Below are 58105 nucleotides of genomic sequence, written 5' to 3'. Positions count from 1 at the left end.
CCAGATATTGCATACACTGTCCATGTTCTGAGCAAATTCATGCACAAATCAACTACAGTGCATATGCAAGCTGCTAAGAGAGTCCTAAGGTACCTTGCAAGCAGCATAGACCAAGGCATCTTACTGGCAAGAAAATCAAGTGCACAACTCACTGCATACTGTGATAGTGACTAGGCAGGATGTCCATCAACAAGAAGATCAACATCTGGTTTTTGCATCCTTCTAGGGAACTCTCCCATCTCATGGAAATCAAAAAGACAAAATGTTGTAGCTGTTAGGTTATGATACATATGACAATTCATAAATCATGCGGAAAAACCATTTAGCCAGGAATACATATTATTTACACATAATCATATAGCATAGTTTAGATGCATACTCTTTGTTGCGTGCCTTCCCTAGCTGCGCCCGAACCGAACAAGAACAAGTCTTTAGGACTCCAAGTGTCGTCCCTCCGTAGATAGTCCACAGCACGTCCGGATCCGCCTTAAGATTGACCAACTAGAATCGCCCTTAAGGTACTAATAATTTTCGGCACTTTTAGGCAAGATATGTGACTGAATTTTTCTCTCAAAAACTCACTTTGAATACTTGAAAACTCTCGTTATAAATTGTGAACCCAGGCCACATATTTATAGGGGTATGGAAAGAGAATTGGAATCCTACTAGGATACGAATTAATTAAATTAGAATCCTAGTGAAACTCTTATTTAATTAATTTATCTTTTAGGATTAGGAATTTAATCATTAAACGAATCCTGTACGTTTTAGGTTTCGTACGTGAACACAAACACACACGCAAGCACAGCAGCCCACGAGGGGCGCCATGCGCGCGCGCGCACTGCCCGAGCAACGCAGCCCACGACTGCCGCAGCCTTGGGCGCGCGCTGGGCCTGCCTTGCGGTGGGCCTGGCGCAGCCTTGGGCTGGCGTGTTGTGGCGCGCGTTTCCCTTGCTGGACGTGGGCCTGGCTTCGTGCTGGGCCTTCGTCTAGCAAGCTCGTCCGATGCTAATTCGTACGACGCGCTTCCGATTAATTTTCCGATTCCGGAATTCATTTCCGATACGAACAATATTTAACATTTCCGATTCCGGAATTAATTTCCGTTTCGAACAAATATTTAATATTTCCGTTTCCGGAATTATTTTCCTATTCCGATAATATTTCCGATTCAGACAATGTTTCCGTTTCCGGCAATATTTCCGATTCCGGCATATTTCTATTTCCGATAATATTTTCCGATACGTACCATGTTTCCGTTTCCGGCAACATCTACGACTTGGATAATATTTATATTTCCGATACGATCCATATTTCCGTTTCCGGCAATATCATCATTTCCGGAGTATTCTTTTCTTGCCTTTGACGATCTCAGCTCCCACTGAAACCAAGATCCGTCGATTCCGAATATCCATAGATGGAGTATTTAATGCCATTAAATACTTGATCCGTTTACGTACTATTTGTGTGACCCTACGGGTTCAGTCAAGAGTAAGCTGTGGATTAATATCATTAATTCCACTTGAACTGAAGCGGCCTCTAGCTAGGCATTCAGCTCACTTGATCTCACTGAATTATTAACTAGTTAATTAATACTGAACCGCATTTATTAGACTTAACATTGAATGCATACTTGGACCAAGGGCATTATTTCCTTTAGTCTCCCACTTGTCCTTAGGGACAAGTGTGCATTTCCTAATTCCTTTGTCGCTCGATGCTTGCTCTTGAACATAAGGTAAGAGTTGTCATCCTTATTATGTCCAGAGGTGTTCCTCGGTTTCAGAGTTCAAGTGATCAAATAAACAGATAATCATAGCCTATGATTCATCCGAGCACGGCCATGCATTTCACAGTTTCTAGTTCTCCGAGTGGCCTTGTACAACTTTTAAGCATCTCATCCCGATTTATGGGAGGACAATCCCAATCTTGCGATCTTGAGATTAGACTTCGTTTGATAGGTGATTACCTGAGCGTTGCCTTTATAGCCTCCTTTTACGGTGCGACGGTTGGTCAACGTCAAAGTAACCAGTTCTCAAACAAGTAATCTCAAATCACTCAGGTATTGAGGATTTAGTGTCTAATAATTTTAATGAAATTTACTTATGACAGATTTTCATCTCTTACAGTAAAGTTTCATAGGTCTTGTCCGATACTAGTCTTCACAAAGTAAGTATCTATGCAAATGATTATGACATTGCCATGTCCACATAGTTCAAGAAACAGAACTACTAGTCATCTTGCATTCTAATCGTCTAACGTTTTCTATGCGTCCAATTTTATAGAAAACTCCGACTAGGGACCATTTTCAACCTTTGACATTCAAGTTCACTTGATAGACATTTCTTAGTCACAGGACTGGTCCTGACAGTCTATCTTGAATATATCGTCAAATTTAAGGGACTCATCATTTAATAAACCACAAATTAAATGGAAAAATGAATTCTCTTCATTTATTGTGAATGATTAACCAATAATGTTTTACAAAGATTTAAACTCTAAAACTTTAAAACATTAAACAGAGACATCAAAGCCATTCTCCAATATGCTTGATTCCCATAGCTGCAGTGTGCGAGTTGTGCTTCGCCTGCGGCAGAGGTTTAGTCAATGGATCTGATATGTTGTCATCAGTTCCAATTTTGCTTATCTCGACTTCTTTTCTTTCAACGAACTCTCGTAGAAGGTGAAATCTACGAAGTACATGCTTGACTCTCTGGTGGTGTCTAGGCTCCTTTGCCTGTGCAATAGCTCCGTTATTATCACAATACAGGGCTATTGGTCCTTTAATGGAGGGGACTACACCAAGTTCACCTATGAACTTCCTTAGCCATATAGCTTCCTTTGCTGCTTCATGTGCAGCAATGTACTCCGCTTCAGTTGTAGAATCCGCAATGGTGCTTTGCTTAGCACTTTTCCAGCTTACTGCTCCTCCGTTGAGGCAGAAGACAAACCCAGACTGTGATCTGAAATCATCTTTGTCGGTTTGGAAACTTGCGTCCGTATAGCCTTTAACAATTAATTCATCATCTCCACCATAGACCAGGAAGTCATCTTTGTGCCTTTTCAGGTACTTCAGAATATTCTTGGCAGCAGTCCAATGCGCCTCTCCTGGGTCTGACTGGTATCTGCTCGTAGCACTGAGTGCGTACGCAACATCCGGGCGTGTACATATCATAGCATACATTATTGAACCAATCAATGATGCATATGGAATCCCATTCATTCGTCTACGCTCATCAAGTGTTTTTGGGCACTGATTCTTGCTTAGAGTCATTCCATGAGACATGGGTAGGTAGCCTCGCTTGGAGTCCGCCATCTTGAACCTATCAAGCACCTTATTGATATAAGTGCTTTGACTAAGTCCAATCATCTTTTTAGATCTATCTCTGTAAATCTTGATGCCCAATATGTACTGTGCTTCTCCTAGATCTTTCATCGAAAAACATTTTCCAAGCCAAATCTTGACAGAGTTCAACATAGGAATGTCATTTCCGATAAGTAATATGTCGTCGACATATAATACTAGGAAAGCAATTTTGCTCCCACTGACCTTCTTGTATACACAAGATTCATCTGCGTTCTTGATGAAGCCAAAGTCACTGACTGCTTCATCAAAATGTATATTCCAGCTCCTGGATGCCTGCTTCAATCCGTAGATTGACTTCTTTAGCTTGCATACCTTTTTAGCATTCTTTGGATCCTCAAAACCTTCAGGCTGTGTCATAAACACAGTTTCTGTTAAAACGCCGTTTAAGAAAGCAGTTTTGACATCCATCTGCCATATTTCGTAATCGTAATATGCAGCGATTGCTAACATTATCCGAATAGACTTTAGCATTGCAACTGGTGAAAAGGTTTCATCGTAATCCACACCGTGGACTTGCCTGTAACCTTTTGCAACCAATCTAGCTTTGAAAACTTCAAGTTTCCCATCCTTGTCCTTTTTCAGTTTGAAAACCCATTTGCTTCCAATGGCTTGGTAGCCATCTGGCAAATCGACCAAATCCCATACTTGGTTTTCAGACATGGAGTCTAATTCAGATTGCATGGCTTCTTGCCATTGCTTGGAGCTAGGGCTCGTCATAGCTTGTTTGTAAGTCGCAGGTTCATCACTTTCAAGTAATAGAACGTCATAGCTCTCGTTCGTCAAAATACCTAAGTACCTTTCCGGTTGAGATCTATATCTTTGCGATCTACGCGGGGTAACATTTCTAGTTTGACCATGATTCTCACCAGATTCTTCTAAAGATCTCTGAGTTTCATCCTGAATGTCATCTTGAGCATTCTCTAGAGTTTGTTGTTCGACTCGAATTTCTTCGAGGTCTACTTTTCTCCCACTTGTCATTTTGGAAATGTGATCTTTCTCCAAAAAGACACCATCTCGAGCAACAAACACCTTGTTCTCAGATGTATTGTAGAAGTAATACCCCTTTGTTTCCTTTGGATAGCCCACAAGGATACATTTGTCAGATTTTGGATGAAGTTTGTCTGAAATTAATCGTTTGACGTATACTTCACATCCCCAAATCTTAAGAAAAGACACATTTGGAGGCTTTCCAAACCATAATTCATATGGAGTCTTTTCGACAGCTTTAGACGGAGCTCTATTTATAGTGAGTGCAGCTGTATTTAGTGCATGTCCCCAAAATTCTAATGGAAGTTTGGCCTGACCCATCATTGACCTGACCATGTCTAGCAAGGTTTTGTTCCTCCGTTCCGACACACCGTTCCATTGTGGTGTTCCTGGAGGAGTCAATTCTGATAGAATTCCACATTCTTTCAGATGGTCATCAAATTCATAGCTCAGATATTCACCGCCTCTATCAGACCGCAGTGCCTTAATCTTCTTGCCTAATTGATTCTCTACTTCACTCTGAAATTCCTTGAATTTGTCAAAGGATTCAGACTTATGCTTCATTAGGTAGACATAACCATATCTACTGAAGTCATTAGTGAAAGTGATAAAGTAGCTGAAACCACCTCTAGCATTTGTACTCATTGGTCCACATACATCTGTATGGATTAAACCCAATAGTTCATTTGCTCTTTCTCCAACTTTAGAGAAAGGTTTCTTTGTCATTTTGCCAAGTAAACATGATTCGCCTTTACCATAATCCTCTAAGTCAAATGGTTCTAGAATTCCTTCCTTTTGAAGTCTTTCTAAGCGTTTCAAGTTTATATGGCCTAATCGACAATGCCACAGATAGGTGAGATCTGAATCATTCTTTTTGGCCTTTTTGGTATTTATGTTATATACTTGTTTGTCGTGATCTAATAAATAAAGTCCATTGACTAATCTAGCAGATCCATAAAACATCTCTTTAAAATAAAACGAACAACTATTGTCTTTTATTAAAAAGGAAAATCCCTTAGCATCTAAGCAAGAAACTGAAATGATGTTTTTAGTAAGACTTGGAACATGGAAACACTCTTCCAGTTCCAAAACTAGCCCGGAGGGCAACGACAAATAGTAAGTTCCTACAGCTAATGCAGCAATCCGTGCTCCATTTCCCACTCGTAGGTCGACTTCACCCTTGCTTAACTTTCTACTTCTTCTTAGTCCCTGTGGATTGGAACATAAGTGTGAGCCACAACCTGTATCTAATACCCAAGAAGTTGAATTAGCAAGTATACAGTCTATAACGAAAATACCTGAAGATGGAACGACTGTTCCGTTCTTCTGATCTTCCTTTAGCTTCAAGCAATCTCTCTTCCAATGCCCCTTCTTCTTGCAGTAGAAGCATTCGGATTCAGAAGTGGGTTGACTGACCTTCCTCTTTACAGATTTGGCGCCAGTTTGCTTAGTTGGGCTGGCCTTGTTGCCACCTTTCTTAGCATTCCTCTTCTTTCCAGATTTCTTGAACTTGCCCCCACGCACCATAAGCACATCCTGCTTATCACTTTTGAGCGTCTTTTCAGCGGTCTTCAGCATACCGTGAAGCTCAGTTAGCGTTTTGTCCAGGCTATTCATACTGTAGTTCAGTTTGAACTGATCATACCAGCTATGAAGAGAATGGAGGATGGTGTCTATAGCCATTTCCTGAGAAAATTGCTGATCCAGCCGACTCATATTCTCAATGAGTCCAATCATTTTGAGAACATGTGGACTTACGGGCTCGCCTTTCTTAAGCTTGGTCTCAAGAATTTGCCTATGAGTCTCGAATCTTTCGACTCGAGCCAGATCTTGGAACATGTTCTTCAACTCACTGATGATTGTGAAAGCATCTGAGTTGATGAACGTTTTCTGCAGATCCGCACTCATGGTGGCGAGCATTAGACATTTCACATCCTTGTTGGCATCAATCCAACGATTGAGGGCTGCCTGAGTGACCCCGTCGCCTGCGGCTTCGGGCATCGCCTCTTCTAGGACATACTCCTTTTCTTCCTGCATAAGAACTATTTGCAAGTTCCTTTGCCAGTCAAGGAAGTTTTTCCCGTTCAACTTCTCCTTTTCGAGAATTTGATCGAATGTTGAATGAATTGTTGTTTGCCATATTAAAACTACAATTGAAAAGAATAAACAAATAAATAACCATTCACAGTTTCTCTTAATAAACTTAAATTCTAGCATACATGCATAATTCAATGTTTATTAAGCATTTTATTCAAGTTAAGTGTTCCGGCAGGTGTGAATAAAATGATTCCAAGATCCTAAAATCATTGAAGAACTAAGCACAGTTTGTCGACTTAATCCTAAAACATCTTAGGTAAGCAAAAGCCTTTTGCTAATAGTCTAGAAACTATTCTTGGTTGATAGGTACGTCTAAGAACTTATTAGGTAAACCTATCAATTTTGCCACGACATAAAAGGACTCCTTACTTATATCGTTGAGTTTCACCAAAACTAACATGTACTCACAATTATTTGTGTACCTTGCCCCTTTAGGACCAATAAGTAACACCTCACTGAGCGAAAACTATTACTAGATTGATGTAAAGGATATCCAAGCAAGTGTATATTTTGGCATGGCACCTTTTAACTCAATTTTTAAGTTTGGAACTTAAGGCTCTTACTATGTTGGTTAGATTTTAAGTGAACTAAAATCCTTAATCATGCAACATAATCAAGCTTTTGATCTCATGCATTTTAAGACATATTTAAAAGCAATAAATAACTTAAAACATGCATAAGATAAATGTGATCTAGTATGGCCCGACTTCATCTTGAAGCTTTAACTTCAAAGTCCGTCTTGAAAATCTCCGTGGGAGGCACCATTTTCTTCAAATAGGATAAGCTATAATTAAAACTAATTACAACTATTTGATGGTACGTAGACCATATTTGAATTGAAAAACAACTTTGGTACTTTAGACCAATTACATTCAAATTAATGGTACGCAGACCATATTTTCTATCCTATTTGGGCCATACTAGTCACTTCATAACCTGCAAAACAGTACATATACAATATATACCATTCACCCATTCATTATCATGAATGGCCCACATAGCTGGTTAGTAAAACACATTATGCATCATGTAAACATTTGCAGCAATTAATCAAGGGCACCAATAATCTACCAACTATTCAGTCCTTATTAATTCTAATCAAGTTGTTTTAACCTTAAGGATTTGTAGACCTAATCAAGAGTTTATGACTAAAAAGGGCTCCCACTCAAACCAATAAATTCATATGCTTTACTAATTTTAAACATAAAAATGTATTTCTAGTCTAACCGGAAACATACAAATTTAATTAAAATTTAAAGCTCATATAAATTTATAATTGAATCCAAAAAGTTTAATTTAATATCAGTCGTATTTAAATTAATTCATGATTTTAATTTTAGTAAAATAATTAGAATAAATAAAATTTATTATAATTACAATATTCAAAATTAAAATCCAAGAAAATAATTTAAATTATTAATTTTAAAATTAATTAAAATTACGTAAACTGAAAATTTCAAATTAAAATCTCAAAACGATCTAATCGTAACGCAACAACCTTACGCATCGCACGCCCATGGGCCACACGCACATAGCCATCGCTGGCCATGTGCGCGCAGCCCATGCGCTGCGTCGCATAGCTGCTGCTGCTTTCCTTTGCAAGACTCCACGCCAGCTTGTGCTCGCTGCGCGCGCGCCAGCGTTCGATGCACGCGAGCCATCGCTCGCTGCGTTCGCTCGCCAGCGCTCGCTGCATGCGAGCCAGCGCTCGCTGTGCGCGCTCGCCAGCGCTCGCTTGATGCGAGCCAGCGCTCGCTGCGCGCGCTCGCCAGCGCTTGCTTTGTGCGAGCCAGCGCTTGCTTTGTGCGAGCCAGCGCTCGCTGCGCGAGGCATCGACGCTGGGCGCAGTACTCGTGGCACGCGAGCTTGCGCTCGCTGCGCGCGAGGCAGTGCGCGTTGTGGCGCAGCTCGCTTGCTGCCCACACGCGACTGCCTTGCCTTGCCTTCGCCCATGCCCATTCGTCCATTGCTCATAGCCCACGACACAAGGCAGGGCTGCTGCCTTGTGCTCGTGCACCATGGCCTTGCTCATTGCATTCGTGCCGCATGGGCGACGAGCTCCCTTGCTCGTCGTCGCATGCCCGCACTATACAACACCCCTTAAGGGTAACACGTAGCGTCCATTGCTTTGTGCGTGCAACTTTTACGAACGAATCGCATAAAATTTAAAATTTTATATTTAAAATTAATGACAAATTAATAAATAATATTAATTTCATAATTTTAGGGCGAAAAAATCGAAAATTTATTATTCAATTGATTTCCGATTAACATGGATTCAAGCCTAGGTCATAAAATTTTAAAATTTATCATAAATTTACAATTTTTTATGGTGGTTTTTAATCATAGGTATCTAATTAAATTATAATTAATTATGAAAATCAAATTAATTCTAAATTATTCTAATTTTCAACAAATTAATCATAATTACAAATTAGATTGCATAATTAACAAGGCTAGGCATTCAAACTTGTTAAACATATACATTAGGTCAATCAAAAATTCAAGATTTATCAACAAGAATCGCAAATATTTAATTTAACATCTTAAATTTACGAAATTTTGCATTCGAAAAACTAAAACCTTCGAAAAGTCATAGTTAGGCTTCGAATTTGAGAATTCTGGGTTCGGCAGAAAAATAATACTTTTGTCAAAATTTTAGAATGCCTTTTACATGCGGAATTGACACAAAAATCACTCGATTTGGATGAGTAACGAAGAAACTGCCGAAAAACTGCGTACGTATAATTAAATAAACGCAATTTGCAATTAATTAACAATTACGAAAATTAATCACCCCTTTTAATTCTTGCAAATTTGTAATATTTAACCATGTTCATGCAATTTAGATTATGAAAATAATAAGAGGCTCGTGATACCACTGTTAGGTTATGATACATATGACAATTCATAAATCATGCGGAAAAACCATTTAGCCAGGAATACATATTATTTACACATAATCATATAGCATAGTTTAGATGCATACTCTTTGTTGCGTGCCTTCCCTAGCTGCGCCCGAACCGAACAAGAACAAGTCTTTAGGACTCAAAGTGTCGTCCCTCCGTAGATAGTCCACAGCACGTCCGGATCCGCCTTAAGATTGACCAACTAGAATCGCCCTTAAGGTACTAATAATTTTCGGCACTTTTTGGCAAGATATGTGACTGAATTTTTCTCTCAAAAACTCACTTTGAATACTTGAAAACTCTCGTTATAAATTGTGAACCCAGGCCACATATTTATAGGGGTATGGAAAGAGAATTGGAATCCTACTAGGATACGAATTAATTAAATTAGAATCCTAGTGAAACTCTTATTTAATTAATTTATCTTTTAGGATTAGGAATTTAATCATTAAACGAATCCTATACGTTTTAGGTTTCGTATGTGAACACAAACACACACGCACGCACAGCAGCCCACGAGGGGCGCCATGCGCGCGCGCGCACAGCCCGAGCAACGCAGCCCACGACTGCCGCAGCCTTGGGCGCGCGCTGGGCCTGCCTTGCGGTGGGCCTGGCGCAGCCTTGGGCTGGCGTGTTGTGGCGCGCGTTTCCCTTGCTGGACGTGGGCCTGGCTTCGTGCTGGGCCTTCGTCTAGCAAGCTCGTCCGATGCTAATTCGTACGACGCGCTTCCGATTAATTTTCCGATTCCGGAATTCATTTCCGATACGAACAATATTTAACATTTCCGATTCCGGAATTAATTTCCGTTTCGAACAAATATTTAATATTTCCGTTTCCGGAATTATTTTCCGATTCCGATAATATTTCCGATTCAGACAATGTTTCCGTTTCCGGCAATATTTCCGATTCCGGCAATATTTCTATTTCCGATAATATTTTCGGATACGTACCATGTTTCCGTTTCCGGCAACATCTACGACTTGGATAATATTTATATTTCCGATACGATCCATATTTCCGTTTCCGGCAATATCATCATTTCCGGAGTATTCTTTTCTTGCCTTTGACGATCTCAGCTCCCACTGAAACCAAGATCCGTCGATTCCGAATATCCATAGATGGAGTATTTAATTCCATTAAATACTTGATCCGTTTACGTACTATTTGTGTGACCCTACGGGTTCAGTCAAGAGTAAGCTGTGGATTAATATCATTAATTCCACTTGAACTGAAGCGGCCTCTAGCTAGGCATTCAGCTCACTTGATCTCACTGAATTATTAACTTGTTAATTAATATTGAACCGCATTTATTAGACTTAACATTGAATGCATACTTGGACCAAGGGCATTATTTCCTTCAGTAGCAAGAAGCAGTGCAGAAGCTGAATACAGGTCTATGGCCTTGACTGTGTGTAAAGTAATGTGGCTTAAACAACTACTGAAAGATCTGGGAATTAAGAACTTTGATACAACCCTGATCAAGTGTGACAATCAGGCAGCCATTGCCATTGCAGCTAATCCTGCCCACCATGAGAAGACTAAACATGTTGACATTGACTGTCACTTTATAAGAGAACAAGCTACTGAAGGGCTGATCAAACCTGTCTATGTTCCTTCTTCTCAACAACTTGCAGATGTGTTCACCAAGCTCTTGACTACTCAACAGCACAACCACCTTCTGTCCAAGCTGGGAGTTCGAAGCTCTCACTCTCAGCTTGAGGGGGAGTATTGAAGAAGTAAGGCCTGTGTGCCAAGTAAATGAAGGCCTATGAGCCATGTGAATGAAGCCCAATCCAGCTCCTAGTTTCTATCAAATTCAGTGCATGTGATCATGTACTATCTAGCCGTTTTTTTGTCATTTCTGTCAGCATCATGTGACTGATCCTAGGGCCACAATTGTGTGCTATTCTAGGTTGATTCTCTTGTATGCTAGCTGTCCTTATTTCATTGGTTAAGTGTAGTACTTAGGGCTATATATAATGCCTTGCTTAGCCTCTCTTTAGGGCAAGCCGCAATGAATGAAAACTGGATTGGAGCACACACTTTCTCTCTTCTTTCTTGCGTATGAAACTACAATGTTTTCATGGTATCAGAGCTACCAGGTTCAGGTAGTACTCAACTCTCTTACATTGTGTGTTTCTGCAAGAATGATTCAGGAAATTTGTTAGAATAGCAAGTTAGTAAAGCTTCAAACTTTATTGTTTATTTCTGCTAGTATAGAGTCTGTTTGTGAACAAAACAACATGACTACCATAGAAACCACTAGTCCCTTATATTTACACCCATCTGATGGGAGTACCTCTGTAGTAGTTGAAAAACTTCAGGGTGCCTCAAATTATAGATCTTGGAAAAGATCCTTTGAAATCACTCTAGTTGCTAAAAGAAAGCTGGGATTTTTGACTGGTCTAGTCAAAAGAGACCCTTCTGATGCAGTGAAACAAGAGCACTGGGACACATGCAATAGCATGGTGATCTCATGGCTCATTGCAAATGTGTCCGAGTCTATCAAGAAGTCTGTCATGTTTGGAACAAATGCTGCACAGATATGGAGTCAACTTGACCAAAGATACTCTGTCACAAATGGCTCTAGGAAATATAAGCTGAACAAACAGGTGTATGAAATGAAACAACAAGGAAAACCAATTACAGATTACTACACAGATCTTAGAGGACTGTGGGAAGAACTAGAATCACTTAACTCATACCCTCCTATTACTACCATGACTTCATAAATCAATGCATTTGTGGGTGCATTGCATCAACAACAAACAGCCAGAAACCCACAAAACACCATAACCTGCAGTGACTGGAGTGAACTGGAAACTACACCAAACACTACAGAAAATGATATTCATGAACCACCCACTGAGACCCAATCTCCTCCACCTCCATCACCTCCCCAACAAACACAAACCCCAACCCCCACCATACCTAGAAAATCTACCAGACAACACAAACCACCCTCCTGGCACAGTGACTATCATGTAGCTCACAATGTCAGTGTTGTCCAACCTACAAAAATTCACCCATCAACCTACACCCAAGCCACATATGAATTTTTTTGCTTTCTAGTCAAAGTTATAAAGAATGTTGTCCCACACCACTACAAAGATGCTGTGAAGCACAAAAGGTGGGTGGATGATATGAATGAGGAGTTAGAAGCTCTTGAGGAAAACAACACTTGGGAAATCACAGACCTACCACCAGGAAAAACAGCAATTGGTTGCAAATGGCTGTACAGAACAAAATTTCATAGAGATGGTAGGGTTGAAAGAGACAAATGCAGACTTGTTGTTCTAGGCAATAGGCAAACATATGGTGTTGACTATGAGGAGACATTTGCCCCAGTAGCCAAAATGGCAACTGTTAGATCTTTGCTTGCTGTAGCTTCCTTACAGGAATGGTTTGTCCATCAAATGGATGTTAAAAATGCATTCTTGCATGGTGATTTGCAGGAAACTGTATACATGAAGCTTCCACCTGGCTACTGTGGCAAGGGGGGAAGAATATCCATTCAAAGAGAGGGGGAGCAATCACAACAGTTGGGATACAAGTCCAACAAAGTGTGTAAGCTTGTGAAATCACTATATGGCCTCAAACAAGCTCCCAGACAGTGGTTTGCCAAACTCAGTCAAGCTCTCAAAAGCTACAATTTCTCTCAATCCAAATCTGACTATTCTTTGTTCACTAAGCAAAGTGGGAAGTCATTTACTGTGATATTAGTATATGTAGATGATCTTGTGCTGGCAGGAAATGATATGCAAGCCATTGAGGACACCAAAACCTTTCTCTCCTCTCAGTTTCACATGAAGGACATGGGTGAGCTAAGATACTTTCTTGGCATTGAAGCAGATAGATCACAACAGGGGATCTTCCTCTCTCAAAAGAAATATGTGCTTGATCTACTTGAAGAGTATAAGATGAAAAACTGCAGAACTCTCAAGCTTCCCATGGACAGTCACACCAAACTCACTGCAGACATAGGTGATGTACTTGACAACCCAGAAAGCTACCAGAAATTGGTAGGAAAACTCATCTATCTTACCTTAACAAGACCAGATATTGCATACACTGTCCATGTTCTGAGCAAATTCATGCACAAATCAACTACAGTGCATATGCAAGCTGCTAAGAGAGTCCTAAGGTACCTTGCAAGCAGCATAGACCAAGGCATCTTACTGGCAAGAAAATCAAGTGCACAACTCACTGCATACTGTGATAGTGACTAGGCAGGATGTCCATCAACAAGAAGATCAACATCTGGTTTTTGCATCCTTCTAGGGAACTCTCCCATCTCATGGAAATCAAAAAGACAAAATGTTGTAGCTGTTAGGTTATGATACATATGACAATTCATAAATCATGCGGAAAAACCATTTAGCCAGGAATACATATTATTTACACATAATCATATAGCATAGTTTAGATGCATACTCTTTGTTGCGTGCCTTCCCTAGCTGCGCCCGAACCGAACAAGAACAAGTCTTTAGGACTCCAAGTGTCGTCCCTCCGTAGATAGTCCACAGCACGTCCGGATCCGCCTTAAGATTGACCAACTAGAATCGCCCTTAAGGTACTAATAATTTTCGGCACTTTTAGGCAAGATATGTGACTGAATTTTTCTCTCAAAAACTCACTTTGAATACTTGAAAACTCTCGTTATAAATTGTGAACCCAGGCCACATATTTATAGGGGTATGGAAAGAGAATTGGAATCCTACTAGGATACGAATTAATTAAATTAGAATCCTAGTGAAACTCTTATTTAATTAATTTATCTTTTAGGATTAGGAATTTAATCATTAAACGAATCCTGTACGTTTTAGGTTTCGTACGTGAACACAAACACACACGCAAGCACAGCAGCCCACGAGGGGCGCCATGCGCGCGCGCGCACAGCCCGAGCAACGCAGCCCACGACTGCCGCAGCCTTGGGCGCGCGCTGGGCCTGCCTTGCGGTGGGCCTGGCACAGCCTTGGGCTGGCGTGTTGTGGCGCGCGTTTCCCTTGCTGGACGTGGGCCTGGATTCGTGCTGGGCCTTCGTCTAGCAAGCTCGTCCGATGCTAATTCGTACGACGCGCTTCCGATTAATTTTCCGATTCCGGAATTCATTTCCGATACGAACAATATTTAACATTTCCGATTCCGGAATTAATTTCCGTTTCGAACAAATATTTAATATTTCCGTTTCCGGAATTATTTTCCTATTCCGATAATATTTCCGATTCAGACAATGTTTCCGTTTCCGGCAATATTTCCGATTCCGGCATATTTCTATTTCCGATAATATTTTCCGATACGTACCATGTTTCCGTTTCCGGCAACATCTACGACTTGGATAATATTTATATTTCCGATACGATCCATATTTCCGTTTCCGGCAATATCATCATTTCCGGAGTATTCTTTTCTTGCCTTTGACGATCTCAGCTCCCACTGAAACCAAGATCCGTCGATTCCGAATATCCATAGATGGAGTATTTAATGCCATTAAATACTTGATCCGTTTACGTACTATTTGTGTGACCCTACGGGTTCAGTCAAGAGTAAGCTGTGGATTAATATCATTAATTCCACTTGAACTGAAGCGGCCTCTAGCTAGGCATTCAGCTCACTTGATCTCACTGAATTATTAACTAGTTAATTAATACTGAACCGCATTTATTAGACTTAACATTGAATGCATACTTGGACCAAGGGCATTATTTCCTTCAGTCTCCCACTTGTCCTTAGGGACAAGTGTGCATTTCCTAATTCCTTTGTCGCTCGATGCTTGCTCTTGAACATAAGGTAAGAGTTGTCATCCTTATTATGTCCAGAGGTGTTCCTCGGTTTCAGAGTTCAAGTGATCAAATAAACAGATAATCATAGCCTATGATTCATCCGAGCACGGCCATGCATTTCACAGTTTCTAGCTCTCCGAGTGGCCTTGTACAACTTTTAAGCATCTCATCCCGATTTATGGGAGGACAATCCCAATCTTGCGATCTTGAGATTAGACTTCGTTTGATAGGTGATTACCTGAGCGTTGCCTTTATAGCCTCCTTTTACGGTGCGACGGTTGGTCAACGTCAAAGTAACCAGTTCTCAAACAAGTAATCTCAAATCACTCAGGTATTGAGGATTTAGTGTCTAATAATTTTAATGAAATTTACTTATGACAGATTTTCATCTCTTACAGTAAAGTTTCATAGGTCTTGTCCGATACTAGTCTTCACAAAGTAAGTATCTATGCAAATGATTATGACATTGCCATGTCCACATAGTTCAAGAAACAGAACTACTAGTCATCTTGCATTCTAATCGTCTAACGTTTTCTATGCGTCCAATTTTATAGAAAACTCCGACTAGGGACCATTTTCAACCTTTGACATTCAAGTTCACTTGATAGACATTTCTTAGTCACAGGACTGGTCCTGACAGTCTATCTTGAATATATCGTCAAATTTAAGGGACTCATCATTTAATAAACCACAAATTAAATGGAAAAATGAATTCTCTTCATTTATTGTGAATGATTAACCAATAATGTTTTACAAAGATTTAAACTCTAAAACTTTAAAACATTAAACAGAGACATCAAAGCCATTCTCCAATATGCTTGATTCCCATAGCTGCAGTGTGCGAGTTGTGCTTCGCCTGCGGCAGAGGTTTAGTCAATGGATCTGATATGTTGTCATCAGTTCCAATTTTGCTTATCTCGACTTCTTTTCTTTCAACGAACTCTCGTAGAAGGTGAAATCTACGAAGTACATGCTTGACTCTCTGGTGGTGTCTAGGCTCCTTTGCCTGTGCAATAGCTCCGTTATTATCACAATACAGGGCTATTGGTCCTTTAATGGAGGGGACTACACCAAGTTCACCTATGAACTTCCTTAGCCATATAGCTTCCTTTGCTGCTTCATGTGCAGCAATGTACTCCGCTTCAGTTGTAGAATCCGCAATGGTGCTTTGCTTAGCACTTTTCCAGCTTACTGCTCCTCCGTTGAGGCAGAAGACAAACCCAGACTGTGATCTGAAATCATCTTTGTCGGTTTGGAAACTTGCGTCCGTATAGCCTTTAACAATTAATTCATCATCTCCACCATAGACCAGGAAGTCATCTTTGTGCCTTTTCAGGTACTTCAGAATATTCTTGGCAGCAGTCCAATGCGCCTCTCCTGGGTCTGACTGGTATCTGCTCGTAGCACTGAGTGCGTACGCAACATCCGGGCGTGTACATATCATAGCATACATTATTGAACCAATCAATGATGCATATGGAATCCCATTCATTCGTCTACGCTCATCAAGTGTTTTTGGGCACTGATTCTTGCTTAGAGTCATTCCATGAGACATGGGTAGGTAGCCTCGCTTGGAGTCCGCCATCTTGAACCTATCAAGCACCTTATTGATATAAGTGCTTTGACTAAGTCCAATCATCTTTTTAGATCTATCTCTGTAAATCTTGATGCCCAATATGTACTGTGCTTCTCCTAGATCTTTCATCGAAAAACATTTTCCAAGCCAAATCTTGACAGAGTTCAACATAGGAATGTCATTTCCGATAAGTAATATGTCGTCGACATATAATACTAGGAAAGCAATTTTGCTCCCACTGACCTTCTTGTATACACAAGATTCATCTGCGTTCTTGATGAAGCCAAAGTCACTGACTGCTTCATCAAAATGTATATTCCAGCTCCTGGATGCCTGCTTCAATCCGTAGATTGACTTCTTTAGCTTGCATACCTTTTTAGCATTCTTTGGATCCTCAAAACCTTCAGGCTGTGTCATAAACACAGTTTCTGTTAAAACGCCGTTTAAGAAAGCAGTTTTGACATCCATCTGCCATATTTCGTAATCGTAATATGCAGCGATTGCTAACATTATCCGAATAGACTTTAGCATTGCAACTGGTGAAAAGGTTTCATCGTAATCCACACCGTGGACTTGCCTGTAACCTTTTGCAACCAATCTAGCTTTGAAAACTTCAAGTTTCCCATCCTTGTCCTTTTTCAGTTTGAAAACCCATTTGCTTCCAATGGCTTGGTAGCCATCTGGCAAATCGACAAAATCCCATACTTGGTTTTCAGACATGGAGTCTAATTCAGATTGCATGGCTTCTTGCCATTGCTTGGAGCTAGGGCTCGTCATAGCTTGTTTGTAAGTCGCAGGTTCATCACTTTCAAGTAATAGAACGTCATAGCTCTCGTTCGTCAAAATACCTAAGTACCTTTCCGGTTGAGATCTATATCTTTGCGATCTACGCGGGGTAACATTTCTAGTTTGACCATGATTCTCACCAGATTCTTCTAAAGATCTCTGAGTTTCATCCTGAATGTCATCTTGAGCATTCTCTAGAGTTTGTTGTTCGACTCGAATTTCTTCGAGGTCTACTTTTCTCCCACTTGTCATTTTGGAAATGTGATCTTTCTCCAAAAAGACACCATCTCGAGCAACAAACACCTTGTTCTCAGATGTATTGTAGAAGTAATACCCCTTTGTTTCCTTTGGATAGCCCACAAGGATACATTTGTCAGATTTTGGATGAAGTTTGTCTGAAATTAATCGTTTGACGTATACTTCACATCCCCAAATCTTAAGAAAAGACACATTTGGAGGCTTTCCAAACCATAATTCATATGGAGTCTTTTCGACAGCTTTAGACGGAGCTCTATTTATAGTGAGTGCAGCTGTATTTAGTGCATGTCCCCAAAATTCTAATGGAAGTTTGGCCTGACCCATCATTGACCTGACCATGTCTAGCAAGGTTTTGTTCCTCCGTTCCGACACACCGTTCCATTGTGGTGTTCCTGGAGGAGTCAATTCTGATAGAATTCCACATTCTTTCAGATGGTCATCAAATTCATAGCTCAGATATTCACCGCCTCTATCAGACCGCAGTGCCTTAATCTTCTTGCCTAATTGATTCTCTACTTCACTCTGAAATTCCTTGAATTTGTCAAAGGATTCAGACTTATGCTTCATTAGGTAGACATAACCATATCTACTGAAGTCATTAGTGAAAGTGATAAAGTAGCTGAAACCACCTCTAGCATTTGTACTCATTGGTCCACATACATCTGTATGGATTAAACCCAATAGTTCATTTGCTCTTTCTCCAACTTTAGAGAAAGGTTGCTTTGTCATTTTGCCAAGTAAACATGATTCGCATTTACCATAATCCTCTAAGTCAAATGGTTCTAGAATTCCTTCCTTTTGAAGTCTTTCTAAGCGTTTCAAGTTTATATGGCCTAATCGACAATGCCACAGATAGGTGAGATCTGAATCATTCTTTTTGGCCTTTTTGGTATTTATGTTATATACTTGTTTGTCGTGATCTAATAAATAAAGTCCATTGACTAATCTAGCAGATCCATAAAACATCTCTTTAAAATAAAACGAACAACTATTGTCTTTTATTAAAAAGGAAAATCCCTTAGCATCTAAGCAAGAAACTGAAATGATGTTTTTAGTAAGACTTGGAACATGGAAACACTCTTCCAGTTCCAAAACTAGCCCGGAGGGCAACGACAAATAGTAAGTTCCTACAGCTAATGCAGCAATCCGTGCTCCATTTCCCACTCGTAGGTCGACTTCACCCTTGCTTAACTTTCTACTTCTTCTTAGTCCCTGTGGATTGGAACATAAGTGTGAGCCACAACCTGTATCTAATACCCAAGAAGTTGAATTAGCAAGTATACAGTCTATAACGAAAATACCTGAAGATGGAACGACTGTTCCGTTCTTCTGATCTTCCTTTAGCTTCAAGCAATCTCTCTTCCAATGCCCCTTCTTCTTGCAGTAGAAGCATTCGGATTCAGAAGTGGGTTGACTGACCTTCCTCTTTACAGATTTGGCGCCAGTTTGCTTAGTTGGGCTGGCCTTGTTGCCACCTTTCTTAGCATTCCTCTTCTTTCCAGATTTCTTGAACTTGCCCCCACGCACCATAAGCACATCCTGCTTATCACTTTTGAGCGTCTTTTCAGCGGTCTTCAGCATACCGTGAAGCTCAGTTAGCGTTTTGTCCAGGCTATTCATACTGTAGTTCAGTTTGAACTGATCATACCAGCTATGAAGAGAATGGAGGATGGTGTCTATAGCCATTTCCTGAGAAAATTGCTGATCCAGCCGACTCATATTCTCAATGAGTCCAATCATTTTGAGAACATGTGGACTTACGGGCTCGCCTTTCTTAAGCTTGGTCTCAAGAATTTGCCTATGAGTCTCGAATCTTTCGACTCGAGCCAGATCTTGGAACATGTTCTTCAACTCACTGATGATTGTGAAAGCATCTGAGTTGATGAACGTTTTCTGCAGATCCGCACTCATGGTGGCGAGCATTAGACATTTCACATCCTTGTTGGCATCAATCCAACGATTGAGGGCTGCCGGAGTGACCCCGTCGCCTGCGGCTTCGGGCATCGCCTCTTCTAGGACATACTCCTTTTCTTCCTGCATAAGAACTATTTGCAAGTTCCTTTGCCAGTCAAGGAAGTTTTTCCCGTTCAACTTCTCCTTTTCGAGAATTTGATCGAATGTTGAATGAATTGTTGTTTGCCATATTAAAACTACAATTGAAAAGAATAAACAAATAAATAACCATTCACAGTTTCTCTTAATAAACTTAAATTCTAGCATACATGCATAATTCAATGTTTATTAAGCATTTTATTCAAGTTAAGTGTTCCGGCAGGTGTGAATAAAATGATTCCAAGATCCTAAAATCATTGAAGAACTAAGCACAGTTTGTCGACTTAATCCTAAAACATCTTAGGTAAGCAAAAGCCTTTTGCTAATAGTCTAGAAACTATTCTTGGTTGATAGGTACGTCTAAGAACTTATTAGGTAAACCTATCGATTTTGCCACGACATAAAAGGACTCCCACTCAAACCAATAAATTCATATGCTTTACTAATTTTAAACATAAAAATGTATTTCTAGTCTAACCGGAAACATACAAATTTAATTAAAATTTAAAGCTCATATAAATTTATAATTGAATCCAAAAAGTTTAATTTAATATCAGTCGTATTTAAATTAATTTATGATTTTAATTTTAGTAAAATAATTAGAATAAATAAAATTTATTATAATTACAATATTCAAAATTAAAATCCAAGAAAATAATTTAAATTATTAATTTTAAAATTAATTAAAATTACGTAAACTGAAAATTTCAAATTAAAATCTCAAAACGATCTAATCGTAACGCAACAACCTTACGCATCGCACGCCCATGGGCCACACGCACATAGTCATCGCTGGCCATGTGCGCGCAGCCCATGCGCTGCGTCGCATAGCTGCTGCTGCTTTCCTTTGCAAGACTCCACGCCAGCTTGTGCTCGCTGCGCGCGCGCCAGCGTTCGATGCACGCGAGCCATCGCTCGCTGCATTCGCTCGCCAGCGCTCGCTGCATGCGAGCCAGCGCTCGCTGCGCGCGCTCGCCAGCGCTCGCTTGATGCGAGCCAGCGCTCACTGCGCGCGCTCGCCAGCGCTTGCTTTGTGCGAGCCAGCGCTTGCTTTGTGCGAGCCAGCGCTCGCTGCGCGAGGCATCGAAGCTGGGCGCAGTACTCGTGGCACGCGAGCTTGCGCTCGCTGCGCGCGAGGCAGTGCGCGTTGTGGCGCAGCTCGCTTGCTGCCCACACGCGACTGCCTTGCCTTGCCTTCGCCCATGCCCATTCGTCCATTGCTCATAGCCCACGACACAAGGCAGGGCTGCTGCCTTGTGCTCGTGCACCATGGCCTTGCTCATTGCATTCGTGCCGCATGGGCGACGAGCTCCCTTGCTCGTCGTCGCATGCCCGCACTATACAACACCCCTTAAGGGTAACACGTAGCGTCCATTGCTTTGTGCGTGCAACTTTTACGAACGAATCGCATAAAATTTAAAATTTTATATTTAAAATTAATGACAAATTAATAAATAATATTAATTTCATAATTTTAGGGCGAAAAAATCGAAAATTTATTATTCAATTGATTTCCGATTAACATGGATTCAAGCCTAGGTCATAAAATTTTAAAATTTATCATAAATTTACAATTTTTTATGGTGGTTTTTAATCATAGGTATCTAATTAAATTATAATTAATTATGAAAATCAAATTAATTCTAAATTATTCTAATTTTCAACAAATTAATCATAATTACAAATTAGATTGCATAATTAACAAGGCTAGGCATTCAAACTTGTTAAACATATACATTAGGTCAATCAAAAATTCAAGATTTATCAACAAGAATCGCAAATATTTAATTTAACATCTTAAATTAACGAAATTTTGCATTCGAAAAACTAAAACCTTCGAAAAGTCATAGTTAGGCTTCGAATTTGAGAATTCTGGGTTCGGCAGAAAAATAATACTTTTGTCAAAATTTTAGAATGCCTTTTACATGCGGAATTGACACAAAAATCACTCGATTTGGATGAGTAACGAAGAAACTGCCGAAAAACTGCGTACGTATAATTAAATAAACGCAATTTGCAATTAATTAACAATTACGAAAATTAATCACCCCTTTTAATTCTTGCAAATTTGTAATATTTAACCATGTTCATGCAATTTAGATTATGAAAATAATAAGAGGCTCGTGATACCACTGTTAGGTTATGATACATATGACAATTCATAAATCATGCGGAAAAACCATTTAGCCAGGAATACATATTATTTACACATAATCATATAGCATAGTTTAGATGCATACTCTTTGTTGCGTGCCTTCCCTAGCTGCGCCCGAACCGAACAAGAACAAGTCTTTAGGACTCCAAGTGTCGTCCCTCCGTAGATAGTCCACAGCACGTCCGGATCCGCCTTAAGATTGACCAACTAGAATCGCCCTTAAGGTACTAATAATTTTCGGCACTTTTTGGCAAGATATGTGACTGAATTTTTCTCTCAAAAACTCACTTTGAATACTTGAAAACTCTCGTTATAAATTGTGAACCCAGGCCACATATTTATAGGGGTATGGAAAGAGAATTGGAATCCTACTAGGATACGAATTAATTAAATTAGAATCCTAGTGAAACTCTTATTTAATTAATTTATCTTTTAGGATTAGGAATTTAATCATTAAACGAATCCTGTACGTTTTAGGTTTCGTATGTGAACACAAACACACACGCACGCACAGCAGCCCACGAGGGGCGCCATGCGCGCGCGCGCACAGCCCGAGCAACGCAGCCCACGACTGCCGCAGCCTTGGGCGCGCGCTGGGCCTGCCTTGCGGTGGGCCTGGCGCAGCCTTGGGCTGGCGTGTTGTGGCGCGCGTTTCCCTTGCTGGACGTGGGCCTGGCTTCGTGCTGGGCCTTCGTCTAGCAAGCTCGTCCGATGCTAATTCGTACGACGCGCTTCCGATTAATTTTCCGATTCCGGAATTCATTTCCGATACGAACAATATTTAACATTTCCGATTCCGGAATTAATTTCCGTTTCGAACAAATATTTAATATTTCCGTTTCCGGAATTATTTTCCGATTCCGATAATATTTCCGATTCAGACAATGTTTCCGTTTCCGGCAATATTTCCGATTCCGGCAATATTTCTATTTCCGATAATATTTTCGGATACGTACCATGTTTCCGTTTCCGGCAACATCTACGACTTGGATAATATTTATATTTCCGATACGATCCATATTTCCGTTTCCGGCAATATCATCATTTCCGGAGTATTCTTTTCTTGCCTTTGACGATCTCAGCTCCCACTGAAACCAAGATCCGTCGATTCCGAATATCCATAGATGGAGTATTTAATTCCATTAAATACTTGATCCGTTTACGTACTATTTGTGTGACCCTACGGGTTCAGTCAAGAGTAAGCTGTGGATTAATATCATTAATTCCACTTGAACTGAAGCGGCCTCTAGCTAGGCATTCAGCTCACTTGATCTCACTGAATTATTAACTTGTTAATTAATACTGAACCGCATTTATTAGACTTAACATTGAATGCATACTTGGACCAAGGGCATTATTTCCTTCAGTAGCAAGAAGCAGTGCAGAAGCTGAATACAGGTCTATGGCCTTGACTGTGTGTAAAGTAATGTGGCTTAAACAACTACTGAAAGATCTGGGAATTAAGAACTTTGATACAACCCTGATCAAGTGTGACAATCAGGCAGCCATTGCCATTGCAGCTAATCCAGTCCACCATGAGAAGACTAAACATGTTGACATTGACTGTCACTTTATAAGAGAACAAGCTACTGAAGGGCTGATCAAACCTGTCTATGTTCCTTCTTCTCAACAACTTGCAGATGTGTTCACCAAGCTCTTGACTACTCAACAGCACAACCACCTTCTGTCCAAGCTGGGAGTTCGAAGCTCTCACTCTCAGCTTGAGGGGGAGTATTGAAGAAGTAAGGCCTGTGTGCCAAGTAAATGAAGGCCTATGAGCCATGTGAATGAAGCCCAATCCAGCTCCTAGTTTCTATCAAATTCAGTGCATGTGATCATGTACTATCTAGCCGTTTTTTTGTCATTTCTGTCAGCATCATGTGACTGATCCTAGGGCCACAATTGTGTGCTATTCTAGGTTGATTCTCTTGTATGCTAGCTGTCCTTATTTCATTGGTTAAGTGTAGTACTTAGGGCTATATATAATGCCTTGCTTAGCCTCTCTTTAGGGCAAGCCGCAATGAATGAAAACTGGATTGGAGCACACACTTTCTCTCTTCTTTCTTGCGTATGAAACTACAATGTTTTCATGGTATCAGAGCTACCAGGTTCAGGTAGTACTCAACTCTCTTACATTGTGTGTTTCTGCAAGAATGATTCAGGAAATTTGTTAGAATAGCAAGTTAGTAAAGCTTCAAACTTTATTGTTTATTTCTGCTAGTATAGAGTCTGTTTGTGAACAAAACAACATGACTACCATAGAAACCACTAGTCCCTTATATTTACACCCATCTGATGGGAGTACCTCTGTAGTAGTTGAAAAACTTCAGGGTGCCTCAAATTATAGATCTTGGAAAAGATCCTTTGAAATCACTCTAGTTGCTAAAAGAAAGCTGGGATTTTTGACTGGTCTAGTCAAAAGAGACCCTTCTGATGCAGTGAAACAAGAGCACTGGGACACATGCAATAGCATGGTGATCTCATGGCTCATTGCAAATGTGTCCGAGTCTATCAAGAAGTCTGTCATGTTTGGAACAAATGCTGCACAGATATGGAGTCAACTTGACCAAAGATACTCTGTCACAAATGGCTCTAGGAAATATAAGCTGAACAAACAGGTGTATGAAATGAAACAACAAGGAAAACCAATTACAGATTACTACACAGATCTTAGAGGACTGTGGGAAGAACTAGAATCACTTAACTCATACCCTCCTATTACTACCATGACTTCATAAATCAATGCATTTGTGGGTGCATTGCATCAACAACAAACAGCCAGAAACCCACAAAACACCATAACCTGCAGTGACTGGAGTGAACTGGAAACTACACCAAACACTACAGAAAATGATATTCATGAACCACCCACTGAGACCCAATCTCCTCCACCTCCATCACCTCCCCAACAAACACAAACCCCAACCCCCACCATACCTAGAAAATCTACCAGACAACACAAACCACCCTCCTGGCACAGTGACTATCATGTAGCTCACAATGTCAATGTTGTCCAACCTACAAAAATTCACCCATCAACCTACACCCAAGCCACATATGAATTTTTTTGCTTTCTAGTCAAAGTTATAAAGAATGTTGTCCCACACCACTACAAAGATGCTGTGAAGCACAAAAGGTGGGTGGATGCTATGAATGAGGAGTTAGAAGCTCTTGAGGAAAACAACACTTGGGAAATCACAGACCTACCACCAGGAAAAACAGAAATTGGTTGCAAATGGCTGTACAGAACAAAATTTCATAGAGATGGTAGGGTTGAAAGAGACAAATGCAGACTTGTTGTTCTAGGCAATAGGCAAACATATGGTGTTGACTATGAGGAGACATTTGCCCCAGTAGCCAAAATGGCAACTGTTAGATCTTTGCTTGCTGTAGCTTCCTTACAGGAATGGTTTGTCCATCAAATGGATGTTAAAAATGCATTCTTGCATGGTGATTTGCAGGAAACTGTATACATGAAGCTTCCACCTGGCTACTGTGGCAAGGGGGGAAGAATATCCATTCAAAGAGAGGGGGAGCAATCACAACAGTTGGGATACAAGTCCAACAAAGTGTGTAAGCTTGTGAAATCACTATATGGCCTCAAACAAGCTCCCAGACAGTGGTTTGCCAAACTCAGTCAAGCTCTCAAAAGCTACAATTTCTCTCAATCCAAATCTGACTATTCTTTGTTCACTAAGCAAAGTGGGAAGTCATTTACTGTGATATTAGTATATGTAGATGATCTTGTGCTGGCAGGAAATGATATGCAAGCCATTGAGGACACCAAAACCTTTCTCTCCTCTCAGTTTCACATGAAGGACATGGGTGAGCTAAGATACTTTCTTGGCATTGAAGCAGATAGATCACAACAGGGGATCTTCCTCTCTCAAAAGAAATATGTGCTTGATCTACTTGAAGAGTATAAGATGAAAAACTGCAGAACTCTCAAGCTTCCCATGGACAGTCACACCAAACTCACTGCAGACATAGGTGATGTACTTGACAACCCAGAAAGCTACCAGAAATTGGTAGGAAAACTCATCTATCTTACCTTAACAAGACCAGATATTGCATACACTGTCCATGTTCTGAGCAAATTCATGCACAAATCAACTACAGTGCATATGCAAGCTGCTAAGAGAGTCCTAAGGTACCTTGCAAGCAGCATAGACCAAGGCATCTTACTGGCAAGAAAATCAAGTGCACAACTCACTGCATACTGTGATAGTGACTAGGCAGGATGTCCATCAACAAGAAGATCAACATCTGGTTTTTGCATCCTTCTAGGGAACTCTCCCATCTCATGGAAATCAAAAAGACAAAATGTTGTAGCTGTTAGGTTATGATACATATGACAATTCATAAATCATGCGGAAAAACCATTTAGCCAGGAATACATATTATTTACACATAATCATATAGCATAGTTTAGATGCATACTCTTTGTTGCGTGCCTTCCCTAGCTGCGCCCGAACCGAACAAGAACAAGTCTTTAGGACTCCAAGTGTCGTCCCTCCGTAGATAGTCCACAGCACGTCCGGATCCGCCTTAAGATTGACCAACTAGAATCGCCCTTAAGGTACTAATAATTTTCGGCACTTTTAGGCAAGATATGTGACTGAATTTTTCTCTCAAAAACTCACTTTGAATACTTGAAAACTCTCGTTATAAATTGTGAACCCAGGCCACATATTTATAGGGGTATGGAAAGAGAATTGGAATCCTACTAGGATACGAATTAATTAAATTAGAATCCTAGTGAAACTCTTATTTAATTAATTTATCTTTTAGGATTAGGAATTTAATCATTAAACGAATCCTGTACGTTTTAGGTTTCGTACGTGAACACAAACACACACGCAAGCACAGCAGCCCACGAGGGGCGCCATGCGCGCGCGCGCACAGCCCGAGCAACGCAGCCCACGACTGCCGCAGCCTTGGGCGCGCGCTGGGCCTGCCTTGCGGTGGGCCTGGCGCAGCCTTGGGCTGGCGTGTTGTGGCGCGCGTTTCCCTTGCTGGACGTGGGCCTGGCTTCGTGCTGGGCCTTCGTCTAGCAAGCTCGTCCGATGCTAATTCGTACGACGCGCTTCCGATTAATTTTCCGATTCCGGAATTCATTTCCGATACGAACAATATTTAACATTTCCGATTCCGGAATTAATTTCCGTTTCGAACAAATATTTAATATTTCCGTTTCCGGAATTATTTTCCTATTCCGATAATATTTCCGATTCAGACAATGTTTCCGTTTCCGGCAATATTTCCGATTCCGGCATATTTCTATTTCCGATAATATTTTCCGATACGTACCATGTTTCCGTTTCCGGCAACATCTACGACTTGGATAATATTTATATTTCCGATACGATCCATATTTCCGTTTCCGGCAATATCATCATTTCCGGAGTATTCTTTTCTTGCCTTTGACGATCTCAGCTCCCACTGAAACCAAGATCCGTCGATTCCGAATATCCATAGATGGAGTATTTAATGCCATTAAATACTTGATCCGTTTACGTACTATTTGTGTGACCCTACGGGTTCAGTCAAGAGTAAGCTGTGGATTAATATCATTAATTCCACTTGAACTGAAGCGGCCTCTAGCTAGGCATTCAGCTCACTTGATCTCACTGAATTATTAACTAGTTAATTAATACTGAACCGCATTTATTAGACTTAACATTGAATGCATACTTGGACCAAGGGCATTATTTCCTTCAGTCTCCCACTTGTCCTTAGGGACAAGTGTGCATTTCCTAATTCCTTTGTCGCTCGATGCTTGCTCTTGAACATAAGGTAAGAGTTGTCATCCTTATTATGTCCAGAGGTGTTCCTCGGTTTCAGAGTTCAACTGATCAAATAAACAGATAATCATAGCCTATGATTCATCCGAGCACGGCCATGCATTTCACAGTTTCTAGCTCTCCGAGTGGCCTTGTACAACTTTTAAGCATCTCATCCCGATTTATGGGAGGACAATCCCAATCTTGCGATCTTGAGATTAGACTTCGTTTGATAGGTGATTACCTGAGCGTTGCCTTTATAGCCTCCTTTTACGGTGCGACGGTTGGTCAACGTCAAAGTAACCAGTTCTCAAACAAGTAATCTCAAATCACTCAGGTATTGAGGATTTAGTGTCTAATAATTTTAATGAAATTTACTTATGACAGATTTTCATCTCTTACAGTAAAGTTTCATAGGTCTTGTCCGATACTAGTCTTCACAAAGTAAGTATCTATGCAAATGATTATGACATTGCCATGTCCACATAGTTCAAGAAACAGAACTACTAGTCATCTTGCATTCTAATCGTCTAACGTTTTCTATGCGTCCAATTTTATAGAAAACTCCGACTAGGGACCATTTTCAACCTTTGACATTCAAGTTCACTTGATAGACATTTCTTAGTCACAGGATTGGTCCTGACAGTCTATCTTGAATATATCGTCAAATTGAAGGGACTCATCATTTAATAAACCACAAATTAAATGGAAAAATGAATTCTCTTCATTTATTGTGAATGATTAACCAATAATGTTTTACAAAGATTTAAACTCTAAAACTTTAAAACATTAAACAGAGACATCAAAGCCATTATCCAATATGCTTGATTCCCATAGCTGCAGTGTGCGAGTTGTGCTTCGCCTGCGGCAGAGGTTTAGTCAATGGATCTGATATGTTGTCATCAGTTCCAATTTTGCTTATCTCGACTTCTTTTCTTTCAACGAACTCTCGTAGAAGGTGAAATCTACGAAGTACATGCTTGACTCTCTGGTGGTGTCTAGGCTCCTTTGCCTGTGCAATAGCTCCGTTATTATCACAATACAGGGCTATTGGTCCTTTAATGGAGGGGACTACACCAAGTTCACCTATGAACTTCCTTAGCCATATAGCTTCCTTTGCTGCTTCATGTGCAGCAATGTACTCCGCTTCAGTTGTAGAATCCGCAATGGTGCTTTGCTTAGCACTTTTCCAGCTTACTGCTCCTCCGTTGAGGCAGAAGACAAACCCAGACTGTGATCTGAAATCATCTTTGTCGGTTTGGAAACTTGCGTCCGTATAGCCTTTAACAATTAATTCATCATCTCCACCATAGACCAGGAAGTCATCTTTGTGCCTTTTCAGGTACTTCAGAATATTCTTGGCAGCAGTCCAATGCGCCTCTCCTGGGTCTGACTGGTATCTGCTCGTAGCACTGAGTGCGTACGCAACATCCGGGCGTGTACATATCATAGCATACATTATTGAACCAATCAATGATGCATATGGAATCCCATTCATTCGTCTACGCTCATCAAGTGTTTTTGGGCACTGATTCTTGCTTAGAGTCATTCCATGAGACATGGGTAGGTAGCCTCGCTTGGAGTCCGCCATCTTGAACCTATCAAGCACCTTATTGATATAAGTGCTTTGACTAAGTCCAATCATCTTTTTAGATCTATCTCTGTAAATCTTGATGCCCAATATGTACTGTGCTTCTCCTAGATCTTTCATCGAAAAACATTTTCCAAGCCAAATCTTGACAGAGTTCAACATAGGAATGTCATTTCCGATAAGTAATATGTCGTCGACATATAATACTAGGAAAGCAATTTTGCTCCCACTGACCTTCTTGTATACACAAGATTCATCTGCGTTCTTGATGAAGCCAAAGTCACTGACTGCTTCATCAAAACGTATATTCCAGCTCCTGGATGCCTGCTTCAATCCGTAGATTGACTTCTTTAGCTTGCATACCTTTTTAGCATTCTTTGGATCCTCAAAACCTTCAGGCTGTGTCATAAACACAGTTTCTGTTAAAACGCCGTTTAAGAAAGCAGTTTTGACATCCATCTGCCATATTTCGTAATCGTAATATGCAGCGATTGCTAACATTATCCGAATAGACTTTAGCATTGCAACTGGTGAAAAGGTTTCATCGTAATCCACACCGTGGACTTGCCTGTAACCTTTTGCAACCAATCTAGCTTTGAAAACTTCAAGTTTCCCATCCTTGTCCTTTTTCAGTTTGAAAACCCATTTGCTTCCAATGGCTTGGTAGCCATCTGGCAAATCGACCAAATCCCATACTAGGTTTTCAGACATGGAGTCTAATTCAGATTGCATGGCTTCTTGCCATTGCTTGGAGCTAGGGCTCGTCATAGCTTGTTTGTAAGTCGCAGGTTCATCACTTTCAAGTAATAGAACGTCATAGCTCTCGTTCGTCAAAATACCTAAGTACCTTTCCGGTTGAGATCTATATCTTTGCGATCTACGCGGGGTAACATTTCTAGTTTGACCATGATTCTCACCAGATTCTTCTAAAGATCTCTGAGTTTCATCCTGAATGTCATCTTGAGCATTCTCTAGAGTTTGTTGTTCGACTCGAATTTCTTCGAGGTCTACTTTTCTCCCACTTGTCATTTTGGAAATGTGATCTTTCTCCAAAAAGACACCATCTCGAGCAACAAACACCTTGTTCTCAGATGTATTGTAGAAGTAATACCCCTTTGTTTCCTTTGGATAGCCCACAAGGATACATTTGTCAGATTTTGGATGAAGTTTGTCTGAAATTAATCGTTTGACGTATACTTCACATCCCCAAATCTTAAGAAAAGACACATTTGGAGGCTTTCCAAACCATAATTCATATGGAGTCTTTTCGACAGCTTTAGACGGAGCTCTATTTATAGTGAGTGCAGCTGTATTTAGTGCATGTCCCCAAAATTCTAATGGAAGTTTGGCCTGACCCATCATTGACCTGACCATGTCTAGCAAGGTTTTGTTCCTCCGTTCCGACACACCGTTCCATTGTGGTGTTCCTGGAGGAGTCAATTCTGATAGAATTCCACATTCTTTCAGATGGTCATCAAATTCATAGCTCAGATATTCACCGCCTCTATCAGACCGCAGTGCCTTAATCTTCTTGCCTAATTGATTCTCTACTTCACTCTGAAATTCCTTGAATTTGTCAAAGGATTCAGACTTATGCTTCATTAGGTAGACATAACCATATCTACTGAAGTCATTAGTGAAAGTGATAAAGTAGCTGAAACCACCTCTAGCATTTGTACTCATTGGTCCACATACATCTGTATGGATTAAACCCAATAGTTCATTTGCTCTTTCTCCAACTTTAGAGAAAGGTTTCTTTGTCATTTTGCCAAGTAAACATGATTCGCATTTACCATAATCCTCTAAGTCAAATGGTTCTAGAATTCCTTCCTTTTGAAGTCTTTCTAAGCGTTTCAAGTTTATATGGCCTAATCGACAATGCCACAGATAGGTGAGATCTGAATCATTCTTTTTGGCCTTTTTGGTATTTATGTTATATACTTGTTTGTCGTGATCTAATAAATAAAGTCCATTGACTAATCTAGCAGATCCATAAAACATCTCTTTAAAATAAAACGAACAACTATTGTCTTTTATTAAAAAGGAAAATCCCTTAGCATCTAAGCAAGAAACTGAAATGATGTTTTTAGTAAGACTTGGAACATGGAAACACTCTTCCAGTTCCAAAACTAGCCCGGAGGGCAACGACAAATAGTAAGTTCCTACAGCTAATGCAGCAATCCGTGCTCCATTTCCCACTCGTAGGTCGACTTCACCCTTGCTTAACTTTCTACTTCTTCTTAGTCCCTGTGGATTGGAACATAAGTGTGAGCCACAACCTGTATCTAATACCCAAGAAGTTGAATTAGCAAGTATACAGTCTATAACGAAAATACCTGAAGATGGAACGACTGTTCCGTTCTTCTGATCTTCCTTTAGCTTCAAGCAATCTCTCTTCCAATGCCCCTTCTTCTTGCAGTAGAAGCATTCGGATTCAGAAGTGGGTTGACTGACCTTCCTCTTTACAGATTTGGCGCCAGTTTGCTTAGTTGGGCTGGCCTTGTTGCCACCTTTCTTAGCATTCCTCTTCTTTCCAGATTTCTTGAACTTGCCCCCACGCACCATAAGCACATCCTGCTTATCACTTTTGAGCGTCTTTTCAGCGGTCTTCAGCATACCGTGAAGCTCAGTTAGCGTTTTGTCCAGGCTATTCATACTGTAGTTCAGTTTGAACTGATCATACCAGCTATGAAGAGAATAGAGGATGGTGTCTATAGCCATTTCCTGAGAAAATTGCTGATCCAGCCGACTCATATTCTCAATGAGTCCAATCATTTTGAGAACATGTGGACTTACGGGCTCGCCTTTCTTAAGCTTGGTCTCAAGAATTTGCCTATGAGTCTCGAATCTTTCGACTCGAGCCAGATCTTGGAACATGTTCTTCAACTCACTGATGATTGTGAAAGCATCTGAGTTGATGAACGTTTTCTGCAGATCCGCACTCATGGTGGCGAGCATTAGACATTTCACATCCTTGTTGGCATCAATCCAACGATTGAGGGCTGCCTGAGTGACCCCGTCGCCTGCGGCTTCGGGCATCGCCTCTTCTAGGACATACTCCTTTTCTTCCTGCATAAGAACTATTTGCAAGTTCCTTTGCCAGTCAAGGAAGTTTTTCCCGTTCAACTTCTCCTTTTCGAGAATTTGATCGAATGTTGAATGAATTGTTGTTTGCCATATTAAAACTACAATTGAAAAGAATAAACAAATAAATAACCATTCACAGTTTCTCTTAATAAACTTAAATTCTAGCATACATGCATAATTCAATGTTTATTAAGCATTTTATTCAAGTTATGTGTTCCGGCAGGTGTGAATAAAATGATTCCAAGATCCTAAAATCATTGAAGAACTAAGCACAGTTTGTCGACTTAATCTTAAAACATCTTAGGTAAGCAAAAGCCTTTTGCTAATAGTCTAGAAACTATTCTTGGTTGATAGGTACGTCTAAGAACTTATTAGGTAAACCTATCGATTTTGCCACGACATAAAAGGACTCCTTACTTATATCGTTGAGTTTCACCAAAACTAACATGTACTCACAATTATTTGTGTACCTTGCCCCTTTAGGACCAATAAGTAACACCTCGCTGAGCGAAAACTATTACTAGATTGATGTAAAGGATATCCAAGCAAGTGTATATTTTGGCATGGCACCTTTTAACTCAATTTTTAAGTTTGGAACTTAAGGCTCTTACTATGTTGGTTAGATTTTAAGTGAACTAAAATCCTTAATCATGCAACATAATCAAGCTTTTGATCTCATGCATTTTAAGACATATTTAAAAGCAATAAATAACTTAAAACATGCATAAGATAAATGTGATCTAGTATGGCCCGACTTCATCTTGAAGCTTTAACTTCAAAGTCCGTCTTGAAAATCTCCGTGGGAGGCACCATTTTCTTCAAATAGGATAAGCTATAATTAAAACTAATTACAACTATTTGATGGTACGCAGACCATATTTGAATTGAAAAACAACTTTGGTACTTTAGACCAATTACATTCAAATTAATGGTACGCAGACCATATTTTCTATCCTATTTGGGCCATACTAGTCACTTCATAACCTGCAAAACAGTACATATACAATATATACCATTCACCCATTCATTATCATGAATGGCTCACATAGCTGGTTAGTAAAACACATTATGCATCATGTAAACATTTGCAGCAATTAATCAAGGGCACCAATAATCTACCAATTATTCAGTCCTTATTAATTCTAATCAAGTTGTTTTAACCTTAAGGATTTGTAGACCTAATCAAGAGTTTATGACTAAAAAGGGCTCCCACTCAAACCAATAAATTCATATGCTTTACTAATTTTAAACATAAAAATGTATTTCTAGTCTAACCTGAAACATACAAATTTAATTAAAATTTAAAGCTCATATAAATTTATAATTGAATCCAAAAAGTTTAATTTAATTTCAGTCGTATTTAAATTAATTCATGATTTTAATTTTAGTAAAATAATTAGAATAAATAAAATTTATTATAATTACAATATTCAAAATTAAAATCCAAGAAAATAATTTAAATTATTAATTTTAAAATTAATTAAAATTACGTAAACTGAAAATTTCAAATTAAAATTTCAAAACGATCTAATCGTAACGCAACAACCTTACGCATCGCACGCCCATCGAGCGTCGCATAGCTGCTGCTGCTTTCCTTTGCAAGACTCCACGCGAGCTTGTGCTCGCTGCGCGCGCGCTAGCGCTCGATGCACGCGAGCCATCGCTCGCTGCGTTCGCTCGCCAGCGCTCGCTGCATGCGAGCCAGCGCTCGCTGCGCGCGCTCGCCAGCGCTCGTTGTACGCGCTCGCCAGCGCTCGCTTGATGCGAGCCAGCGCTCGCTGCGCGCGCTCGCCAGCGCTTGCTTTGTGCGAGCCAGCGCTTGCTTTGTGCGAGCCAGCGCTCGCTGCGCGAGGCATCGACGCTGGGCGCAGTACTCGTGGCACGCGAGCTTGCGCTCGCTGCGCGCGAGGCAGTGCGCGTTGTGGCGCAGCTCGCTTGCTGCCCACACGCGACTGCCTTGCCTTGCCTTCGCCCATGCCCATTCGTCCATTGCTCATAGCCCACGACACAAGGCAGGGCTGCTGCCTTGTGCTCGTGCACCATGGCCTTGCTCATTGCATTCGTGCCGCATGGGCGACGAGCTCCCTTGCTCGTCGTCGCATGCCCGCACTATACAACACCCCTTAAGGGTAACACGTAGCGTCCATTGCTTTGTGCGTGCAACTTTTACGAACGAATCGCATAAAATTTAAAATTTTATATTTAAAACTAATGACAAATTAATAAATAATATTAATTTCATAATTTTAGGGCGAAAAAATCGAAAATTTATTATTCAATTGATTTCCGATTAACATGGATTCAAGCCTAGGTCATAAAATTTTAAAATTTATCATAAATTTACAATTTTTTATGGTGGTTTTTAATCATAGGTATCTAATTAAATTATAATTAATTATGAAAATCAAATTAATTCTAAATTATTCTAATTTTCAACAAATTAATCATAATTACAAATTAGATTGCATAATTAACAAGGCTAGGCATTCAAACTTGTTAAACATATACATTAGGTCAATCAAAAATTCAAGATTTATCAACAAGAATCGCAAATATTTAATTTAACATCTTAAATTTACGAAATTTTGCATTCGAAAAACTAAAACCTTCGAAAAGTCATAGTTAGGCTTCGAATTTGAGAATTCTGGGTTCGGCAGAAAAATAATATTTTTGTCAAAATTTTAGAATGCCTTTTACATGCGGAATTGACACAAAAATCACTCGATTTGGATGAGTAACGAAGAAACTGCCGAAAAACTGCGTACGTATAATTAAATAAACGCAATTTGCAATTAATTAACAATTACGAAAATTAATCACCCCTTTTAATTCTTGCAAATTTGTAATATTTAACCATGTTCATGCAATTTAGATTATGAAAATAATAAGAGGCTCGTGATACCACTGTTAGGTTATGATACATATGACAATTCATAAATCATGCGGAAAAACCATTTAGCCAGGAATACATATTATTTACACATAATCATATAGCATAGTTTAGATGCATACTCTTTGTTGCGTGCCTTCCCTAGCTGCGCCCGAACCGAACAAGAACAAGTCTTTAGGACTCCAAGTGTCGTCCCTCCGTAGATAGTCCACAGCACGTCTGGATCCGCCTTAAGATTGACCAACTAGAATCGCCCTTAAGGTACTAATAATTTTCGGCACTTTTAGGCAAGATATGTGACTGAATTTTTCTCTCAAAAACTCACTTTGAATACTTGAAAACTCTCGTTATAAATTGTGAACCCAGGCCACATATTTATAGGGGTATGGAAAGAGAATTGGAATCCTACTAGGATACGAATTAATTAAATTAGAATCCTAGTGAAACTCTTATTTAATTAATTTATCTTTTAGGATTAGGAATTTAATCATTAAACGAATCCTGTACGTTTTAGGTTTCGTATGTGAACACAAACACACACGCACGCACAGCAGCCCACGAGGGGCGCCATGCGCGCGCGCGCACAGCCCGAGCAACGCAGCCCACGACTGCCGCAGCCTTGGGCGCGCGCTGGGCCTGCCTTGCGGTGGGCCTGGCGCAGCCTTGGGCTGGCGTGTTGTGGCGCGCGTTTCCCTTGCTGGACGTGGGCCTGGCTTCGTGCTGGGCCTTCGTCTAGCAAGCTCGTCCGATGCTAATTCGTACGACGCGCTTCCGATTAATTTTCCGATTCCGGAATTCATTTCCGATACGAACAATATTTAACATTTCCGATTCCGGAATTAATTTCCGTTTCGAACAAATATTTAATATTTCCGTTTCCGGAATTATTTTCCGATTCCGATAATATTTCCGATTCAGACAATGTTTCCGTTTCCGGCAATATTTCCGATTCCGGCAATATTTCTATTTCCGATAATATTTTCCGATACGTACCATGTTTCCGTTTCCGGCAACATCTACGACTTGGATAATATTTATATTTCCGATACGATCCATATTTCCGTTTCCGGCAATATCATCATTTCCGGAGTATTCTTTTCTTGCCTTTGACGATCTCAGCTCCCACTGAAACCAAGATCCGTCGATTCCGAATATCCATAGATGGAGTATTTAATGCCATTAAATACTTGATCCGTTTACGTACTATTTGTGTGACCCTACGGGTTCAGTCAAGAGTAAGCTGTGGATTAATATCATTAATTCCACTTGAACTGAAGCGGCCTCTAGCTAGGCATTCAGCTCACTTGATCTCACTGAATTATTAACTTGTTAATTTATACTGAACCGCATTTATTAGACTTAACATTGAATGCATACTTGGACCAAGGGCATTATTTCCTTCAGTAGCAAGAAGCAGTGCAGAAGCTGAATACAGGTCTATGGCCTTGACTGTGTGTAAAGTAATGTGGCTTAAACAACTACTGAAAGATCTGGGAATTAAGAACTTTGATACAACCCTGATCAAGTGTGACAATCAGGCAGCCATTGCCATTGCAGCTAATCCAGTCCACCATGAGAAGACTAAACATGTTGACATTGACTGTCACTTTATAAGAGAACAAGCTACTGAAGGGCTGATCAAACCTGTCTATGTTCCTTCTTCTCAACAACTTGCAGATGTGTTCACCAAGCTCTTGACTACTCAACAGCACAACCACCTTCTGTCCAAGCTGGGAGTTCGAAGCTCTCACTCTCAGCTTGAGGGGGAGTATTGAAGAAGTAAGGCCTGTGTGCCAAGTAAATGAAGGCCTATGAGCCATGTGAATGAAGCCCAATCCAGCTCCTAGTTTCTATCAAATTCAGTGCATGTGATCATGTACTATCTAGCCGTTTTTTGTCATTTCTGTCAGCATCATGTGACTGATCCTAGGGCCACAATTGTGTGCTATTCTAGGTTGATTCTCTTGTATGCTAGCTGTCCTTATTTCATTGGTTAAGTGTAGTACTTAGGGCTGTATATAATGCCTTGCTTAGCCTCTCTTTAGGGCAAGCCGCAATGAATGAAAACTGGATTGGAGCACACACTTTCTCTCTTCTTTCTTGCGTATGAAGCTACAATGTTTTCAAGTACGTATATATAATTTACACAAGAGTATGTATGTATTTTGACTTTTGCGTACGACATTAGCTAGCTACGGAGTACGGAGTAATTAATAAGAATGTACGGTCAAAGGAATGTATGTATGTGAATTAATTATGTATAATATTACGTACAGTTAAAATGATCGATGTATATTGTTGTAATTAAAAGAGAACGGAGAAAATATACACTTTAATTTGCATAATGTACGACAGAATAGCTTAGCTTAAATTCAAAACCAAAGGAAAAAGGTACGTTACGTCGTTACCTGTTGCAGTAGTTAGCAAAAAACAACATTGCTAAAACGTACAACCGGAGCAACCAACAGGTGAACTGAGACCCTCTTCATTTGCTGCACTTAATTGAAATCGAAACCAAATAATTTGTGTTAGTTTCTTTCTTATGAACTAATTAATTAATTAATGCTTTTTTTGCTATACAATTTCCTCACATAACCCTATCTATTAATAGAATAGCTAGCTTTTGAGCCCGTTTAATGAACGGGCGGTTGTATAGCGGTTAATTATTTAGTCTATCATTTTTAAGTTCTACTTTTATTGAGCTTGTGATAGTAAATAGATTATATGATTTAAATAGAGGTAAATTTTGAAAGTTGAAAGAATACATAAATTAAAAAATGTATTAATATTGAGTGTTAATCGAGAAGATGAAGTGGGATGTTGAATGATGAATAGATTAGTAAATTCATGTTGTAAGAGGAAGATTAAGTGAAAGAAGCGGTTGGAGTTGTATCAAATAACAAAGAAAAAGTAGAATAAAAACCAAATTTGTGGAGAAAAGAATGGATGACACGTGCCATCTAATCAAATGTGGTGACACGTGTCATCTAATCAAATGTGGTTTTCCTTTTAAAATACTAGGTATAGATTAAGCTAGCATTTTCGTAAATAATTGATGATTTTATTACGAAAATGCCATGAAATGTGGGTTAAACTACAGTGACATGTCATCAAATGTGGACCACATGTACGGTCATTATTGTATTTTCATAACACATCAACAACTATATAATATACAGTCAACAGCTCACAATATACAATAAGCTTTTACTAATAAACAATCTACAACTATAAATATACAGTCAATCACTTAACCAATGAACAATATTGCATTTTAGTAATCATCAGCAATCATACAATATACAGTCAACGACAAGTGGTATACAATCAACACCGAGTAATATGCAGTCAATAACTATAATTTACAGTCAATACCTAAAAATATACAGTCAACACTTAACTTTATACCACCTACAGTTTTCGAGCAACATATTTACGAAAATTCCATTTGATTGGAAATTTTTTCCAATCATCGAGATTAACTCGGAATTTTTCCTCTAAATGACAATAAAAAAAGGAAAAATATAATGAAAATTGTTTAAAACTATCGTCCATTTCTCACGTACACAAAGTTGACATTGCATTTGCAATTTTGCATTGATCGATCCTACCTTATGCATGTTCCTCGAGGAACATGAATTTTCATAATTATTATTAGATCGAATAGTTTAATAAGGAGTATCTCGTATCAAATATTATTAGCAGTTCTTATAGTTATTCTTTAATTTGTTTTTAATTAATACATATAACATACTCCTTCTTAATTACCTTAGTAGCAAGAACATGGCCGATCTTTGTTTTCTACTAATAAACCTTTGGATTTTTTTAAATCTTTGATATGCTTTACCCTAACACGCGCGAGTGTCTATCCTCATATATATAAACACTAGTCTTTTATGCATGTAATGCGTGCGTGAATTTTAGAATGCATGTATGTTGATATTAAGAAATTAAAAATTATTAACGTAGAATGACTACTTTTTTTTCTTCTTCTTCAGATTATATCTTAATAAATGGTTTAATACCAATTCAAATATTTCACAAATGACTGATTGAAAATTTAAGAAAATGTTAAAAATATTTATAGCAATCTAATGTGTGCCTTTTGTCGTCGAAAATGATAAATCTCAATAACACAATCTATATTTTTATTTTCTTAATTTGTGTATGGATTTGGAAGAAAAATATACATACTCACGTGTATTGGCTCGACTTCAAGAGAAATGGTGGTTGAGTTTTTGGGATAAACACGTGTGTTTGATTTACTTTTGTTTCTTCGAATTATTTAGACTCCAATTACTTTTACAGTAATCGAATGACAAAAGTGAGTTGAATAATTTTAGTTTTCAGTATATAGAATAGAGATTTTGGAAATTATAATTAATTTGTAATTATTTGATTTTTTGTATTCTTTTGATATGTTTTATTATTTTCGTGAAAGAAAATGATATATTATGGGGTTAATTTCCATATTTTTTTTACTTCCTTACTTGCTTTTATGTTCGTTGGAGAAATTATTTAATTCTCTATTGACTTTGTGTTATCAAATTGACAATAGGGAAAATTTTATGCATGGTATTATTTGGTTTTGCTAATTTGAATTAAATACTAAATTTAAGATTACTAAAATAATAAGCTTCTCTAAAATAGTATAGTACCCGTGCGATGCACAGTTTATAATCTGAATATATATAAATTCATATGAAATTCTGGTAGACAATTATAATTAAAATAACGCTTATAGATATTCTCCTAATTAAAACAATGACGGGTAAATTTGTTATCGCCCCTTTCAGTGTCTTATTATTAAAAAAAAAAGTAAACAAATAATGGTAATAAATTATTTTCATCCTGGCCCCTTCATCTCTCCCTGTCAAGCATTAAGTTATCTCATCCATCCTTCCTTTCGGTAGTCATACCCACTTAATACTCGCCTCATTTACCTCATTATTCGATCATTTAACGCCTACCCACCCACCCCTCCCTATCTCCGTCTCGAGAGGCCGGGTACAAAATAAAATTCATCCATGCTTCATCACCCACATATGTATACCCACCCCTAGATTCAACTTTTTGTTTGGTATAAGAGTTTTGAATTGTAAAACTATGTTATGGCGTCTTCGATAATTCGGTAGTCTGATTAGATTGAGTCAATAAATAAACATAATATGTACGTTAGTAGTAAAAGATTGGTCATATGTTCATAATCAATTAGATGAAAGACAAGTGATACAGCTGGGTCCAATATAAAATACATTCTCGCCTCATTATACCCGCGGTGGATACATTTTTAACCCCATCACCTACCGAACATTCCTTCATTCCCGCCCACCTGGAGAGGACGCGCGCGGGATTTCCCAAGAAATCAGCCCCACTGACAACCTGACATCCCTATATTCGATAAATAAGCCACTCTGCCTTTACCTAACTTTTGAATATAATAGCATAACTTTATTATTAAAATTAATTGTATTATCAGTAATATTGATAAAATATTTAAAAGTGACATGCAAAATTAAGATTGGGTGAGTGTTCTAAATGCATGAAATTTAAGCTCGCCTAATCACCAAGGTGTGTACATATTATTCTTATCCCGCTCACCAGCAGCGAATCTATATTTATAGTCAATATTAGTCAATCATTCACATTTATCTTCGTTGTCAGCCTTATCTAAAATCCAAAGTCGCCCCATCATCAAGTGATGCACGGTTTACATATATATATTAAAATGTTAATTTTGCACGAAATTTTATATATACGTTATAGAGTAAATGATATTGCAATCTATTACGTTAACAAATTAAAAGTATTTTGTTGTTGCAAACATAATAAGGAAACTCAATCATCTAGTTCTTATGATTTTAGAAATAGTTGATTACGATATACTAGAGTTTCAATCAACATGCCCTTAATACTTCAATAATACTCTGTATGAGGGGAAAAATTATTATTTGTGATTCGTGTAAAAATGTTACTATAATGTAAACGTGAAAAAAAGTTATTTTTGAATTTAAAAACAAAGTATAGGCTAGTCCTACATAAAAAAAAAAGTGTAGGGCCAAGGCCATTTTAGTTAACATGCATGGAACCCAAAAAATGTTTAAGACAACCTTGTTAAATATGCTAAATCGATAAAGAGTTAACATTTTTATACATATCTGTATTTATTATATATATGAGATAAATTTTTAAACAGCTGATACTATTATAATAATTGAATTGATAATATAGTACAACTATTATAAGATTTTCTGTGCTCCGTATTAGTTATCATAAATTGATTTAGTGGATTACAACGTCAAAATATATTACCGACCAAATGATCAAAGGCAAAGAAATAAATAATGTTAAAATTAAACAAAAAAAATTATTTAAATTATTGAAATTGTTTCACCCATTTAAATAATTAATACTTAATAATGATCAATATATTTTACCAGTTATTATATAATGATCCGTATCCCCGTAGTAGTAGTACGTAGATAAACCAGAAGGCAGGAATTAGTCATCGACCAATCATCATCAATTCCTCATTGCCATGTGTTCAAAATCTTTAATATACTCCAATTAGAATAGTTATATATAAAATAGTTCATGTAATTAACAACAATGTCAGGATGGCCGAGTGGTCTAAGGCGCCAGACTCAAGTTCTGGTCTTCGCAAGAGGGCGTGGGTTCAAATCCCACTTCTGACAAAAAATTCAATTTTTTTTATTTTTATTTTCCCTTTTCTTTTGTGTGGCAATTCTAAAATTATCTTCGTTGTATAAATACTCCAACTTATTATTTCAATAAAATGAAAATTGTCAAAAAAAAAACCATTGTCTTTCTATGAGTTCATTATTTCCAATTTCCTTCTTCTACAGTAAATTACACCAGTTTTTTGGCATAGATTTTACGTCACATTTAACAAATCAAAGGATAAGTTTTATATTGTTTGTTGTTCAAAACTAAAAAATAATACGGAGTTTCATGCGACTAGTTATATTTTAAAGCGTGTCGCACGTCATAGACACATACATCACTGTAGATTACACAACCGTTACTAATCAAAAGTTTGCCATAAAATAATCACGGAGGTACCATTGGAAATTATGTGTCGGATCGTGGTGTGACGAAGTTTATTATTTTTAAAAGAAATTAAATTTGATGGATTATTCTTCCGTTGATCTGGTCCACAACAATATTATTGTATGTGGATACAAATCAAATAGTTTTACTCTACTGGCCACCATTTTACATACATAGTGACATTTATTATTCACATAGTAAATATAATAAATTAAACACCAATTCTCTTAGATATAGTAACAATTTTATGACTCAAAGTAACCTTATGTTTTTAAAAGAGAATTGTGGCTTAAAATTACATTATTCAAGCACAATATGTACTTACGAAGCCAATTTGATAATTTTTTCATAATAATTCTAATAAACAACTCAAAAGAAATTAGAATCAAGTTATTAACTTTTTCTGTTTTTAGACATGGTCCACAAATAAATTTAGTGTGAATCAGGTCCATTTAAAAATTAGTGTAATTTGTTTTTTGAATTTTCGATGGTGGTGGTAGGTGTTGTCGTCTCAGTGTTGAGGGGGTGGTGGTGAGTGGTGAAGAACGTAGGTACGAAGTATTAGTGAGGGAGGTCCGAGGTGTAAGAGCATATGAATAATTTTACTCTAAACGCGAGACCTTTTTCGTAATTGGAGGGTGTTATAATTGAAGGTCATGAAGGGTGTTACATAGCAACACTCGTCAGGAAAGGTTACACCCGGGACGGGGGGGGGAGTTCTTCGTACAAGAATAACACCACATTTTCGTGAATGTCAACTAGCTTAACTTTTACTGATAAAAAGTTCGCCATAAATCATCATGATTCTCTTCTCAGAGAACAAGCACAACCTTTGTGATCACACAATACACACTATTAACCAAGTCTATGCTAATCTCAGAAAAACAATCACAATACAACCATTCGTCCTCTTGTAAGTTGTAACACGTGCAAGATTAAAATTGTCTTTTACTCCCTCCGTCCCTTAATACTCGCACCGGTTTGACCATTGCGGAGTTTAAGACACTTGAATTGACTTATTAATTTAATGGGGGTTAGTTGAAAATGGAGTATTTTTTTAATATAGTTAGTGGAAAATGTGTAAGGGGTGGGGAGTGGTGAGTGGAGGGTGGAGGGTGTGAATTTTTAAATGGATTTTTGTAGGGTGTAGGTGTCACGGTCCGAATGTTTTGACACCGGTACCGTGCGGCGCACTCTTGCCTATTGGCAGTAAGGATGCAAGCCTTGTGCGGAATGAGTATCTTGTGGCTCGTAGGGGCACGAGTAAGCGTCTGATTCTGAAAGGGCGCTCTTGCCTATTGGCGACAAAAGCGAGGGACGAGGGTCAACCGGGGCGCTTGTGTGCGCACAACAGGCACAAGAGGGACCGGTGACGAGAATTTTATCTGTTTGTGAGACTTTGTGGGATTTGGGATGCTTTAGAGAAAGTGATGGCACAGTATCTATAAAGGCCTACAACAAAACACAAGCAATAAAGCAAAGGCAACAATTGGTGAGAAGTAGGAATTCATTCATTCATACCCCTCATAGAGGTTTATTTTGAATTAGCTACAAACTACCAGTGAACACTAGATTGACAGTAACATAATAATTCTATCTAGAGCCTAGAAAACTATTAGAAAGATCCTAGAAAGCACTAGATAAGCAAAATACAAGTAAATGAAGGTTGGATTCTAACATCCTCCCCCACTTAAGCTGTCGACGACCTCGTCGACTTACAAGAATTACAATGGATAAAAGAAAAAGCTCATATTCTAAACTCTGTAGTCTTTTCTGCTCCGTTGGTTGATGGAGGTTGCTGGAGTCTTCCTTGATCTTCTTGTCTTGTTTCTGGTGGAGTCTTGTTGGATTGGGTTTGGTGCTTCCTGTGAATCCAAATCTTCCTTGATTCTTGTTTCTTTCTCGGAGCAGCTTGGTCCGAACTAGCATTTTTAATTCTTGGATCTGTTGCGAGGGTGTGTCTGAGATGTCACCTTTCTGTGTGGCTCCATCACTCGCTTTTGTGGGTATCTGGTGCGAAATTGTTTCTGGGATGTCGCCTTCTTCTGGGGCTTCATCACTCGCATTGCCGACAGGTGTCAGACTTCTTCTTCTTCTTCTTCTTCCTCTTCTTCTTGAGGTATCATTCTCACGGTGCCCATTCTGTAGATGGAACCCATTCTCTGAGGCTGCACATCTTCTTCTTTTTCGGACTCGCCTGTTTCGTTGACGGTTAAGGCCGATAGTCTCTTTTGGAGGTTGTCAATATCCCCTTTGTGTTTGCACTCCCACCATTTGTATTGGCCTCGACATAGCAAGCAATTCAGCCTACTAATATTTCCTGAGGGCGTGCCGACTTTGGATTCTCTTGTTGATTGGGATGGCCGGCGACGACCATGATTTATGAGAGTCACCTCCCCCATTTCTTGGCTTGAATCCCCCGACTGAGCTGGACGGCACCTTCGAGCCACTTGTTGGGCTCTTAGGTGAGTTTGGAGTCGGGCCCTCCAAACTTATTGGCATCCCCCTTGGTTCTTCTTCTGAGCAACGGCCCCTCCCAGCAGAGTAGTCCATTAGTCGCTCTGCAGCAGTCATGGCGGCCGAAAGGGTGTCAACTTTCGCCCTCAATACCTCACGCTGCGCCCATTCTTGCAGCCCGTGAACAAAGTTGAACAATCGATCTTTTTCATTCATGTCCCGGATGTCCAACATGCAAGCCGAGTATTCTTTCACATAGTCGCGTATGGAGCCCTTGTGGCTGATCTCCTGCATCTTCATTCTTGCAACAAACTCGGTGTTCTTGGGGTAGAACTGATCTCTGAGTTCCTTCTTGAACTCTTCCCAAGTATCTATCTTGACCTTCCCATCTTCGATGTCGGCGTGCTTTTTGCGCCACCAAAGCTTCGCATCATCAGACAAATGCATGGTCGCAGTATCAACCTTTAGATCGTCGCTCAACTGACAAATTCTGAAGTATTGCTCCATGTCGAAGAGGAAGTTATCAACTTCCTTTGATTCTCAGCGCCATTGTAGTCTCAAGGCATTTGATAAAGTCGTTGGGTAGTAAAGGTGGGATTATTAAAAAATATGTCGTAGGCAGGCTTAATAAAAGAAAACCGGCCAAAGGTTGGATTAATATTACCAAATTTTCCTATTTTTTTAGGAGTAACATATAACATATTGACCGGCACGAGTATTAAGGAACCTTAGTTGAATAATTTGAAATGATAAGTTCATGAACCTATATATATCTGGGTGACTTGGAGTGCTTGAAGTTGGAAAACCCCAAGTAATAAGCAAACGGAATCTGAAAACCCAGATTTCAAAAAGAATCATCTTTCTGTAATGAAATTTAGTAATGGAACTTTCTGGTTTTCTTAAAATGTTTTCATTTGATCTTGGTTTAAGTCTCTTGTGAGTGTGTAAGGTATGTGTCGTACTAATACGAGTACAACTCTTAGTCCCAATCGTATGAGTGTATGACTAGCCGGAACATCATTTGGTTTAAAAGATTGGAGGCAGTGTTAATGCATATTTTTGTTTTCAAATTTCGAGTATTATTGTGTAAAGAGACTGATTGGAAATTTCATGGACAATAATTAAGGCGAGGAGATGAGTTTGAGAAAAGAGGTTGATAAGTTGAGTCAGTTTGTTAACAACATCAGCAATGAATCTTCAGTTAGTAATGACTGGATAAAGGTAGGTAAAAAACAGAACAAAGTTGGAAGCAATGCTGGAAAACAAGCGGTCCAACCGCCTGATGCTTGGGGGCAACCCGATACATCTGTGAGACTTGGTATGCTCAGCACCAGTGGCGCTCCTATAAATGATCAGAAGGAAAATGAATTGTATCAGGCGAAAGGGAAGAATGTTGCTGATGAAGAGGATGTTAAGGCTCATTATTATCTAGAGGAGGAAAAGAATGGCTACAATGATGATGAAGATGATGATGATGATTACTTTGATGATGATGATGATTAATTTGATGATGATGATGATGAAGAATTAGAGGCGGAAACCACTGGATCAAAGAAACAACATAAAAGCTTGCAAGAGTTCTGGAAAAGGATGGAAAAGATGAGAGTATAGGAAATCAATGACCCGGAAAGACAGTGGCATTGCCCTGCTTGCCAAGGTGGCTCGGGTGCCATTACTTGGTATACGGGGCTCCAGCCACTTATGAATCATGATAGGACTAAATGTTTTCAAAGAGTGAAGCTGCATAGGGATTTTGCTGATCTCTTAGACGAGGAGCTTCAACGAAGAGGAACCTCTGTTGTGCGTGCTGGAGAAGTTTTTGGACTATGGGAGGGTTTGAAGCAGGAAAACAAAGATTATGAAATTATTTGGCCTCCTATGGTTTTGATCATGAACACTTTTCTTGACAGAGAATGTAATGATAAAGTATGTATTCATTCATGTTGATTATATAACCTTACTTTCTCGTCTTACAACTATCTACCATAATGTTTGCTGCACTTGTTGAGTTGTTGATCATAATCTGTATGCCTAAGTTTTGTTGATATATGTTTTGTGTAGCGGACTGGAATGGGAAGCCCGGAGCTTTTAAACTACTTCAAGGACTATGCTGCAGTGAAGGCAAAGCACTCTTATGGCCCTAAGGGGCATCGAGGGAGAAGCGTCCTGATATTTGACAGCTCAGGCATGGGGTATGGAGAGGCTGAACGGCTTCACAAACACTTTCTAGGAGAAGGAACAGGAAGGAGTTCATGGGAAAAAAAGGAAAGGTTGTGTTATATTGGAGAGAAACGCCTACTTTATGGTTTCTTACCAACAAGGAGTGATCTTGAGGATTTTAACAAGCATATGCATAAGCATAACCATAACCATAAAGGTTTGCTCTTTAATCTCATTCATTATGATGTTATTTTTATTATTCTGTCCAGGAAATTCATCTGTTTTAATCATGTTGTGGTTAGGAAGAAAACCACTGAAGTTCGAGATCAGGTCATACTACAAGATGGTGGTGGAACCTCTGAAGAAGATGAGTGAGGAATATCAGCAACTAACATGGCTCAAGAACAAGGCTGCGAATGAGCAAAAGCAAAACAAGGTGCTTGAACAGACCCTCAACGTTGCTACTAAGAAGCTTCCTAATAAAACGAAGGAAAATCAGATCATGGCACAAAGGATCACCATGTTGCATGAGGAGAACAAGGCAGAGGTACTTTAATTCATTATATAATTAATAAATTAATTAATTTGCTAATTATGCAGCAGTTCCTTGGTTCATTTTATGCACTACCTTGCAGATGGAGTATCAAGAGAAATTTTTCTCGAATCAAATGCAGGAAATCCAGGAAGCAATAAATGTAAAGGATCGGAGTACCAGTTGAAGCTTCAGGAAGAGGAATGGAAGACGGTGTTACAGTTGAATGAACTAGTTTGAACACTACTAACAAGGACCTTAGGCAAAGGTAATATACTTGGTTAATTAATTCTCTACTGAAAATGTTTGTGTATCTTAATGATTGTTATGGCTTTGATTTAAAGGGCTGAGGACTTGACCAGAAAGGAGTTCCAAGTCCAAGAAATGTACAAGTTTATGTTAGAGAAAGAGAAGCTGCAACAGATCCATGAGGGCAAGAAGAGTGAGGTTTTAAATGAGTACCGGAAAGAGATGGTGCGAGTTGAGAAAGAATATGACGCCGCCCTAGCCAAGCTGATAGGGAAGTATGCTCCTTGCTCCAGTGCTGTTGACGCCGATGATTGACGGTTATGGTTATGGTTGTTATGGTTGTTATGGTTATGGTTATGCACTTGAAAATTAAACTTGAAACAAGACAATGACTATGGTTATGATTTACTGTATGATTTATGATTATGGTTATGGATATGCAGTTGAAAATTCAAACTAATGAATTATGATTATGATTATGGTTATGCAATTGTGCTTCATTCAATGGTCCGAAGAAATAACGTACCCCCTCAGGCCGTCTCTTTATGTTCTTGATGTTTTATGTTTATTAAAAGTTAAAAATACCGCACACCTATAATTTATAACCGCGCATCTTTTGAAAGAGAGATAGTCACTTCTACACTTGAAGTGCATGTGTACTTGGTAAAGTGTACTCGGTGTTAGAAATAAATTAGGGGATGAAGAATTATTGTTGTCCTTAAAGTAATACTAGCTTCCACTATTTCTTGTTATGGTTACTGTTATTCGGATGGAACACGTACAAGAGGGGGGGATGAATTGTAATTTGGAACTTGCTTCTAACTTTTTGCGGAATTATAAAGGAAACTTAAAAGCAAGTATAGAAAATAATGCAAGAGAGAATTTAGCGTGGAAATCTTCATGAAAATGATCAAGAAGACAAAACCACGACCACGGGGGATTTTAACGACGAGCTCTCATTCATCAAGCGAACGACCCTGTTACTAACTTAATTGGAAACTCTATCAACCCAAGTTCCCCGTGAACTTAGGATCCCATACAAAGAGTATAACATTCACGCTCAGTTGTGTTTATTACTCTCTCAAGACTACACTCAAAGCCATTCCAAATACAATAGGAACTCACTCAAGTTCCTAACCCAAACTTGTTACAATATATGAGAAGCGTAGAAGAACTGTAAAGGAACAAGAACTTTAGTGTAGGAACTGAATGAACTTGAAACTGAGGAACTGACTCATAAACGTGGAACAAATATATTTACTTTAATTACCTTCCACGTAAACCAGACTCTGTGGAATGACTGAGAAGTCAGACCCATTGGAATGAATGTTAAGATCCTCTTTTATAGTGTTGGAACTCCTAACTGCTTTCCCCATAATCTCTTCAACTAACAGCCGTATTCCCATGTTCCTAGGCATGTACCCATGACCTATATAGTTGATAAGAACGTGGTATATGAACGTGGATATAATGTACTTGGGGAACAAGCTAATACCAAGTAATGCATCCTAGTTTCTAGGCGTGATCCTAACATCAATAACTAATATGTCAGTTATATTAAACGTGATATATTAAACGTGATTTAATAATTGATTTCATAGGATTCCCAAGTTAATAGGAACCTACCTAATTAATCTACTGATAAACGTAAATTAATATTTGACTAACCTAGGATACCCAAAATTAATAGGACTCTAATTAATTAATTAGTTAATTCCAAGATACCCAACTTAATAGAACTCTAATTAATTAACTAATTAATTCCAAAATATAAAACATATTTATCTTATTAAGAATCCTAGACTTACTCAATTACATATTTATTTAAGGACTTTTAATCAAATTAAAACTCTTAAATAAACTATCCTAAATCACGTTTATATTCTAAACTTACTGACAATTAGATTAATGCATACTGACATTATATTTAGGATGCAGACCAAGTTCCTAGACACGAGTTCCACGAGTTCCTTTTGATACCTTGTTCCATTACCTTTCACGTTTCCACATACTCACATGAATCCTAGAAAATAAACTCTTGTTTCTTGTATTCATGTTTCATGCTGCTCCGCATGTTGGTTGTTCCTCAGGAACAAGTGGCTCCGCATGTTGGTTGTTCCTCAGGAACAAGTGCTCCTCATATTGGTTGTTCCTCGGGAACAAGTTCTCCTCGGGAACAATGGTTGATCCTCAGGAACAGCCATCTTTAGGAACAACCATCTCTAGGATCAGCCATCTTTAGGAACAACCATCTTTAGGAACATCCATCTCTAGGAACAACCATCTCTAGGAACAACCATCTTTGGGAACAGCCGTCTTTGGGAACATACGTCTTTGGGAACAGCCGTCTTTGAGGATCAACCACTTAGAGGATCAACCATCTCTTTCGGGATTCCTCTAGCTCATCTGGAGTTCTAGTTCTTCCGCAGGAACTTTATAACTCCCAGCTTCTCTAGAGTTCATCCTTAGGAACTGCTCTACAATTCCAGCTCTGGATTTTATGCTTCTTTGTTATAAGCATCTCACAATCATCAACTTCCAGTAAGCTTTATTATTGATGAATTGGGCACAACTATTCATTAATGATCCTTGCACACATACAACTTGAAAACCACGTTAGTTGATTACGTTAGTTTGTCATCATCAAAACCATATTGGCTCAACAATTTCCCCCTTTTTGGTGATGACAAACCAAGGCAAAGTAATAATAAAACTAACAGGAACTTAGTAGTGTTGTGGGAACTTTTACGGTGCTGACGTGGCACGCGCTCCTCGGAGGTATCTAGTATGTCCTGGCACGAACTTCTGGCAACCTGCAAAACAAGAATATTCCCGTAGGAATATTCCCTCCGATGCTTAAGTAAGTATAAGCTAGAGAGATGAGTAATTTGTAGAGAGAAGGCAGAGCAAAGATAGGTTTTCTGTTGTTGAGCCAGAATTGATTTCCCTTTTACCTAAGGATCTGCACTATTTATAGTGCTAGGGTTTCTCGGGAACTGGTCCTGCATGATTGAGTGTTTACGCAAGATTGGGACACGTGTCCTGCATTGGTTCTGGAGGCTTGTTTAGGCCCAATGTGGTCCTCTTAATCGTTTGGGCTTGGGCCCTGTAAAGTTTGAAAAATGCCCGTAGGCAAGCTTTTGGGCTATTTCTTCTGGGTTTTGATAGTGCAGTCAGGTGGCATTCTTTTAGGCCACATCATTTGCCCCTCAAGGAGGATGCCCCTTGTCACTGTGGGGTAAGCTGCTTGATAGGGAGGAACGCCACGTGTGAGGGCTTCTCAGAGCTTAGATTTTCCTTTAAAAGCTTCAATTCCTCTTTCATTTTTCTTTTGTTACTTCAGAGCGATTTTTTCTTTTAGAGAGAGAAAGTAAATTTTGTCCTGCCAAAGATCTGCTGGTGCGTGCGCTTGAGTGTTCTTGGATTTGCTGTCCAGTGTTCTTGAGGGTTTAGAGGATTTGGCAAGACTTCTCATCAGTTTGATCATTTTCTGGTAAGTTTTCTATCAACACCTTGTTGTTTGTATGCTTGTGGGACCTCTCTCGTTTATTGTTTATAGTATTCTGTGGAGGCGTCTTGGGGGGTTATGACACCTATCCCTTTCATTCATTGCTAAAGTCAGACGTCCTGTCCCTTATGCAGGACGGTATGGCTCGAATTAGACAGACAGCTAACGTGCGTGCATGGGCTGCACCGCGAGAGGGGGACGATAGGGTTCCTTTTTCGAACCCGTCCCAAGGAAGTAGGAGTGGAGTCTGTTCTTCCCATGATACAGGAGACGGGGCCATTAGAACAGCACATTCTCCTAGGAGAAGGAAGAATGTGGCTTCCCGTCCCCGCGTTCCACGCGAGGATTTTGAAGATGACTCCTCTAGCTCCTCAGACGAGGAGTTTGCAAAAAATCTTCCTCCTATGGTCCGGGGGAAGGAAGACGTCAATCTGTTCCCGTCGGATATCTTTCCCAGCATGAAATGGCTGCGGTACCTGAGGGAGCAGGGTCGCGACTTTTAGCGTTTTCTGCTCTTGCCTCCAGGTTTTAGCCTTAGGAGCCCGCGACCTCATGACTCCGTGGACCAACTCTCCCAAGGAGAGGTAGCCGTTTATACTGCTGCCTTTAGGTTGGGCCTTAGATTTCCATTGCACCCTTTTATGATGGACGTCTTAGAGGGGTATGACATGGCCTTGCTCAATTGACGCCCAACTCATGGGCAAATGTTTTTGGTTTTATTGCCAAGTGTGCTTTGAGCGGCGTCACCCCTTCCTTTCCTGCTTTCCTTCGTCTCGTAGTTATTGCCCCTTCTTCTCGTTCTCCCCAGGGGTGGTTCACCCTTTACAGCCGTCGGGGATATAAGACGGTGGTGGGTAAGACCTCTAGTTGGGTTTGGTGGAGGAAGAAGTGGTCTGTTGTCCGAATGGAAGATCTCTCTCTTTCCAGACGTCTTTCTCGTTGGAACCGTCGGCCCCGTTATTTGTCTAGAGCTGACGCCTACCCTCGCCTCTCGTCCAGGGAGTGTGGACTAGTGAAGCCCTTGTTCCAGGCTGAGATGTATCGGCTGTCGTCAAAAAGCCATGCCTGGGTGCCTAATGCTTGGCTTCCCCATGTCGGCCAGTTCACCAATATAGTCTTTCTTTCGGCCGTTGGTCTTTGTTCTTATTTGAGTAGAGGTAGTTCCCCAGTAGATTTTCAGACATTTTTTCTTCCATCTTTTTTTTTTTTTTTTTTTTTTTTTTATAACTAACCCTTGGCTTTGTAGGTTCTGCCATGGATCGCTTATCTCCCGAAGACAAGGGTGTAGTGGAAGTACCCGCTTGGCTGTCCGAAGTATATACCGAGGACATTCTCAAGGCCGTGGAGGCCAAGAAGAAGGACTCCTCCAAGAAGTCCAGTGAGGGTGCCTCTGGCGACGTCGCCAAGGTAACATATATATATATATTATTTTTTGTTCATTTCTGGTCATGATTTAGTCGCTGATTTCTTTTTCTTTTAGGAACCCACCTTGCCGGCTGCTAAGAAGCGTCCGGCATCTTCGACGGAGGCTCCTAAGCCAAAACGGCCCTTCTTTAAGAAGATGGGTCCGGCCGACGCTGTCACCAAGCCGTCGGTACCAAAACCGTCCGCTCCCCCAGCTGAGGGGGAGGTTCCTCCTATCCAGACGCCCGTTCCTCCTCCTGAGCAAAAGGAGATTCCATCCCAGGTGGACACCGAAATGATGGTACTGCCGGAGCAGCTGCTGACGAGGCAGCAGTCGATCAGACTGCGGCGGCTGACGCCCCCGCCTTGTCCAGAGAGGATAAGGGTAAAGGCAAGGAGACTGAGGCTCCTTCTACTGATAATGCCTCTACTCCTCCTGCAGTTTCGCCAATTGGTTAGCGTCTCTGTACTTTAAATTTGTGATAATCAGGTTGGAATTTGCACGATATTTATTAATCTTGGTGTTTGGTTCAGTTGAGATGTTCAAGCGGATGCGTCGGGCCGAGGTGGAGAGCATCCCTCCTTACGCCGGTTTTAGCTCAGAGGCGAAGGATAAAATCCTTGCCGATGTGTATGCGGACATCCCTGAGGAGTACGTGAGGTCACTCCCCGGGATTGACTTGGGATTCTTTGGGTCCATTCAGTCTCTCGTCCTTGATGTGAGATACTTACCCCTGTATTTCCGTGGTTATGATTATATGTGTACGCTATTTTTAATTCTATATTGTCTTTTGGCAGCTTTTCATTCGCTGTGCTGAGAGTAGGAACTACCGCTTTGATATGCACAATGAGATGCTCAAGCACAAGGACCAGATCGAGAATCATGAGCAATATGCTGAGAAGACGACCAGGTTGATCAACTTGGACGCGGATAAGAAGATTGCTTTGAAGACGGAAGAGCTGAAGAAGGCCGAGATGGACGCTGAGAAATATGAAGAGAAGCTACTGGAACATGAGGGGCGTCTTACCGTGCTGAGAAAGGAGTACTCTTCCGTCTTAGAGCGGGTGACTGATTTCTCTTCCAAGGTGAACGTTCTGGAAGGTCAGCTCAAGGCAATGCAGGGGAAGATCGAGGCCGTGCGCAAGGAGGCTGCAAGCTCTTTTAAGTTGGGCGAGGAGTCCATCTTGGAGAGTGCCCAAAAGGCGTGGGATCAGTCTATGGACGGGAAGGATTTTTCCTGGTTCAAACGCCGTATCTCCCACCAGATAGCTGTTTCGACGGCTAGGCGCTTGGGCTTAGATCCTCCCGAGTTCGTTAGTGACGGGGAGGAAGACGTAGAAGAAGACGAGGTGAACTCCCCTGAAGGCCAAGACGTCCAGGACGGGAGTTCCATTGCCCCTCATCCTTGAGCAGGTTTTCTTGCAATTGGTTTAGATGACGCCGTGGGCGTTTGTAATAACTTTGGTGCCTTCGGGCATTTATTTGATTTGGTTTGTTTGCGCTTTGGTCGCTATGTATAAACAGTCTGTGCCGTTGTGCACTGTATTTTAATTCTATCAGTTCGGTACTGATTTCTTAAAAAATTTTCTTTGGGTCCAATTGTTGGACAGAAACCTCAATGTTTTACGTGATCAGCCTAATTTGAGGCGCTAATCTAGGCCACTTCTCAGGCCGTCAAACGATTAGTCTTTTTAGACGGCATCCCAGGAGGAGGTCTTATGTCTGAATGTTTCGCGAGCCTATTTTGAGGCGCTAATCTAGGCCACTTCTCAGGCCGTCAAACGATTAGTCTTTTTAGACGCCATCCAAGGAGGAGGTCTTAGGTCTGATTGTTTGCTCTTTGTTTGAGTCTTTTTGGGCTCTTTTCAAAGAAAAGGCGTCATGCTGGATGTCTAAACCCTTCGTGTTTATTAGCACGGGGTACATCCAAACCCTTCGTGTTTATTATCACTGGGTATTGTTTATTTAGCGGATAGGGACGCCAGTTTAGGAACTGTTTTCTGGTGAGTTTCTTTCAACAGAGACTTGTATTCGTCAGATAAGTGTTAATTTACTAAATTGCTTGCTACATTCACCGCGTCTTAGACGGGTATTTACAGGCCGTTTTGTGGGCTCTGAGTACAATAGCTAACCGTTTTGTAGGCTCTGAGTACAATGGTTACCCTAATGATGTTCTACTCTTAGCCACCTTCTTCAATTTTGACCGCTTCTACTTGGACGGGTCCAATTTCTTTGGTGACCTAGGGTTCATCTTCATGCTTTTGTTTTCCTCTGACTTCAGCAGAATCTTGCTTCCATGCTGACGGGTTGAGGGTCGTCAGGTAACAATCCCTAGCCTGTTGTTGATCTCCATGTATGGTGCCTATAACTCCATCATCGCACACGAACTTCAAAAGCATCAGATGGGTGACGACTACAGCCTTGATCTTGTTTAAGGTGGATCGTCCCAGGATGACATTGTATGCCGTCAGGTCTTTGACGATTAAGAAGTCCACTTCCATTTTCCGCCCATTCTGCCTATCTCCAATTCGAACTGGCAGAGTGATAACGCCAACAGGATGAATGATGCTCCCTCCAAAACCAATGATGGGATAGTGAATTCTTTCGATGGCTTTGGGATCGTGTGCTAGGCGATTGAGGCATTCTAGACTCATTATGTCGGACGAGCTTCCCGTGTCCATTAGTATGCGCTTAACTCTCATGTTAGCTATCTTGAATTCAACCACAAGTGGATCTTCGTGCGGCGTGGCTATCCGTCCACCGTCTGACTCACATATTTCAATCTTTGGGAATGGATCCATGGGCGCTTTGGCTGACAGCAGCACTTGCCCTAAGCGGCGAGCATAATCCTTCTATCCTCTCATGGTAGGTCCTCCAGCGGCTGGTCCTCCAGATATGACGGCTACAAATCCTCCGTCGCTGTGTTGTCCCTTAGTCGGCGAGGCAGGGGACTTGTTCCTTTTGTATTGGTTTTTTCCAAAGCCCCGAGCATTCTTCCGTAAGTAGTTCTTGAGATGTCCTTTGGAGGCTAGACCATCTAAAGCCCTCTTCAAGCTTCTACAATTCTTGGTTTCATGTCCTATATCTTCATGGAACTGGCAATATAATTTGGGATCTCGAGTCTCAGCAGGGGACTTCATGGGGAAGGGTCGATCAAGGTCGTACTTTGCCCCCACGTCTTTTAGTATGGTGAGAAGGTCTGTGTTGTACTCAAAATATTCCCGCTCTTGCGGTCGTTCTCTCTTATGCCCCGGAAAGTTGGTATCATGCTCTTTTGAGAGAGCCCATGTGCCATTTACCCGTGGAGGTTTTCGATCCACCTTATCCTTCTTCCCGGAGGAGTCTGTGGTTTCTCCAATCCTCCCTTCCTTTGACGCGCTGCATATTTCCGTTGCATGGATAAATGCTTCAGCCTCGTCTAGGACCTCTGCCATAGTCCTTACACTCTTCTTAACTAGGTCAAACTTGAAGGAGCCCTTCTTCAATCCCCTGATAAAATTATCAAAAGAGACACCATCGGGCAAGTCTGGGATCTGTCCCGCCTCCAGATTGAAACGCTTCACGTAGCTTCTTAGGGACTCGTCCTTCCCTTGCTGGATCCGTCCTAAATGCATGCTAGTTTTCCTTTCTTCCTTGTGTGCCATGAACCTTGTAGAGAACAAAGTCTGTAATTCGCTAAAAGAGGCAATTGATCCTGGAGGCAGCCGTTCAAACCATTTAGACGCTCCTCCCTTAAGCGTGGCTGGGAAGTATTTGCACCAGGTGGCTTCATTGGTTCCCTGTACGTACATGTGGTGGCGGTATGCGACAAGATGCATGTCGGGATCAATGGTCCCGTCATAAGCTTCAATGGTAAGGGTTTTTACTTTGGGTTCCTTCGGGGCGTTCATAATCTCGTCAGAAAAAGGGGTACTCATGTGCCTTAACGTCAGGTTGTTGAATCCTTGCTGAATATGATAGGTTGGCTCACGGCGGCTTGATAGCAGGCGGGGGCGCATGCTTACCCTATGGGGCGTCATCTGGGTTGGTCCACGTGTAGTGGGATAAAATGGCGGGTCTTCCATCACAAGGGTGTGTTAGGTTATGATACATATGATATTACATAAATCATGCGGAAACAACCATTAACCCAGGAATACATATTATTTACACATAATCATATAGCATAATTTAGATGCATACTCTTTGTTGCGTGCCCTCCCTAGCTGCGCCCGAACCGAGCAAGAACAAGTCTTTAGGACTCCAAGTGTCGTCCCTCCGTAGATAGTCCACAGCACGTCCGGATCCGCCTTAAGATTGACCAACTAGAATCGCCCTTAAGGTACTAGAATTTTCGGCACTTTTGAGCAAGATGTGTGACTGAATTTTTCTCTCAAAAACTCACTTTGAATACTTTAAAACTCGTTATAAATTGTGAACCCAGGCCACATATTTATAGGGGTATGGAAAGAGAATTGGAATCCTATTAGGATACGAATTAATTAAACTTAGAATCCTACAAGAACTCTAATTAATTAATTTATCAAATAGAATTAGGAATTTAATCATTAACCGAACTCTGCACGTTTTAGGAATCGTGCATGAACACAAACTCACACACACACACACGGCAGCCACGATGGGCCGCCCATGCGCGTGCGTGCGAGCAGCAGCCCACGCAGCGAGGCCCACGCAGCCGCGGCCTTGGCGCGCGCTGGGCCTGCCTTGCGGTAGGCCTGGGCGCTGCCTTGGCTGGGCTTGTGGCGCGCGTTTGGCTTGCTGGGCGATGGCCTGGCTTCGAGCTGGGCCCTCGTTCGGCAGGCCTCGTCCGATGCTTATTCGTACGATACGCTTCCGATTAAATTTCCGATTCCGGAATTCATTTCCGATACGAACAATATTTAACATTTCCGATTCCGGAATTAATTTCCGTTTCGAACAAATATTTAATATTTCCGTTTCCGGAATTATTTTCCGATTCCGATATTATTTCCGATTCTGAAAATATTTCCGTTTCCGGCAATATTTCCGATTCTGGCAATATTTCCATTTCCGATAATATTTTCCGATACGTACCATGTTTCCGTTTCCGGCAACATCTACGACTTGGATAATATTTATATTTCCGATACGATCCATATTTCCGTTTCCGGCAATATCATCGTTTCCGGAGGATTCATTTCTTGCCTGTGACGATCTCAGCTCCCACTGAAACCAAGATCCGTCGATTCCGAATATTCATAGATGGAGTATTTAATGCCATTAAATACTTGATCCGTTTACGTACTATTTGTGTGACCCTACGGGTTCAGTCAAGAGTAAGCTGTGGATTAATATCATTAATTCCACTTGAACTGAAGCGGCCTCTAGCTAGGCATTCAGCTCACTTGATCTCACTGAATTATTAACTTGTTAATTAATACTG

The 58105-nt window shown here is 40.1% G+C and overlaps 1 non-coding gene and 1 pseudogene across 1 annotated transcript; both read left to right on the top strand.

Annotated features, from left to right (window-relative positions):
* Positions 1-41930: 41930 nt before the first annotated feature.
* On the top strand, positions 41931-42014 carry TRNAL-CAA (transfer RNA leucine (anticodon CAA)). The gene has a single exon. It is a non-coding gene; the product is annotated as a tRNA-Leu (tRNA).
* A 3967-nt stretch (positions 42015-45981) lies between these two features.
* LOC110779436 (protein SUPPRESSOR OF GENE SILENCING 3-like) lies at positions 45982-48103 on the top strand (annotated as a pseudogene).
* The last annotated feature ends 10002 nt before the right edge of the window (positions 48104-58105 follow it).

This window comes from Spinacia oleracea, chromosome 4 (assembly GCF_020520425.1).
Source record: "Spinacia oleracea cultivar Varoflay chromosome 4, BTI_SOV_V1, whole genome shotgun sequence".
Classification (NCBI taxonomy): domain Eukaryota; kingdom Viridiplantae; phylum Streptophyta; class Magnoliopsida; order Caryophyllales; family Amaranthaceae; genus Spinacia; species Spinacia oleracea.
This window is presented reverse-complemented; position numbering and strand designations above follow the sequence as displayed.